This window comes from Lissotriton helveticus, chromosome 11 (assembly GCF_964261635.1).
Source record: "Lissotriton helveticus chromosome 11, aLisHel1.1, whole genome shotgun sequence".
Classification (NCBI taxonomy): Eukaryota; Metazoa; Chordata; class Amphibia; order Caudata; family Salamandridae; genus Lissotriton; species Lissotriton helveticus.
Window position 1 is genome coordinate 1166157173 of NC_136072.1, and position 72089 is coordinate 1166229261.

Sequence of the window (72089 nt, forward strand, 5' to 3'; positions counted from 1 at the left end):
CTATTCCAACACCTTCCTTACTGTTACGTGGCCTGGAGTTGGAATAGAAAATCATATTAATCCTCAATCCAGCGCCCTCCAACGCAAGTCGTTGTAACGACTTGCATTGTAAAAACCACGATGTAAAGTCCTGCGATCAAAATGTTCGCGTTGTACTGTCATACATCCTTCTGGAACACTAGAACGTGTCTAGCAGTATACTACAGGCTGTAAGGGTGTTTAACTATGGGACAGTTTGTGGGTGGGAGCCAGGTTTTCTTTCGACATTTGGAGGGCAGGCTATGTTACATAGGGCTTACCCATTTATCATTCTGTATATTACCCACACATTGTCAGGCTTCAACAGTTGTTCATTACCCCCAGGTCCCTTATGTCCTCGTCCCATTAATTACAAAGTGGAGAAGACCATCTTCTGACAGAAACAAAAAGAGGAATGCTGGGACCCTAATACTGCTCCTCCCACCGGGAGTACATAAGCAGTACTTACCCAGCATCCCTCCTGTTCTTTTTTCTGTCTGTCGACATTATGGATGGTGTACTGGTGCTGCTCCTGCTGGGCTGGAGTGGCGGTGCTTCTCTTCTCCCCTCGCCCGCCTGCCTGGCTGTGTGGACGTGGGGTTTCCGTGGGCTTTCTCCTGACCTGCTGGGCATGCTGGAAGTCTATCCCTGTTGGAGTCGGTGTCCTGCTTGACTACCCGCCCCTTTGCGGCTGGGGCTTGGTCTCCCGGGTTTCTTCCAGGTCGCGTGCTCCTCTTCCCGAGCCTGGCCGGGTAGAGGTGCATTGCTTGCTGTGTTCGTGCCGGTTTCCTGGTATCCTGGCCGTTGGGGGGGAGCCTTGTTCCTGGGGTTGCCCCCCCCCTTCCGGGTGAGTCCCGCTTGCCGGGTTTTTGTTTCCTTCTTGCCTGAATATGTGGTAACGAGCGCTGGGGAAGCGCGTTTGTCTCCTGTCTTTCTCAGGGTGATACTGAAGTTGAGCTGCCACCTGTTCCTGCTATTCCTGGTGGTGGTGGAGGCCTTGTTATGCTGTTGGCCCCCACTCTGGATATTTTTGCTCCTTTTTCTTCTGGATGCATTGTGGTGTGGGGTACAGAGCGCTGGAGTAGTGCGTTTGTTTCCTGCCTTTCTCTCCCACAGGGTGGCTGCCTGTTCCTCTGTTCCCGGTGGCAGAAAAAAGGTGGGGGCCTTGTTGTGCTGTTGGCCCCAACTCTGGCCATTTTTTGCCAGCATGCCAGGTGCGCGAATCTGCGCATTCTGCCGGCGGGGCTGCTATTCTCCTCACGGCTGGCCTGCTGAGGTCTCCGTGCCCCGCGCTGCTCCCGGCGTCTGCTGCCTGGTCGAGTGCGCCTTGGTTGGGTGCGGTGCTTCCAGTGTGTGCACATTCTGCAAATGGAGCTCCTCACGGGGAGTGTCCTGTCGGGGCTCGGAGCACCGGGTGCGCGATTCTGGGCATTCTGCTGGTGTGCGCGGTGGCGGGTGCTTGTGTGTGCCTGCAGTTGCTCCGATCTGGTGCTCTCTGGGACACTCTGGTCTCCATCCCCGCCCCCCGCCTGCGGAGCGTGGATCTCCAGCTGGTGCTGGACAGTCGGGCACTGTGGTTCCGGGTTCGGTGCTCGTCATCGGCGCAGGTTCCTGTGTCCTCTCCCTTGGTCTGCGTAGTTGGGGTTTCTGTTGCTAGCCTGCGGCCGTGCCACCTGCACGCTCCTGCTCTCCTCTGTGCTCTGAAGTTATGCCTACCGCGGGGCTTCTCCCTTTGGGTCGCTACTTCGGGTGGTGCCACTGCTCCTGGCCATGCGTGCTTATATGTTTTCTTTTCGTGCACTGTTGGAGGGGTTATCCTCTCCATTGAGTTTGTTTGCTGCTTCACTGTGCTGTTGGCATTCGCTCTTTCTGTTTGGTGGCCTGCCTCGGATTGGCGTGGGTTCCTTTCGCCACTGCGGTGGCTGGTCCCTTTTTCACTGGCTCTGTCTGTGCTTGCTCCTGGGGCTCCCTGTGTTTTTGGGGTCTCCCTGCCTGCTTGCTTACACCTTGCCCTCTGCTGCTCTTGTGTTGGGGTCACCTCTCGCTTCCTTGGCGGCAGCCTGTTGTGGTGTGCTTCTGTTCCCCCCCTACTTCAGGCTCCTCCGCGGCTCCCTGCCCCCGGCTGGTGGCGGGTTGGTGTTCCTGCTCCCTGGGTGGCTGCATGGGGGGGCCTGTTGGTTTCCCTGGGTTCCTGTTGGCCTGCCACGGTTTTTGCTTGCTTTTCTCTGCTGCCCCTCTGCGTCCCTGCTTCTTGGGGTGTCGCCGATGCAGTTGTCGCGGCCTGGCCTTGGTTGGGCTGAGTCCGCCCTTTTTCAGGTGGCCTTGCCTCCGCTGCGGTCTGGCATGGTTGGTCGGGGTTTTGGGGCGCAGGGGCTCCTGGTTCCTGGCTTTGTTCCTCCCGTCACAGAGCTGTGCATGGTTCCTCTTACAGCTTCCTGGTGTCATGCCTGGTGCTCTCTGGGGCACTCTGTCCCCTCTGCCTGAGTCTGGGTGGCTTGCGCTGCCTTGGGTGCGGCTGTTCTGTTCTCCTTTGCTCCGGTGTTTGTCCCGAGGCCTTCTGTGTGCTTGGGTTGCTTCTGGGGTCTGGCTGCTTCAGTTCTTGTTTGCTCCTGCCCTGGTTCTCCCTGTGCTTGCCTTTGGCTTGCTTCAGGTGTTTCCTGGCCGCCCCTCCTGGTTCTGACGACGTTCCTGCCTGGTTTGTTCCTGGTTGGGGCCTCCTGGGGGTGCCTGGTGGAGGCTTCTCTGGCTGGTGGGGTTGGACGTCTGCTCTTCTTTTCCTTGGTGCCCCCCTGGGTTGTGCTTCTGGTGGCGGTTCGCCTTTTGATCCCTGGGGTTCGTGCCGCTGCTGTTTGGGCCTGACTGTCTTTTGCTGCTGCCGTGTCCTTGGCGTGGTGCCGGTTTCCCCTCTTCTGTTCTGCTGTTCTCCTAGTTGGTGGCCTGTGGCCGTGCTTCCCTGTCTGCACCTGCTTTCGTCTGCTCTCAGTAGTTGTGCATGGTCGGGCCAGGTTGGTGCCTGCACGCCTGTCTGGGACTGCCGGGTGCTGTTGGGTTCTTGGTCCATCTGCACTCTGGTGTGTTTTCTCCCTGGGAGGTTTTGGTCTCGTCTGGTTCCTGTGGTGGGTGCCTGGCTGGGTGTCTGCTGGGGATTTTCCACTGCTACATGTTGGTCTCCGTTTTGGGCTCTGCATCCTTGCCTGGGCTCTCTTTTTGTGTCCTGGCGGGGTGCTCTGCAGTTGTGGCCGTGTCCTGGTGGGTCCTTCGGGGCCTTCTCTTGCTGGCGGTTCTCTTCCCGGGCTTGTTTTGCCTGTGTTGGGGCCTGTGTGGGGTCCTGTGGCTCTGGGTCTGCTGGCTTCATGCTGGTTCAGGATGGCCTCGGGCTGTGCCTCCTGGGCTTTCTGGCTGTGCTGTCGCTTTTCGACCTGCTCTAGAGGGAGTGTTTTGCTGGGCGTTTCCTGGTTCTTTCCTGGTTCTGATGTCCTGGCTCGCTTCTTCCTCCCTTGCTTCCCCGGACTTTGTTCCCTGTGTGGTCTGTTTGGGTGCCCACCCCCCCCCTCTCTGGTTGAGGTGTGGTTCTGTGGTGCTCTTGCCACTGTGAGGTCCTCCCTCTTGGCTGCGGGTTGTCTAGGATTTTCCTGCTGCTTGGCCCTCTGCCTTCTCTGCTTCCTCCGGCTTCAACTTTGACGGTTTCCTCTGTTTCATTTCCGGCCTTCTGTGTGGTCCGGCGGTGTGCTGGGGAATCCCTGTTCCTCCGTGCCCTTTGCTTTGGCCTGGGCGCTGCGTGGGCTCCTTCTGGGGTTTGGTTGGGCCTGCGGGTTCTCCTGTGTGGTCGGTTGCTTGGCTCTGGTCCTGGCTTCCTGGTTCCTTTGGTGTCTGTTGCCCTGGTTTGTGCTGTTTTCTTGGCTCCTCTACGGCTTTTCTTTGGTCGGGCCTTGTGGGCTTTTGGTCTGGATGCTGTGCGCCCTGGGGCCATTTCTTTTTTCTGCTGCTCCTGCCCTTGCTGCTTGCTTGGCTTGGGTGTAGGATGCCTGATCGGTCCTATGCCGTGTTAGCGACTGTTTTTTTCTGCCCTCTGTGCCTGGTTTGGGGGCTCCTGGGAGTTTCCGTTTGCCTCCGGACTCCCGTCCTGCCTATTTTTCGCTCCCTTTAAGGGTTGGGGGTTTTCTGGGGGTTGTGGCCAGTGGCTCTGTCCCCGCCCTTGTTGGGCTTGTTCGTTGTTGGTTTCCGGTCTTGTTTGCCTTTCCTTTGTTGGTCGGCTTTCGGCTGGTTCTATCTGGGTGCGTCTCTGGCCTGTGGTCTTTAGGTTGGCCTCCTCTACCCCTGCTGTTCTGGGTTTGGTGGCCTTCCTGGTTTGTTTGGTGGCCTCCTTCCCTGTAGGGGTTTTGTCCTCCTGGGGTTTTTGGGTCTCTTTCCCCTTACCTGTCTCTTCTGTTTGGTTGTGGTCTCACTCCTATTCGGCTCCTGGTCTCTTGCTGCTTCCTAGGCCTCCTCGGTGGGGTTTTGGTGGGTTTTCTCCTCTGGATTCTCTGGGGCCAGGTCATTCGGTTTGGTGGGGTGAGCTGGTTTCTGGACTGTGCTTTCCTTCTTCCTTGATTGGTCTTAGTGCTTGTGCCTGCACTCTGTTGGCTGTTTTTTTGTTTGGCCTTCTTCTGGGCTGTCTCGGTTTGATCTGTGTCTGTGTGGCTGCCGGGTATTGTGTGCCTTCCCGGTGGTTCTGGGCTTGGCGGCCTTGTCTAGTGGGTTGCTACGCCGTGTCCTTGGGTTCCGCTTGCCCTGTCTCTGGTTTCTCTGGTTGGCGGCCTCCTCGTTGGGGTCCTGGCCTTCTGTTGGTCTCCGGTCCTTGTTTGGTCTCTGCTGTCCTGTTCTGGGTTGCGGGCCGGTTGTTTCCTGTGGTCCCCCTTTCCCTCTTCCTCGGTGCTCCCTTGGGTTGCTGCTTTTGTTGTGGTTTCCTGGGTGTGCTTGTGGGTGTGGATGACGGTTTTCTGCTTTGGTATTCTCCACTTTGTAATGAATGGGACGAGGACATAAGGGACCTGGGGGTAATGCTCTATTACTTACCGGTAATCTTCTTTTCCGGGTCCCGTTGTCCTCGTCCCATTCATATTCCCCTCCCTCCCTTCCGGACAGCCAGCCTTCCTGTCTGGGCTTTATTGTACAGGAGGGATGCTGGGTAAGTACTGCTTATGTACTCCCGGTGGGAGGGGCAGTATTAGGGTCCCAGCATTCCTCTTATTTTTTCTGTCGGTCATCTCCACTTTCTAATGAATGGGACGAGGACAACGGGACCCGGAGTAATGACGATTACCGGTAAGTAACAGAGCATTTCCCTGCTCCTCAGTAAGCTCCGTCTTAGGAAGGAGTCCATAAAATGGGCGGCCAATGAACAGCATTTACACAATTTGTTGAGTGTGTTAATGTTAACCCCTGATCAGTGGGCAGTAAAGTTATTTCATTGTCCTGGCTGTGACACAGCTTCACAGCATCTTCCACGGCCTGTATTAACATCCCCAGGACTGCAGAGATGACACTAAGAGGTAAATCTGTTTTTTCTTTCATAGTGAGTAGAGGCAGTGATGGAAGCATGCATTTCATATTCGATTATGTAATAACATGGAAAATATATCTGCAAGAAAACATACTCCTTAGGAGCTTAAGTGGCTGTTTTACAGACAAGAATAAAATGAAGAAAAATATTGGAAGAAACTCTACTGTACTGTGAGCCTACATCAAGAATACTGTCTGCTGCCTGATAGATTACAACAAACACAATGTAAACTGCATTGCAGGTTTATTATGCATGCCTGTGATGGAACAATAATGCATTCTGGTGGAAATAAAAATATTAATGCACGAGAATGAATATCATTGTCTGCTTCCAAAAGACATCTACAGTGGAGGACAGATCTAAATATCAAACATTTATCAAAATAATTAAACATGACGTCTCCAACTCCTGAAGCACCCGAACCGCTGCAATCGTGACTAGAAAGCATCCTTGGATAATTTACTCAATATAAAGAGTTGATGTTGCTTAGAAATCGGTGGATTTCCCTATACTTAATTTTTGCAAGTATATATTTCAGAGTTTGTTGTTATGACAACAGTTATCTGATGGGTTGCTTCAAGTTGAATACAGCAGCGGTGGATATGATTTGGAAGGTTGCAGCTAGGCAAGTGGTTAGTTAGATCAGGGTAGTTACTGGACCAACAGCTTGGTAAGTGGTTAGTTAGATCAGGGTAGTTACTGGGCTAACCTCTTGCAATCTGTTGTATCTTTAAGGCAGATGAAGTGATGTTCTGGGGAGATGTGTTTAGCAGTGGGTGAGAGTGGGGGCAATCAGTAAGGAGAGTGGGGAAGAAGGTTTGGCTGCACCCAAAAAACATCTAGCCACTGGGCCCGTGTTACATAGAGTGCCTCAGGCATGTAATGGGAGTGTGTGTCTCTTTTCTGTACCCCTAGGGCATTTTTGTATTATAGAAGAGGGTGCAGACACGTGTGCCCCTTCCGGTAATAAGATAGCGCTGGTGCCCATATTTAAAACGGTGTTCCCTCATTTGCATAGGGGCGTGGCCACCGGCAAATGGGGGAATCACTGTGCCATATTAGGGACATAGGCGCAATAGTATACTGGGGTCACTTATCTGGGGTGGCGGCCTGATTCTGTCACTCCGTCGGAACGGAGACGAAATGCTGGATTCCCGGAGTGTAGACGACCGCTAATTACACCGCGGTTACAGTTTCCGGTTTCGGAAGGTACACCGTTCAAGGGGATGCCTTTGCAGTGAATTGTGCTGATCTAATTTGAGCGAAAACGGTGTTTGCTTCTGCGGCGCGAACTGGAGCTTAGAAGCATAAAATGGCGGCTGCTCGCCGAACATAACAAAAAGGACTAGAAAGGCTGACGCGGCCCAACAATTTTAACACAATCACCGCTCTGAAGTGAACCGGGCGGTTCCCTTCAACGGACAAGGTATTTTGAACATTTATGTCGAGTTTAGTGAGGCTTTGTGTATCAGCGCCGGCTTGCCTGACTTACCAATGGCGGCTGTTATGAGACATGAAAGATCGTCTCCTCCCAAGCATGCTTAAGACGCACCAAACTAAACAAGCGTTAAAATCAGGACAGCGAGCACCACGTATTTGAATTATAACATGTTTAATTGCAGCGAATGTTGAGTATTGCTTATTATTATTCCATCTCAATATGTGCATTCGCAAAATGGCGGCGGCTCACAGGCACTGAATCGAGCCCACCATTCATAGGAGGGCCTCTGTGTACTTGCTCACCGGTGAGCAAGTACACAGAGAAGAGCTGCGTGAGACGTGAACACCGGAGGGCTTACTGGCGAGTGACATAGAGTTCCGAGGGGGTGAGTAGGATGCTGGGAACTCCCTGGGTCTCACCAACCTTGAACCCCCGCCATCTGAGTGAGAGGGGACCAAGTAAATGGCCGCAGGGAGGGAGGAACAATGCTCATTTCTGTCCGCCTGCCCCAAAATGGCGGTTGGAAACCCCCACACGGGAGATATCACAGGACACCCCCCCCCCCCCCGAAGTGCCTGGGGGTAAGGGAGAGCTTTACAGAGGCACCTTGAATGGTCTTAGAAGGATTTGAAGAAGGCCCAGGTACAGGGAGACACAGTAAATCACACAGCCCTTGCCTGACCCTAAGATGGCCACCATGAGCCACTGCTAAGTTCTACCTCGAGGAGACCGACCATTTCAGACTTCAAGAAGGACCTAGGCACACACCAGAGTCACCTCTCTACAAGCGCGACTGATCCCCACAACACAAAGAGGGATCCCCTGGAGATCTGAGCGGCCCAGGACTCCCTAGCGGAGGGCAGTGATCGCATCTATGCCACCTAAAATAGCTGTAACCAAGGTGTCAAACTACTTCACACCGGTAGAGATAAAAACAGGTGGGCGACCAGGAGAGTGTTGAATCTGGAATGGCGCTGACCAAGGAAGACCTGTTAGCGTGCCTGACGTATTTCAAGACTGAACTTAACACCAAGGCCACAACCCCCCTGCCTGACCTCAAGTTGGTCACCTCAGCTGGTCTCTCCATGAAGCTCTACCACTCCTGGACAATAGAACTGGTCATTAACCTGATCTTAACCACATCCCTCACCTGACCTGAATCCTGGTCTCTTTCCAGGACATGTTTGCTTTGATATTTCCCTCGACCGTGGAGACCCTGCTATTTGACCAATGCCCGGTGCAGCTACCTGTTAGCTGAAGATGAGACGGGCTGTGAATCCCCCTTGGCCGTCACGTACCCAGCCGTATATTGGTCAGACGTTCCTTCGCCTCTCTGTCGTACCCCCCTCCTACCCCTTCACCCTACCCTCTTCCCCCTCTACGCTCCCTTCTTCTTGCCTTCTATCCCTTTAATGTGTTTCTGTTGAGACCTAGCTATTTGACCGATGCCCGGTGGAGCTACCTGATAGCTGAAGAGGAGATGGGCGGCGGATTCCCCCTCGGCGTCACCTACCCATCCGGACCTTGGGCATACTTTCCCTTCGTCTCTCCGTCGTATCTATTCCCTACCCCTTTATCCCTTACCCTCTCTCCCTTTCCCTCCCCATTTTCCTTTTCTTCTATGCTTCTTAAATGTTTTTACTGATATCTTTGGTAACTTGTAACTGATGTAACGAGCTCTGATACTATCGGGTCTAGCCAGAGCTATATAAAACTCTTTAAATAAAAATAAATAAAGGCAAAGAAACCTTCATTATGTGCACTATGCGCCACAAAGAGATGGCAAACAGTATGTGTATCCCCCCAGGGAAGCACCTCGGAGGGGCAGAAGGTGGTCCTCAGATATTCCTTGCAGGCTGGTGCAGTCACTCACTGCACCCACACTCATTGCATCCACCTGCAGTGTGATCTCCTTCCCTCCTTGAAGTGCAGACGGATTGCCGCCTCCACAGAAAAAGACAGTCCAGCTGGTTCAAACAGCTAGTCTGCCTTTCACCAATGCGCTGCTTTCAGGCCAGCACAAGTTCAGAATGGCACTGACGGCAGTGCAATGTTTGTAATAGGGATCACTGTTCCTGTTTGCGGCCAGCAAACACGTTTAAAGGTGCTCCATATCGCTAACAGGGCCAGTGCACCCATTACCTTATACTGGCCCAGGTGTTATTTATTGAAGTATTTGGGGGCCCAGTTCACTAATTGCTTAGTAGATTGAATGGTTATGTTCTCAATTGCTTCCAGAAGATTAGATAATTCAGGCTGAGGGAAGACCAAACCCTGGTCCACGACCCTGTTTCATCATTTGAATTGAGGTGGGAACATTGTCTTAGTACTCACTGAATGCCAGCTCTGGCTCTGAATATGTACAATGCCTACTTACTTCTGTACTCTGGGTTCCTTGTTCCCAAGTATTCTGTGTAGAGTGTGTAGGATTTTAAGTTGTTGTAGGAGTCATAATAACACTTTAAATTAAAAGTCCACATGCTCCCATTTCTTCAAGTTGAGGGACAACCTTGAGGCCTGAGTTTTTATGGGCTGGCTTCACAGCACAGCTGTAGCCAGTCACTTATTTGAGAATCACCTAGAGAGGGGCTTTGGCATTGCCCACATGTTAGGAGCCAGGAGTACAGGACTTGATTGGGCAGATGTAAATGTAAATGTGTTGGACTTAGCTGCCCGTAAGCGTCCCGGCGCTGGAGACCGCCGGGAAACCCGTCCTGGCTTTCCCTGTGAGATGGTCCCTTCTGGGTATCTCCAAGGTGAAACCAGGCATCCCCGGCGTCTGTGGGGGGCCGTTGTAGAGATGAGGCAAGCTTAATGCCCAGAGTTGCCGAGTGTGATCCCTGGTTAGAGTAGGCACCGAGGCGAGAATTGTCGAGTCCGCTGACCCTGGTCCACGACCCTGCCGCGTCGGGAATTGAACCCTGGTCCCGGGTTGTTCTCTGCTTCCGGGTCTTCCGCCTCTAACCAGTGCGCCACACCACTCCATGTTATGTGCTTGCTCCAACAATACAGTTCCAGAGGTCCAGGGATATCCGAAAATGCAAACCGTGCTTCCATCTTTCTTCTGCGGCAGAGTGTCACCAGCTCGCTGGTTCAGTCATCATTGTTTTTGTGCCAGCATCATCAGTGCTTTCAGATTCGCATGCTGCAGATCAATCCACAGAGCATCTTTACCATCTTCTCCTCCCACTATGTGCTTCGTGCGTTGCAGCGGCTGCTTCTAAGAGCTGCATATCTCAGTTTATTTCTTCACCTAGATGTTATCTTCTGTCCTTCATCAACCATGAATGCACTTGTGGGGCTTTACCTCCTATTTTCTGAGCACCGACCCGCTCTTTCTAAAAGCGATTTATCACAGCATTTCCTATCCATTCATGTCTCTGTGACCCACTTCCCTGTCCACCATCCCCTCATACTACTATGTTTTATGGACAATTAACTTTTTAGTGTTTTTGTGTTGGTCTCTTACCCATCCGGTGTCTCATCCAATGGCCTGTACACCTCAGTTCACCATCGTTTTAGACAAAATGTTATTGGAAATAAAAACATACACATACATGCGAAAGCTGCCCATTCAAAGGGCTGTCAGTGAGCCCTCCTATGGCAGGAAATGCGATCAGAAAAGAAGCAAGAAAGCTGAAAGAATGACCCCAGTGGCCTGGGTCTCCATTGGCAAGTAAACTTGATCCCACCACAGACCATGCTCGGAGCTAAACGACTTGTGAGTTAGAGATTATTTGCATCCGTGGTTCCCAGGCGATTGAGTGTGCCCCTGATTGGCACAGCTGCCCTCATGCAGCATGTACAGTCCGTCCCACACACACCCAACTAGACATGGGTGGGGGCATCTGTGGGCAAAGCAACATCCTTAAGCATGCCCATACCAGGGCCTATCCCTTTCTTCTAAACTTTATTCACATTTTATTTTACATTATTCAGATTTTTGCTTTTCTTAAGCATTAATTCCAATATTGTATCTCTATCTGATTCATATAGTGATGCTGCAGTCACATAAGAAAAACTAAAATGATGAGGGCACCTTTAAATGATGGTAAGTAAGTAACTTTATTGTGCATGATTAATTAAAACCGTTGCATTCAGAATATTACAGGTTGATATCTAAAAAAGTTACATTTAGATAACCAATTAAAGTAGGTGTAAGATTAAACAAAACCTTGCATTGGTATCAAAAGACATAAAATGGTTTCGATTGTAGTAGCACTGATGACACAGGACTGCAGGCCTTTCTGAGGTCATTATATGTACTGTGTAATGTTAAAACCAGTGGAGCGCACCAATGCAGAGTCTGTTATAGTCATAGTAGGTCACTGCTGTTGGCTTTAAATGATGGCGAGAACCCCCTAATCAGGAGTCATTTCACTACTAGTGACACTGAGGAAACTCTGCACAGGTGTGCAGTCACTATCCATCTCCAGTTGTGTAACTCACTACATCCTCTCTATGGTTACTAATCACATTCTCACCATCTCTCACCAGAGCCTTCCCATAGCCACCAACAGCAATCTGATTCCAGTCATCTGTCTCAATATTGCTAACATCACCCTAAAATCACTTGTCTCACCCTTACTATCTACACATCATTTCCAGGGCCACTGAAATGGTGCAAGGGTGTGGCGATGTTTGCATAGTTGTAGATTTGCAGCACTTGCTACATAATCCATCATCTGCTGCATAATCTTCAGAATTTGACAAAAAAGATGTTTCTAACTCAAACGCATCAAAAGTTACAAAAAATACACCAACACATGTTGCTGCACAGTGGAAGGTCCTTTGCAAAGCTAGACCGGTCATTTTTCTTTTCATATTGATATAGTTGGTTATTAAACTGGTGCTAATGAGGTGCAACCAATGCCCAGACAGTGCTACCAAGTTTTTTAACCCCTTAAGTGCTGCCGTCGGCCAACGGTCGTCACGGGCACTACCTCCCCAGTGCTGCGCACGACCATTGGACGTCCAGTTCAGCACCGGATAATGGACAGCGCAGCACTGGGGAGGTTTGTTTACTAGCTTTTTGATGAAACAATCAAATAATACTATTACAAAATGTGCAGCTTGATACTGCATAATTAGTTTTTTCGGGACGCATAATTTACTCAACCCTGCATAATTTGGCCCTCTTGCCACAATATTCCAGTGGCCTTTGATCATATCCTCTCATCTCTGACTAATTTCACCATTTCTACCCACCAGCCTCACATCTCTCATCATGTCCCCTCCCCATCATAGTCAGAAGTTGTTCACCGAAGACTCACCATTGCTCTTTCTGTGCCCAGCAAGCACGGGCACGGAGATATTATAGTATTGCAGTATAAGTGTTTGAGAGTGATGGTTGTGCCCTGTACCAACTTGCACATTAATGTGCATTGCTGCTGCAAACCTGTGAACTCTCATTGACCCAGTGAAGATGCGAAGGTGTTCTGATCAGCATGTCATTGAAACAGATGTTACAGTGCTGTTGTAGATGTAGTTGATGTAAATTGCACCCGTTTGACTCAGAAGAAATCATAATAACTTCATTGAGAATAAATGACAATTATGCTTCGTGCATCACATCTGGTATTTCTAAGCATGATAAATTACAGGAGTTGTTATTCATCAATTTAATGGTACTCAATTTACCAACATTTGAGAGGATAGAACTTGGCACCTGTGGCTTATTGCTTTATACCCAGATCTGTTGACTGGGTGTGAGTGTTTGATTGATTCAGATGCTCCGTCCATCACCACCCCCTTTTGTACCGCTTTTGGCCGCCATAAGTGTGGCAGGGTATGCTCAGACGTGAGTCCCTTCCTCACTTTGCCACTGGATTCAAGCAAGCCGGGCTGAAGACGGCTGGAATGCCAGAAACCGGTCCTCAGAAGCTTGTTTCCGGTCCAGGGAAGGCATGGCTTGGCAGTTCGGGCTAGACTGTTCCCATGAGGCCCAGGGTCAGACTGATTTGCATATAGCAATGTCTGAACTGGGGTGGCAGAGTGGGCTAAAGAATGGTGATGGATTAAACCCAGATCTGTTGACTGGGTGTGAGTGTTTGATTGATTCAGATGCTCCATCCATCACCACCCCCTTTTGTACCGCTTATTGCTTTATACAGCATAGAGATCATTGAGCTATCTTTCCAACGCTAGCTGCAGTTATGTTACTTTATGGAGATTTGTAGCGCACACTATCACCCAAGACGGTATCCTGGCACTGAGCAGGTGTGAATTTAGCCAAATCTAGGGCCTATTGGGACTAATCAAAAACACAGGTCTTCAGCTTCTAATGAATTTAAGAAGTGAGGAGGAGGCCCTTATGTGCAGTGGTAGGTCACTCCACGCTTTAGGAGCGACTTAGGAGAAGATCGAACCGACAGATCTGGTTTTCCATCTGTGTGCGATGTGTGCACCTAGAGGTTTGAGTGAGCAGAGGTGTGCGGAATGTTTGTGAAAGCAGATACAGGTGTTGAGGTGTGCTGGGCCAGTGTCATGTAGTGCCTTGAAAGTGTGAGCGAGGAGGTTGAATTGTACTTGTTTGTGTATCGGGAGCCAGTGCAGCTCCTTCAGGTGTGGTGTGATGTGAGTGTGGCGTGGGAGGTTGGGAGTGATTATGGCTGCTGTGTTCTGAATGCTCTGCAGCATGCAGGTGAGTTTCTTGTTGATCCCGTCATCTAGGGATTTCGTGTACTGTAGTTTGCTTGTGTCAAAAGCATGTGTGATGGTTTTCTGGGTGTTGATTGGGAGCCATTTGAAAATGATCCTCATCATCTGCATGTTATAGATGCCTGAGGGGATGACAGTGTTGACTTGGGTTGGAGTTTGTTGTTGATGATGATCCCAAGGTTCTTGGCATGAGTGGTGGTTGTGGGTGTCGGTCCTAACACTGTTATTTACCAGGTGCAGCCCTGCCGTGAAGTGCTCTTCCTGAAGATCATGATTTAGGTCCTGTCGGTGTTCAGTTTCAGACAGTTGATGTTCATCTACTGGGCGATTTCACTCATGCACGCACTGAACTTGATCCAGATACTTGTCTATAAGGAAGAGAATGAGTTTTGTGTCATCAGCGTATGAGAGGACGTCAATGTTGTGAGGGCAGATTATGCTGGTTGGAGGGATCATGTATGCATTAAGAAAGGTCAGGCTCAGTGTGAACCTTGATGAACTCTGCAGATGAGGTCATGGGCATCTGAGGGTTATGGTGCAAGGCTGACTTACGGTGTAGATCCAGTCTGTAAGGCGAAGATCCAACCGAGTGTGCGGCCTTGGATTCTGATATCGTGTAGGCATTGAATGAGAATGGGGTGGGAGACAGGGTGAGACACTGTAGAGAGGTACAGGAGGAGGCTGGCCTCTGTGTCTCCTCTGTCCACAGTCATGTGGATGCTATCCATGACAGTGATGATGGCAGTTTCCATGCTGTGGCTGGGTCAGAAACAAGACTAAGTTGTGTCGAGGAGTTGGTGGTATTTGAGATAATTGGGGAGGAGTCTTTATAAATTTCTCTAAAACCTTGGAGGGACTTGAAGCAGGAAGACTGGTTTGTAGTTCATGAACTACTACTCACAGTATTAGTCCACTATTCTGAAAACGATTACATTGATTTGCAGCTCTTTTCCACAGTGAAGTTGCAATGGTATTGTGTGTCTCCTGCGTTTCAATGAGGCAGAAAGGTACTGATTCTGCACTCTCCGTCAATTCTGGCTGCTGAGCCTTATCCCAGTTGCAGCTCCCATAGTGTGTGTCTGATTCGATTCGAACCCTGACTACAGATGCAGCTTTGCTTATAAGGCAGGAGTTAGGCAGGCACAACCATTGAAATCCCAAGGGGCCAGGGACATGCCTGTAGCTCTCCTTCAGCCCTTTGGAATGCAAAATTGTCCCAAAGAAGCTAGTGCAACATTTATAAGGATAAATGTCTGCAGTAGTCAACGGGGAGTGACTGTGGTCATTATGCTTCAGAAGACCTGCATTGCTCAGTTCTGCCTACTGTCTGCCACTTCAATTTTTTGTGTATAGACCTGGGATTTTATGAGACTTTTTAAAATATTTACATAACCTCCGATGTGTATCTCTGTCTGAGGGAGAATAGCATTCTCTTCATTTCTGTTCAGAATACCAAAAAGTAGTAAAGTTAGACTTTTGGTCCACCACTTTGAACGTCTACCATAAAGTGGAGGGCTATTCAGCCGTCCCGACATTGTGTACAAAATACTCTGTAATTGCACCCCGGATCTCCTCTCTGAATGATGAGTCCCGCAAAGCATTCGGGGGACACACCAAATGTATGTTAGCAGGAAATCAAAACATTAAAGGAATCTACACACTGATTCATCAAAGACCCGTTTTGCGAGTCTTTAATAGCGATTCAAAAGGAATCGCTATTAAGGACTTGCAAAACGGGATTCATGTAGGAATTGCAATAAATATTGCGATTCCTACATCTTCCTTATTTGCGAACAGCAAATTGCTAATCGCAAATAAGGAATAACTCCCCATTCATTCCTATGGGCCTGTAGGCCCATAGGAATGAATGGGGAGCTATTCCTTATTTGCGATTAGCAATTTGCTAATCGCAAATAAGGATGCGATTTCAAGGGTGCCAGGGGTGTCCAAAGGACACCCTGTAGCACCACTGAAATGAAAATTTTCACAGGTGTTGCGCACACACATGTCCAAAGGACATGTGTGTGTGTAACATGCAAAAGAAAAAAATGCACTAAAGTGCTTTAATCTATTTTTTCGCTATTTACCACGAAGTCAGACTTTGTGGTAAATAGCGGCCAAATATTGCGAATTCGCAATTTTAAATTGGTTAATGAATTGCATTTAAGGAATCAAATAGAGATTCCTTAAATGCAATTCCTCGCTAAAATGCAAATTCTGTAATAGCGATGTTTGCATTTGGGATGATGAATCCCAAATGCAAAAATTGCGCTCGCAAAGGGCCAGATTCTGAGAATCTGGCCCTTTGCGAGCTGATTTGCCCTTCATGAATCAGCGCAACAATTCATCCAAAATCTAATCAAAATGATTCTTTGCTGAAGATTCCGTACAAATAAAAGGTATGAGGGTAATATATCTTTAATTGGGGGAATAAAACTGTGTGCAATTATTGTAGTTTTATGTTTATTACTTTCCCACCTATAATTTGCAGCTTTTTCCAAGAAAATATTTTTTGTTCCTTTTTTTCAGAACTAGACACACCGTGAGGGTGACTTGAATAGATATTGGAGACCTATCTCAGACAGGGAGTTCTTAACATACTTTAACCATGGGATCATATGGGTATAATCCAATTTTAGGTAATCCCTTAGGATCGCCTGATTGAGTAGTACAGATGCTCTTTTCCATATGGAAAGCCATAACAACAGGGTACCCAATCTAGCTACAGCCTCAAGATAGGGTATATCAAGTTCTGCGTGTGATAAATAGGTTGCGCATTAACGTGGGAGCGAAAGCAATTTTTGCAGAATGCATCCATCACAAGTTGGGGAGGAGCCGAGTCTGCCGCTCCCCAGATAGCTGCCCCATATGTGGCACTTGTCAGTGTTTTACATGAATAAATCTATATCATTTCTGCTAAAGGCTTTTAACCCCCTTTTGTAGAACAATGTTCAAGGGCCCTAATCCCCTTTTCCAGAAGGGCCTTTCTGCTTAGCACCATCCTTCTCCAGGATAGCTTGTTATCAAATAATACTCCCAGATAGGCAAATTAATCAACCACCTCTAATTTCCACTCCCCTAAGTAGAAGTTAAAAGATTTCTTAGTACTTAATCCTGCGACTAAAACAAAAGATTTTAAAACATTTACGCGCTGATCTAAAGTAGCCATGCGACTCAAATATCCTTGTATGAGTTTTTGCAACGCCATTGGGGTTCTGGCCAAAAGAGCTGCATTATCTGCATCAAGGAGTATGGGCAGAGGGGATGACTCCACATAGAGGATGTCCTTCATGGTGCACCCAGGATTGCCTCTAACCTATTTGTATACTAAGAGAACAGGAGTGGAGTGGGTACGCAAACCTGTCTTACAATTCTTTCGATATTATACGCCCTTGTACGTTCTCCATTCTTTATGTACCGGACAGATGCAGTCGCCCCTGTTTACAGCTGTCTAATAAAAACAATGATAGGTGAATCCACACCCATTGTTCCAATATTCCCCAAGCTTGCTGTGAGATAAGCAATCAAAGGCCGATGTTAAATCCATAAAGGCAATATAAAGCTTGCCTTCCTTGGCTTGTATGCATTTGGAAATAATCATAATCAGGTTTAGGCACAGATCAACAGTGCGCTTTCCTTTCCTAAATCCGTACTGGGTTTCTGCTAAAATATTTTTTTCTTGGGCCCAATCCTCTATTCTACAGAAGCACTTTACCTATCAATTTTGCCTTGGTATCAATTAGTGAGATAGGTCTATAATTTTTGGGATCTGCCCTATCGCCCTTTTGGTAGATCGGGACAATACCCGGCTGCTTCCAAGAGCCAGGGTATCTATCTTGGCTGCAACAATAAAAACATTGGTGAGAAGGTGTGCCCAAAGTGCTTTAGTTTCTAAAAATATATCCGCTGGGACCCCATCTGGTCCGGGGGACTTTAATGAGGCGGTTTGTGCTAGTGCTAAATCTAATTATTTTTCCTGAAATATTAAATCAGTTCCTCGATGGACGTCTGTACATGGGCCATTATATATATTTTCATCGGGATTGTTACATATATTTTGAAAGTGGACTACCCACCCTTCTTCATCTTTATGTGTTTTTAAGATTAGGAATCGCTCATCCTTTAGATATGGTGACTTCATCACTCTCCAAAAATGGAGGGAGTCCTTTTTAACGAGTGCCAATCTTAGATTTTCCTGCGCATTTGAGTTTAGTTCTCTTACTCTCGCCCCTCTTGCTTTTTTATAATTCACTCGGAAAGTGCGTATGCAACCCTCATCCTGTGTGGCTTCTTGTAAGTGTTGTGTAATATGGTGGCAGCTTTAGAACAATAATGGTCAAACCATGCACCTTGGGTCTTAACATCCTTTTTAGGGTAGCGTGTTAATTGATTTTGAATCCCTCTCATAATTCCTTCAAAAGTCAATATAATCTGACCAGGTGAAATCAAGGCAGGTGATAAATTCTGGGTGTTTTTCAACGAGTTAAGAGTCAATGCCTCACTTCCTTAAGGGTCTATACCAGACTGCCTAAAGCCTGTGGAGGATTCAGAAAAGGGGGTGGTGATGAACAGAGTGTCTGAATTAAGCAGACCACTCTTACCCACACATTTCTAGAGGAGCTACGTCAGAGTCGGACTGTTGGACATTGGATGGAAATTGTGTAGGTCAGTTTGATCTGCAGTTGTCTTTTTTTAAAATAGTGGTGACCTCCACAGGCTTTAATGATTCAGAAAAGGGGGTGGTGATGAACAGAGTGCCTGAATTAAGCAGACCACTCTTACCCAGTCCAAAGATCAGGGCTTGATCCATCACCGTTATTTAGCTCACTGCCTCATCCCAGCTCAGAACCTGGCTATATGCAAATTAGTCTGTCCCTGGCCCAGTGCATCATGGGAACAGGGCAGACCAAACTACCAAGCCAATTCTTCACCAGAAAGGATAAAAGCTACCGGGGACCGGTTTCTGGCATTTCAGCCTCGTCGGCCCGGCTTGCTTGAATCCTGATGGAGCAGTGAGCAAGGGACTCATGTCTGAGTATACCCTGCCACACCTATAGTGGCCAAAAACGATTCAGAAAACGGTGATGGATCAAGCCCTGATCTTTGGACTGGGTAAGAGTGGTCTGCTTAATTCAGGCACTCTGTTCATCACCACCCCCTTTTCTGAATCATTTTGTCCTCCATAAGCGTGGAAGGGTATACTCAGATGTGAGTCCCTTGCTCATTGCACCATCAGGATTCAAGCAAGCCGGGCCGACGACGCCTGAAATGGCAGAAATCGGTCCCCGGAAGCTTTTTTCCTTCCCAGTATAAGAATTGGCTTGGTAGTTTGGTTTGCCCTGTTCCCATCATGCACTGGGACAGGAACAGACTAATTTGCATATAGCCACGTTCTGAGCTGGGATGGTGCAGTGAGCTAAAAAACGGTGATGGATCAAGCCCTGATCTTTGGACTGGGTAAGAGTGGTCTGCTTAATTCAGGCACTCTGTTCAGCACCACCCCCATTTTCTCAATCATTTAAGCCTGTGGAGGTCACCACTATTTTAAAAAAAGACAACTGCAGATCAAACTGACCTACACAATTTCCATCCAATGTCCAACAGTCCGACTCTGACGTAGCTCCTCTAGAAATGTGTCCCCGTCCAGCTATGTAACCACATTGAACAATTCCGACTTTTAGACCAATTCTAATCCCTCTTCCGCCAGGGTCACAGCACAGAATACACTCTTACATTGTGGACAGTGCTCTAAGAATGCTCGATCTGAACAAATCCTGCCTTTTGATCCTCCTCGACCTATCATCAGCTTTCGATATAGTTGAACATGACAGACTAATCGACCTATTGGAACACAGGGTGGGGCTTTTGGGGCCTGTCTTAAATTGGTTTGCCTTATTTCTCCACAATACAACCCAAAGATTCAAGGTGAACCAGTCAATGTCTAATCCCTCTCCGGTCACTCTGGGGGTACTACAGGGGTACACACTTTCACATGTATGCCAATGACATCAAACTGTAGCTAAAAGTCACCTCTCCTGAGGACATCAGGTCTCTCAATTCAGCTCTACAGAAAACCCAAAATTTGATGATGCGTCATCACCCTAAATTAAAGGCTCTTAAAACAGAATTCCTCCTAATAGCCTCACAGAAACAGTCACCAGCCATCGAAGAATGGATGAATCAACTAACAGCTCTTAATTGCATACCACACATCATTGACTCCATAAGCTCACTGGGAATAATGCGAGAAAAGAGTTTGAACATTCAGAAGCACATTAGTGCTCTCAACAAAGGAGCGAACTTCCAAATGGGCATCTTTCCTCCACCCACTGACTTCAAGCCTGCAGTGCAAGCCCGAGTGATTTCCAAGTTGGATAATGGAAGCACAACCCTCTGCGGCCTTCCTAGATTTAAGATGGCTCCACTAAGTGCCTTTCGTAACTCTACTGCAAGGCTCATCCCAGGCTCTAAAAGAAGCAACCATATCACGCCTGATCTAAAATACCTAAATTGGCTGCCATATAAAGCAAGGATACAACTAAAGATTGCCTGCATGACCCATAAAGCCTTACATTTCAACAAACAATATACCTTGCACAAAAAACAGGGGCTCTAGATCCTCCAAAGTGCCAGCAGCTTACTGCTGAAACCACAGAAATTCCATTAAAAAAAAACTTACAATCGAGCTTTCTTGGGTATCACCCCAAGAATCTGGAAGTTTCTGCCTCCTGAAATCAGACTAAACCCCTTGTCAACATCTTTCAAAAAGCAAGTTAAAGTGCTACCGATGAACACATTTCTGCCCTAGACCCCCGCAAGCCTGGCACTCTAAGGCATGCTCTTGTCAACCTTGTTTAATATTTGACTGTTTGAATTTTATTTTGATCTGTTGTTTATTGTTACTACTTCCAGCACCTTTTGTGATCACTACATTGTAAAGCACTCTGATACACCCTTTGGTCATGTTAGTGCTGTATAAAACTTTTTTAAATAAATTAAACATTTGCAAAAGCTTCCCTTCCCCATGTAGTAGGCAAATACGATTATAGTTCTTTGGTTCAACTTTCTGACCTTTTTTTATCAATTGGATGGATTAACGAGCCATTCTAGGATGGAGGAATGTGGCCTACCTGTATGACATGCAAAAACAGTCTATTTAAAACTACTGCCCAGAAACCCAGGTCAGCTTTTAATATATCAATAGGAATTCCATTGGGCCCTGCCGCTTTAGATGAGCATCACTTTTTTATTAACCCTGTTATTTCCTTGATTGTGACTGTGAAATCTGGTTTGCAAGATGCGGGCATTGAGTATAGCACCATAGTTTCCTTATTATATTTATCATTAATGAACAATTTCCATTGATCAAACGGTATAAAATGATCTGTTGCAGGGTGATAAGACTCAAGACCATGGCCAATCAAAGACTAAAAATACGTTGAAATATTCAATTTAATTGCATGATATAGGTTCTCCCATGCAGCTTCTTGTTGGGCATACCAAAACTTATTCCTATAGCCTTTTATTTAGCTCTTTTATATGTAAATCCGAAGTGAGGAAGGCTGTTCCATTAGGATATGATGTAATTGTCTCTGATACTACCTCTTTGAAGCCTTACCAGCCTCATTATGCTGATTCTTGCAATTTAGTGACGTACATCATAATCTTGAGGAAATAAAGGGCATAACTTGAATTCAGAAATTATCCCAGTCTGTTAGCCAACTAAGAGTGTAAGTCCCGTTGATGTTTTACCATTTTGTTAATATTTTTATTGTGAAATACTAGGTTCCCAGTGCATTTAATCTGTCATTTAAAGCCACATTCCATTTGTTTGATCTAATTAGTAGATACCAAGGAATTATCTATGAATGAACAATCTGAGGGCCAGGTTCTATAAGGAAATTGTAAAATTACTTTTTGTGGGTATTGGTCACTTTATTGCCTGGACATAATTCAATAGCTGAAAAAAACGTAAACATGTAATAATGCATAATCAATAATACTTTGCCAGATGTAATGTAAACATAGGCCGAGCAGGTTGGTTAGTGATGAATCGGCCTTTTAATGCCGGAAAACCCAAGGCAAATAGGAATTTACACATATACTAATTCTTAGGCCATTAATGGATCCATCAATTGTCAATAATTGGGTATTAAATGCCAAAACATGTATCTGGTGTGTCTTCAAGCAACCTTTTTCTCATAATTGAATAGTAAGTTGTTATTGTAATCACTAGTGATCAGCGTCTTGGCAGTCAGAAAAAGGTCTAGAATGTCTTCGATTTCATGCAAAAGATAGATGTTTTTGATTTATCCTTTATCAAAGTTTGCAGAAAATATACATTCAATATCAGTAGATGACTCTGGCTTTTTTGGCCCAGTAAGACAAGTAACTCGAAGTCTGATCTTAGTTTTAAGAATAAGGGGACATATTATCAAGACAGGCGATAAAATTATCGCAGTTTTAGCAGCAGAAAACTGCCGCTAATGTGGCGATAATGGGCTTGATAATATGCTCTATGGAATTCCAATTGAAGCTCATGTTTGATGTCCTTCACAGTCGGTGGATTGTGAATCGGACGTCATTTCAAGTTGATTAGGTATTCAATGCAAGGCCTGAGTCTCGGATTGCTCCGCTAATTGGTAAATCTGTCCACATCTCACCATATCCTGTAGTCTTTGAATACATGCACATTCAATTTCCTGTTCTGTAGAAAATGACTCAAACTAATGCAATTTATCCTTCTCTGATTTGAATCCAGGGGTTGAGCTACAGTCTTTCTTAGTTTTTGTAAGATATGAGGATTTTTAGGCTTGTTTGGAATTGAAATAATTATTCCCCAATCTGCTAGCTCTGCTTTCTTGGATATAATCTTTTGCAGTATTGAATTTGTTGACTAAGAATTTCTTGTAATCTCAGTTTTCTCATTGGATCCCAAAGAAATCTCACACTGATTAAATGTGTTGAATAAATGCTTTACAATTCTGGAAGTTGAGATAATAAGTGTAATCTAATTTGTTGGTCTCGAATGTCATGAGGGAATTGTGACACATAATCAGGAGTGAAATCAATCGAATATAGACCATAAGCCCCATCAGGACAGGTGTTTAACTGACTCATGATTTCATCTGTCATATAGTCCTGGCTGATTATTCTTGGTCTTGAGGCCTTTGGAGAGGGGGCTATATTTGGTGAGGTGATAGATACATCTGCATTAGAATAATGTGAAAGATTTTGATGCGTACCATCACAGGGCTGTATAGAAGGTGATGAAAGAATAGATTATTTTTGTTTCTTTGTGAGTTCTTGTATCAGAATAGAAAACCATCAACAATTGTTTTGCTAAGTTTGGTAAATAAGAGTTTGTGGGGTCAACGAGGCAAATAGACTCTGACGGTTTAAGTGCACGTGGTGCATCTTCTCAATTGCCTCTAGATTTGCCATTGATACATTTATCCAGGCATGTAGACTCTCAGGTTGTTATGTTGACTGAGTCTATACAGTCAGTGGTTCCCCCTATTGGAGGTCCATCTTTAGAGAATTGAGTCATAGTATCCTTTCTCAAAGCTGGTGGTGAGTCTGTTGAAGCCTCATTGGAGGCCTAGGCAGTGGTCCAGGGTCTTCTTCAAGATTGTCATTAGTACTCTTGGATTGTGGACCGAAGGAATTTGACACCTTTTTGTGATAATTATTACTATTTAGTAGTGTCTTGGAGTGGTTATCTGGTCTGGAGACATTCCGCATGGCCTTTGGTTGTTTAATCTTCTTAACATTTTGAGAAATCACTTACTGACTTACAGCTTCTTCTGTGGTTTGTGAGGCGCGGATAAATTGTCAGTTGTTACGACTGCTGGAAGAGTCGCACCGCCCACTTATCAAAAGGAGCTAACATTTGAGCTAAATTAGAGGACATAACATGAGAGGATTCTTCAGTCAATGGCTTACCTGGCTCTCCTGATTGATTAACACCACAGGATAAAACCCCAATATTGCAATTAATTGGGATGTTGATTATCGATGAAGATGCTGCGTCTTGATCTGAATTAGAAGCTATGATATGAGAGGGTACCATAGTGTTTGAATTCCCCAAAACTCTTGGTTGGTTAATATCAGAGGATGACACATGGTGTTGGTTGGGTGCCAATTTAACCTACAGGCCGTCGTCAGTAGATACTTATATTTAGGACCTTGTTACCAAAGGGAAAGCTTTTTTTTCTTTCTTATATTTTTGGTGCTGTTTGAATAGTCTTCACAACATTTTCAAAAAAGAAGTAGCCCAGTGATTCTTGTTATGCATGGAAAGTTTCTGGGTGATCTGTCAAGCAGGGGTTGAGAAAAAAAGGGGGGGTAAAAAAAATGTGTTTCCAATGTTAATTTTCATAGAACCTTCAGACCGGCCTGCAGCCCGAACCGATGGACGGAATTATAGTGAACTTGGCAGGAGGGTAGATTTTTGTCTCCAGATTACGCTTTTTGTTATTTGGTGGAAATCCAGTCAGTAGTTGTTGAGAAATTTAAGGACGTCCATATTTGTTTATCTGACCTCGCAGCTAGTTTGCAAACAATAACAAGCTTGTGCAGGGAAATAAAGAGCTCTGATTGGCTGCAAGCACTAGGAAGTGTTGGCAGCCATCTTGGGGCTTGGCTTTAGCTGAGTCCCACAAAAAAGCAGGGAAACAAAGAAAAGGAGGCAGGGTAGGAATACTCTGACCCCCAAGCTTTGGTTCTGGAGTTCCTCTTAAAGCCTTTTTTTAAATTCATGACGATTTTTGTAAAATGTTTGTGAATATCACTGTGAATTTAAAGAAACAAGCGCAGTCTCCCACACTTGTTTGAATTGTAGCCCCTGGGTGAGCCAGGTATCGGGGCATGCAGGGATTATTTAAAAAATGAAGGGGGGCACTGGGATCCCCTCCAAGGGCTTAAAAATGCCCCAGAGACCACCATCTCCCTGTGGATAATTATATGAAGAAGAATGGGGGCTGGGCAGACCCACTGGGCACCGTGGACCACCACCTCCCCATTGCTACATATTAAATCCTTGGGGGGGGGGCTTGCGGACCACCTGAGTCCTGCAGACAACCATCTCTACGGGGCTTAAATAACATGCTAAGGGGGGGTGACGTGGACCCCCGCGAGCCCTTGTTTGCTATGACTTAGCATGAGCTTTGACAGCTCCCACTGAGTCAGAGAAAATAGTCTGCTTCAAGCAAGTGGGAGCTGGCAAAATTCTCTCTATTGCAGGAAGTGGAGATTTCATATGTTTCCCTGTCCACTGTTAAGCGGGCGGGGAAACAAATGAAACGATTGCTCTCACAGACACCTAGCTGCATTTTTAGCAGCTCCCTGTCTGTGACAGCAATACCGGGTCTCGCAGGAGGCCCACAGGGACCACCGGGGCCTTGAGGCTCCCACCATAGTCTAGGGAGAAAAAAGCACAGGGAAAATAAATGTGAAAACGAGCAGAAAGAGGCAGAATAAAGGTCAGAAAAGATTAAAAATAGGGAGACTTAAGATCAGGATCAAGCAGAAAGAGGCAGGCTAACGGTGAGGAACAAGCAGAAAGCGACAGAATAAAGGTCAGAAATGAGCAGAAAGAGGGAGAATAAAGGTCAACACTGAGCAGAAAGAGGCGAGCTAAGGGTCAGAAACAAGCAGAAAGAGGCAGAATAAAGGTCAGCAAGGAGCAGGAAGAGGCAAGCTAAGGGTCAGAAACAAGCAGAAAGAGGCAGAATAAAGGTCAGCAATGAGCAGAAAGAGGCAAGATAAAGGTGAGAAATGCTGCAGAAAGAGGCAAAATAAAGGTCAGCAAAGGTGAGAAATGAGCAGAAAGAGGCAGAATAAAAGTAAGACGGGGGAAAGAAGAGGCAGAATTAAGGTTAGCAACCAGCAGAAAGAGGCAAACTAAAAATCAGCAATGAGCAGAAAGACACAAATTAGAAATAAAAAATGAGCAAAAGGAGGCAAAGTAGCGATCAGAAATGAGCAGAAAGAGGCAAAATAAAGATCAGAAATGAGCAGGAAAAGGCAAAACAGAGGCAAGCAATGAGCGGAAAGTAGAAAAATGAAGATTAGAAACAAGCAGAAAGAGGTATTCAGACACACATGAACTCACCCACAAAGACACTCCTGCACCATTCACAGACCCACTCTGACACTCATGCAACCACTGACAGGCAAACCCAGGCACTCCCATATCTACTTACAGACCTAGGTAGAGACTCATGCACCCAGTCAAGCACCCACTTAGTGACTCATGCACCCACTCATAGGCCCACTCAGACACTCATACACTGACGCACAGACCCACTCACTCATGCACCCACTCATAGGCCCACTCAGACACTCATGCAACCACTGACAGGCACACCCAGACACTCCCATATCTACTTACAGACCTAGTTAGAGACTCATGCACCCAGTCAAGCACCCACTTAGTGACTCATGCACCCACTCATAGGCCCACTCAGACACTCATACACTGACGCACAGACCCACTCACTCATGCACCCACTCATAGGCCCACTCAGACACTCATGCAACCACTGACAGGCACACCCAGACACTCCCATATCTACTTACAGACCTAGTTAGAGACTCATGCACCCAGTCAAGCACCCACTTAGTGACTCATGCACCCACTCATAGGCCCACTCAGACACTCACACACTGACGCACAGACCCACTCACTCATACACCCACTCATAGACCCACTCAGCCATTCATGCATCCCATCAACGACTACTCATACACTCATGCACCCACTCACAGACCCATGTAGACACTCATTCACCTACTCACAGAACCACACGGGCACTCCTACACATACTTACGCAGCTATGTACACACCCATACAGTCACTCACACACCCACTCACAGATCCATACAGCCACTCACAAACCCACAAACCGACTAACACACACACTCAGAGACCCATACAGCCACTCACACACCCACAAACCGACTAACACACACACTCAGAGACCCATACAGCCACTCACACACCCACTAACCTACCTACACAGCCACTCACACACCCACTCTCAAAGGTTACAGATTACAGTTAGGAAATACAATTAAAATAACATTGAAATTCAATTAAAAAAACAAACGTTACAGGGACGTAATGACTAAGAAATAGATTTCACTGAAAAAAACAAAGGTAACAGTGTCTTTATAGTTCGGTTCAGATTTTACTCACACAAACCATAGAAATTCAGTAGTTATCGTTACCTGCGCTCACTATAACGTTTGCCCCTGCAATGCACTGCTTATGACATCCCATAATACATAATTGATGACATCTCAAATTACATCACTGATGACATCATCCACAGAGCTACTCACACACCCACTCACATCACCATATAACCTCTCATTTACCCACTCACACACCTGCTCAAACATTCACATACCCATTTACAGACCCATACAACTATTCACACATCCACTCACTCATCCATAGAGCCATTCACCCACCCACTCACTCTCCCATACAGATATTCACATGCCACTCACTCTTACCGCCACTGACACACCCACTAACTCACTCTTACAGCTTCTCACACGCTCACTCACTCATACAGTGACTCACACAGGCATTCACCCACTCATACAGCCACTCACATAGTCACTCACTCATACAGCCACTGACACAGCCACTCACTCACTCATACAGCCACTCACATACACATACAGCTTCCAACAAAGCCACATGCTCACCAATACAGCCACTCACATACCCACTCACTCACTCCTACAGCTACTCACACACCTACTCACTCACTAATACAGTCACTGACAGACCCACTAACTCACTCTTACAGCTTCTCACACGCTCACTCACTCATACAGTGACTCACACAGGCATTCACCCACTCATACAGCCACTCACATAGTCACTCACTCATACAGCCACTGACACAGCCACTCACTCACTCACTCATACAGCTACTCACACACCCACTCACTCACTAATACAGTCACTGACACAGCCACTGACTCTCCCATACACCTACTCACACATCCACTCACCAACACATAGAGACATTCACATACCCACTCACTCACCAATACAACCACTAACTCATGCACTCACTCACCCATACACTCACTCACACACCTACTCACACTCACATAGTCACTCAAACATCCCCTTATACATGGATATGTGCAGTCACACAGCTACTCACATAATATATTAGAACAGCATCACCCATCAGTAGTACAAAATGTATGCTAGTTTAACTATTGTAGTGCATTAGAATATAGCTAGATAATGATATCATTGATGTCATCAGTGATATCATTTGAGATGTCATCAGTGATGTCATTGACCACGTCATGAGTGATCTAATATGTGAAGTCATAAGCAGTGAATTGCGGGGTCTTAATTTATGGTTCACTCTGGTAACTATCGCTACTGAATTTCTATGGTTTTGTGCATGTAAGATCTGAGCCTAACCATAACGTTCCTGTAACCTTTTTTATTTCAGTGAATATATACAAATATAAATAGGAGTAGTGCAACTGTCCAGCTCATCGCAGTGCCTATCTCTCATACGTGGAAGCAGTGCAGCTTCCAACTCATAGCAGGGACCAGCTGTTACTCTTAAAAGCATGACGCTGTCCAACAGTGCCTAGCTGTCTCTCTTAGAATTACTTCAGCTTTACAGCTCACCCCAGTGCATAGTTGTCACACTTGGAAGCAGTGCAGATGCCAACTCATCGCAGTGCCCAGCTCTCCCACTTAGAAGCAGTGCAGCTATCCAACTCATCTCACTGCATAGCTGTCACTCTTGGAAGCAGTGCAGCTGTCCAACTCATCTCACTGCATAGCTGTCACTCTTGGAAGCAGTGCAGCTGTCCAACTCATTACAGTGCCTAGCTTGTCCCACTTAGAAGCAGTGCAGCTGTCCAACTCATCGCAGTGCATAGCTATCACTGTTGGAAGCAGTGCAGCTGTCAAACTCATCTCACTGCATAGCTGTCACTCTTGGAAGCAGTGCAGCTGTCCAAATCATCTCACTGCATAGCTGTCACTCTTGAAAGCAGTGCAGCTGTCCAACTCATCTCACTGCATAGCTGTCACTCTTGGAAGCAGTGCAGCTGTCCAACTCATTACACTGCATAGCGGTCACTCTTGGAAGCAGTGCAGCTGTTCAACTCATTGCACTGCCTAGCTTGTCCCACTTAGAAGCAGTGCAGCTGTCCAACTCATCTCACTGCATAGCTGTCACTCTTGGAAGCAGTGAAGCTGTTCAACTCATTGCAGTGCCTAGCTTGTCCCACTTAGAAGCAGTGCAGCTGTCTAAATCATCGCAGAGCCTAGCTGTCCCACGTGGAAGCAGTGAAGATGCTCAACTCATTGCTGTGCCTAGCTGTCACACTTGGAAGCAGCTGTCCAACTCACTGCAGTGCATAGCTGTCACTCTTGGAGGCAGTGCAGCTGTCCAACTCATCTCACTGCATAGCTGTCACTCTTGGAAGCAGTGCAGATGCCAACTCATTGCAGTGCCCAGCTCTCCCACTTAGAAGCAGTGCAGCTGTCCAACTCATCTCACTGCATAGCTGTCACTCTTGGAAGCAGTGCAGCTGTTGAACTCATTGCAGTGCCTCGCTTGTCCCACTTAGAAGCAGTGCAGCTGTCCAAATCATCGCAGTGCCTAGCTGCCACACTTGGAAGCAGCTGTCCAACTCATTGCAGTGCCTAGCTGTCCCACATAAAAGCAGTGCAGCTGTTCAACTCATCACAGTGCCTAGCTGCCCCACTTAGAAGCTGTTCAGTCCAACTCATTCCAGTTCCAAGATGTCCCACTTGAAATCAACGCAGCTGTCCAAATCATCGCAGTGCCTAGTTGTCACACTTGGAAGCAAGGAAACTGTTTATCTTACTGCAGTGTATACCAGTCTTGCTTGGGAGCCTTGCAGTGGTCTCAGTTGCAAGCAGTGCTCGTCGGTGCAACTTTGGAGCAGAATAGATCTGCTGGCGCTCATCACCGCCTGTTCTAGCTCCTGGCGATTCTCATGTGTAGGTTGGCGCTAAGGGTGGAGGTCTTCAGTGTACTCCGCTGTGAGTCTGAACCCCTTAGGAATCCCAATTTGTCTTCCCTGACTCGTCAGCTGGCTCCTCCTTTCACCCAGAGATACTCAATGAAACCTTTTATTCCTTCTTTAAGTGCAATTTTTCAATGCAAACAATTAATTCTACCTTCAATTGACCCTGAGCCTGGAACTGAGTCTGCTGCACATGACAAGTGTCTGATCCGCACTTTCATTAATAATATTTAAATCCGATAATACGATCCCGGACAGTGAAACTCTGCAGCTAATGAAAGTAATTAATTGTGCAGCCCTCGGAGCTGGAATGGTGATAAATGGCTTTAGCATTGATTACTGTTCAGAAAAATAAAATAAAATGCATCGAATGCTATATCACGTATGAAAAGATTGCTACATTATTCCATTAATCAGGCGTAACTGCTCTACATACAATGAATGTTTAGCATATTCCACCCCTCAGATGATTACTTTATAAAGCCTGTTATTAATCTACATGACAGCAGGATAAATACATGCACCCACCGAGCCTCATTACTCTCTGCTCCCTTCTGTGTTATTGTGATGTCTGGAGCCACATTTTGTACAACAGGAAAAGAATGACACATTTTTTTAAATCAAATAATAGAGACTGTTTTGTTCCCCACTATATGTGAACAAGAACATCTCTGTCTCCAAAATAACCATTACTATATTTGACTGTGTGTTGTGGTAGGAGGAAGGAGACGAAGAAGAGGAAAAGGATGGAGAGAAAGAGGAAGAGAAAGAGGAAGAGGAAGAAGAAGACAAAGAACAGGAAGAGGATGAAAAAGAAAGAAGAAGAAAGAAGAAGAAAAAGAAGAGAAAGAAGAGGGAAGAAGCAGAAAGAGAAGTACACAAAAAGAAGAAGAAAGAAGAAGAAAAAAGAAAGAAGTAGTTTACTAAGAAGAAGAAAAAGAAGACATAAGAAGAAGATAGAAGAAGAGGAAGAAGAAAGAAGAAGAAAAGTAAAAAAAGAAGAGAAGTGAAGAAGAAATAGTTGAGGAAAAAGAAGAGGAAGAAGAAGACGAAAGAAGAGGATGAAGAGGAAGAAGAAAAAAGAAGAAGAGGAAGAAAAAGAAAGAAGAGAAAAAATAAAAATAAAAGAACGAGAAGCAGTGAAGAAGAAGTAATTGAAGAAGGAAAAGAAGAGGAAGAAGACGAAGAAGATGATGAAGACAAAGAAGAAGAAAAAGAGAAAGAAGAAGTATCTGAAGAAGAATATCAAGACGAAAATAAGAAGAAATAAGAAGAAGAAAGAAGAAAGAAAAATAAGAGAAAGAAGAAAAAGAAAAAGAGAAGAGAATCAAATGAATTGAATAAGTAATAGTTACAGAAGAAAAAAAAGAGGAAGAGGAAAAAGAAGAGAAAGAAGAAAGATGAAGAAAGAAGAAGAAAAAGAGAATAGAAAAAAATAGGTGAAGAACAATTTCAAGAAAAAAAGAAGAAGAAATAAGAAAGAAGAAGTAAAAAGAGGAAGAAGAAGAAAGAAAAAGACGAGAAAGAAAAAAGGTTGAATTAGTGGGGCTTCATGCTGGTTTCACTCTGACTTCTGATGGGACTTCACAGTGCCCAGCATGGCCAGGAGTGCTCTGCTGAAACCTGTGGTACAAAAGGGGGTGGTAATGGACGGAGCATCTGAACCAATCAAACACTCACACCCAGTCAAAAGATCTGGGTTTAATCCATCGCCGTTCTTTAGCCCACTCTGCCAGCCCAGTTCAGACATTCATGCCTTCCCTGGACCGGCAAGCAAGCTTCTGAGGACCGGTTTCTGGCATTACAGCCGTCTTCAGCCCGGCTTGCTTGAATCCAGTGGCAAAGTGAGCAAGGGACTCACGTCTGAGTATACCCTGCCACACTTATGGCGGCCAAAAGTGGTACAAAAGGGGGTGGTAATGGACGGAGCATCTGAACCAATCAAACACTCACACCCAGTCAAAAGATCTGGGTTTAATCCATCACCGTTCTTTAGCCCACTCTGCCACCCCAGTTCAGACATGGCTATATGCAAATCAGTCTGACCCTGTGCCTCATGGGAACAGTCCAGCCCGAACTGCCAAGCCATGTCTTCCCTGGACCGGAAACAAGCTTCCGAGGACCGGTTTCTGGCATTCCAGCCGTCTTCAGCCCGGCTTGCTTGAATCCAGTGGCAAAGTGAGCAAGGGACTCACGTCTGAGCATACCCTGCCACACTTATGGCGGCCAAAAGTGGTACAAAAGGGGGTGGTAATGGACGGAGCATCTGAACCAATCAAACACTCACACCCAGTCAAAAGATCTGGGTTTAATCCATCACCGTTCTTTAGCCCACTCTGCCACCCCAGTTCAGGCAGACTGCTGAAACCTGAGCATCACTCTAGGATGCTAATGATTTGATCAATCAATCAGTAGATTTGTAAAGCTCAACTTGTCACCCATGAGGGTATCCAGGCGCTGGCAGGGTACAGTTGATTAGCTGAATAGCCAGGACTTACGGGACTTTTGGTTCAGACCTTCTTCATCCCAACCAAATCCACTATCAACATAATTAACTTGCTTTCAAAGTCTCATTCCTGTTCTGACTGTAGACAAGCTGAATACCTATAATCAATGATGAATTTATCCCAGAGATAGTTGGAATTGGTGGACGGTACTGCTCTTGTGCATACCTAGAGTGAAGCTTACTTGTAGGATGTTCTCAGCTGCACGTCTGGGAGGAGTCAGTGCCAGGCCCCCACATCTACAGATGCAAGGAGGGTCAGTTCTTGTCTGGATGGGCATCCCTTCACCCATCACGCCTTACTCAGATGCCTGTCAGGAAGGGCATCCGGAAGCCGAGCCTGAGGTCCATGGTCCAACGGGTGGGACTGCGAGGTGCTACAAGCTTGAGAATTCCTCCATTCTCAGGTTGTGTGAAGAAGGTAGTGCCCATCCTGCACGGCTGAGTATATTTCCTAGTGTTTCGTGGCATCCTTTTTAGGCAATAGAGTTACTATATCATGTAGATATTTGTAGAGCTCTTGTCAGTGAAGTTTTAGGTGCTGTAGAAGAGCATACTTATAAAATAGAGTTAAAACAGACATTGAATAAGGAAGTTTAAGAAGAAAAGTCTTTAATAAATGTTAAAAAGGGAACAGTGAAGGGGTAGAGTGGAGATGTCTCGGAGGTTGTTCCATTCCCTGGCTGCTGCCACAGAACAGACTGTCACCGAATGTTACTCTTTAGGTTATAGGACGGTCCAATAGAAAGTGGCCAATATTTGGGGCATGAAGACGGACGTTGATGACTTTGAAGTGAGGGAGAGCCGTGTGACTAACCTGGTGAACAATTGTCAGTGCCTTAAACATGGGCAACCAAGGGTGGGGCATGTTCTCATTGTGAGATGCAGGTGAAGAGCCGAGGAGCCGCGGGCCATATTATCAAGAAGGGTTGATACATTATCGCCGCTTTTATCGCCAGGAAACTGCAGCTAAAGCGGCGATAATGGGCTTGATAATATGCCCTTGGAAATTCCTATAGAAGCCCTGGTTAACACCAGAACCTGGGCTGCTATGGGAATTCACAAGGACATATTATCAAGCCCATTATCGCCGCTTCATCTGCAGTTTCCTGCCGATAAAAGCGGCGATAATGTATCGCCCTTGCTTGATAATATGGCCTCGTGTTCTGCAGAAATGCTATGAATTGAAAATCCATGCACTTCTTTGTGGCGTCCAAAAACAGCCATTATTCTTGTAAGGTTGAATGTCGAAACAACTCTAAAAAAGTGTCCCGATCACATTTTAGGGCTTGTTATACTCCAGTGCATTTTGGTGTGTGTCTGTGGGGGCTTACGGCTTCTTGCCCAGCACAAGGCTGCATTTTAGCAGGCTGAGGCTGACAAGGGGCTAATGAGACAATGCTAGGGGAGGGGGACATGAAATTGGACAAAAGCATCCTGTAAAACGGAGGACACATAGGACCCGGCAGGAGTTACCCCATGCAAGACAGGTGAAAGTGTTCTGGTTTTTGTCTGACCTCACACAGCGAGCTTGAGGTCCTGCCTCATGTGAGGAATGCCTATTGGTAACAGGGATGGAATGGAGAGGGCAAGGCCCTCAAATCCCAGAAGAGCTCAGTAGCTCAAGGGATTCAACATAAAGCTTTTCACAGTAACATGGACAAGACTCAGCTCCTGCAGGATCACTGACATAATATCGAATTCACAAATATAGAATTACCAAAATATCGAAGAAAAAATATAGAATGCAAAAATATAGAATTCCTATCTGCAAACAGTTAAGTACAAAAATATCGAATCAAAAATATAGTTTTAAAAAATATAGTTAGTCAAAATATAGAATTTTTTTAAATGTCTTAAAAGTAATTTAAAATTAATGAAATAATAAATATAACATTTACTATACCACTCCAATGTGTGCAACAGTAGGGAAAGCGTTGGATAGCGTAGGGGTAAAAATTACTATTCCAACTCCGAAGAGTGCAACAGTAGGGAAAGCGTTGGATAGTGTAGGGGTAAAAATTACTATTCCCACTCCAGTGAGTGCAACAGTAGGGAAAGCGTTGGATAGCGTAGGGGTAAACATTACTATTCCCACTCCAGTGAGTGCAACAGTAGAGAAAGCATTGGATAGCGTAGGGGTAAAAATTACTATTACCACTCCTGGAAGTGCAACAGTAGGGAAAGCGTTGGATAGCGTAGGGGTAAAAACTACTATTCCCACTCCGAAGAGTGCAACAGTAGGGAAAGCGTTGGATAGCGTAGGGGTAAAAATTACTATTTCCACTCTGTAGAGTGCAACAGTACGGAAAGCGTTGGATAGCGTAGGGGTAAAAATTACTATTCCCACTTCAGTGAGTGCAACAGTAGAGAAAGCGTTGGATAGCGTAAGGGTAAAAATTACTATTCCCACTCCAGAGAGTGCAACAGTAGAGAAAGCGTTGGATAGCGGGAGGGTAAAAATTACTATTCCCACTCCAGAGAGTGCAACATTAGGGAAAGCGTTGGATAGCGTAGGGGTAAAAATTACTATTCCCACTCCAGTGAGTGCAACAGTAGGGAAAGCGTTGGATAGCGTAGGGGTAAAAATTACTATTCCCACTCCAGTGAGTGCAACAGTAGAGAAAGCATTGGATAGCGTAGGGGTAAAAATTACTATTCCCACTCCTGGAAGTGCAACAGTAGGGAAAGCGTTGGATAGCGTAGGGGTAAAAATTACTATTCCCACTCCGAAGAGTGCAACAGTAGGGAAAGCGTTGGTTAGTGTAGGGGTAAAAATTACTATTCCCACTCCAGTGAGTGCAACAGTAGGGAAAGCGTTGGATAACGTAGGGGTAAAAATTACAATTCCCACTCCGAAGAGTGCAACAGTAGGGAAAGCGTTGGATAGCGTAGGGGTATAAATTACTATTCCCACTCCAGTGTTCAACAGTAGAGAAAGCGTTGGATAGCGTAGGGGTAAAAATTACTATTCCCACTCCAGAGAGTGCAACAGTAGAGAAAGCGTTGGATAGCGGGAGGGTAAAAATTACTATTCGACATTAAATTACTTACTTTCAATTCGATATTTTTCACCACTGTATTCTGTCCATTCGATATTTTGTCCATTCTATATTTTGACTTCGATATTTTGGTAATTCTATATTTTGAATTCCATATTTTGTCGTGTTACCCTTCTGCATGCATCAGCGATGGAAAAGTCGATTCACCCAGTGAGATGAAATAGACACATCAGAACCCGTCTGAGGAGCTTCAGAGGAATGTACCCTTCCTTCCCTCTGGCAGGGTCACCTCAGATCACAGCAGTCTGCAGCTGGAGAGATATTCAGCTCTTTTGTGATAAAGGCAGATGCACTCTGTGCGTGCAAGAGCAAGCATTAATCAATTTCCTTGGCTGACTGAGCGTGCTGAATAGATCTTTATCCCGCATTATTGAAATTGATGGGTGACTTTACAAATCGCGGTGTCGTGCATCAGATTGAAGGATTCATGCATAGCGTCTATAACCAGAGCTGAGTCCTTGACTTTTAAATATCACTGATCTTTGTGTCAGCGGCACGCGGTCCTTTTCAGGATGATCCGCACGGGCTGCCTTGAGGGCGCGTGCAGCGGTTATTCCGCGATGCAGCAGTTTAGAGTCTTCATTTATTTGCTTATTATCAACTCCAGGCAACCATCGGCCCATGCCCAACGCTGGTTGTCGCTCTGCAGACAGTGACATGTGCACTTAATGAATATGGAAGATGTTTATGCAAATATCATTACTCCCAGCAGCCTCAGCAAGCCCCTGTGTGCCCCGGGAGAGACTCTGAAAGCGAGGTTCAATATGAGGGTATTTGGCGTCAGCTACCAATGGTGTCCCAGGAGGCAGACCAGAATAATTGCCTAATTTGTAAGTTATGGTGGCTATTATGCAGCATATGTCTGTGGCTGAAAAGGGAGGCTACAGGCAGTGTACTGATCTATGTGGAAATGAGGTGGCGTTGGCTCTGACCCACTTTCATCAGTCTGCCAGTTGCTGCACAGACCTGCTGGGCATTCTGCTGCTACCCTCTAAAGGCCTGTTTGCCTTTGTAGAAACATACGACCATTGCCAAAAATGAAAGTGAAGGGCACCCCCTTAAACTCTTCGACGCTCATGAGGAGCTGAGCTCATCATAACGGCCGCTGAAGGCCAACATGGGGCTAATTCCCCCCTGTGCGGGGCATTCCATTGAGTTGGCGGAGTCTCGTCATGAGCACAGCTCCGCTGTGCAGCACAACACACAAGATGATGGACGGAATGTTGCACAATGGCAAAACATTCACCCCCAGTCATAGATCTGGGTTTAATCCATCGTTATTTTGATCACCAAGCTACCCCAGTTCAGACATGGCCATATGCAAATCAGTCTTGACCCTGTGCCTCATGGGAACAGTCCAGCCCGAACTGCCAAGCCATGTCTTTCCTGGACCAGAATCAAGCATCCTAGGACCGGTTTCTGGTTATCAGCCGTCTTCAGCCAGGATAGCTTTACTCCAGTGACTTAGTGAGCTCCGTTGTGCAGCATGACGAGCTGGGCTAGTCATGAGTACTACTGCGCCACGCGCAGCCCCCCTCCCCCTGCGCCGTGGGGGAATTAGCAGAAATTAGCCACCCTTTTCTAGAGCATATTGAAGCAGCCTGAAGCCGGTCACTGCCGCCTCCTCTGCCTGAGGGCTGTCCCCTCATCCTGGACAGGGGTCATCAGTCAAGTGACCCTTTAAAGGAGGAGCTGGACTAGTGTGCCCTCACTCCAGTTACTCTGTGTTACCAATCACTCCTCTGCAGGTTTAGGACCCGCAACTTTACAGTCTCATACGTAAGGCACAAATTCAGATATCATATGGGTGGCAGGCATGGTGTTATTCGGGGCACGAGTCAGGGTACACGCTAATAGACGGCGTCCACCCACTATTTTAACAGGGTGGACGCCATCCACCCTGCCACGAATTTGGGCGCCACTGAATAATGTGCTGAACTCGTCCCGATGTAATTTCCAAACACCGGCACACTTTCAGCAGCTCCTGCACATTGTTTGGTTTCCATCTGCAACAAGCAACAACCTACAGGCTGGGACGGGGCTTTCTTATTTAAGACTCCTGCTGGGCCCATAACAAAGGCCGAATATGAGGGCTCATCAGGCCTCCTTTTGTTCGCGTCTCTTGGCTGGGAGCAGTCAGGAGCCTCACACCTGATACAAATGAAGGGGGAAACAAAGTCTCTCAACTTGCAAGTACTTCACACATACTTAAGAGAGGCAGCTTTACACTTTGTTCAGTCCCTATTTAGAAGATTTGCATGCACTGTAAGAATATCAGATGTGTTGGTCTCTCCCAGTATTTACACAAAGTAAATGTAATTTATATAGCGTTTACTACCCCTGAGGAGGCATTGAAATAATGTAAGTACCCCTATTTTTTCTTGTATAGCGCTGCTCATCCCAAAGCAGAGTGTCAGAGCGCTTTACATCACACGTACATATTAAAGACGTGGCTTGTGATGCCACTTCCTATGATGGCAATTCCTGTGATGCCACATGTAATGTCATGCACCGTGATGTCATGTGCCATGATGTCTTGCGTCGTGATGTCACGCACCGTGATTTCACTTGCATACTGCCTGACTAGGTTAATCCCCCACTACTTTTTTTTTAGGACTTGTGCCCTTGTATTTACAACTTCTGAACCCAGTGACATGGCCTGAGTTTTGACTGCTAAATAAGGAACTTGGTAACATTCTTAAGTCTGACCCCGTCTGGGTCTTTGGGCATCAAATCTGGGAGCTTCCCATCCTCATGCTTGGGAAGGAGGGAGTAAATGTATCCTGTGCAGCAATGAACTGAATAGATTTGTACTGATCATTTAGTTCCACAAGTGTATTGAACTTCTGAAAACTCATATTCAGGTCAAGTGGTCAGCGTTTGGAAAGCTCCTCTTCCGGTAGTTCTGCTGCTTCGAGGCTGTGCTTGCCCTGACCCTGGCATCTTACCCAGTTTCTAATGTCCAGGGAGGCTGCCTCATCATCTTTCCGCTCATGGCAGGGTCAGAGTGGCGGGGCCCAGTGTGCAGACGCGACCTTTTGTGTATATTCGCGGATGCGTTGTTTGTGTCACGCCTGAGGAGAGTGACTCACACACAGCAGATTCCGACAGAGCTGCTATCAGATAGCAGCTCTGTCTGAATCTGCTGTGCGTGACCAGACGTCTCCGTTTTCCCAGGACGGTCCCCATTTTTGGAGAAGTGTCCCCGTGTCCAGACACTTTTCTCCAAGTGACTCAAATGTCCCCGTTTTCAAACAGTGTCCCCGTTACACACAGAAATGTCCCTGTTTTTCATTGTTCCGGTTGAGCATGCGCGCGCATGTTCTCTTTGCACTGGCGTTTGCTAGCCTGTGATGTTTTATTGATTTTTGGCAAATATATGCTATAGTCCTTAAAAGTGTAAATGTAATAAGAAGTACTAATGCTGCTGTGTAAAGGAGAGGGGTGCCAATAAAAGACCTCGGATTTGTTGTCTGTAATGCTTCATCTCGGTCTGTGGAGGGAGCTGTCCTTTTAGTCCCTTTTCTATGTCTAGGACAGCTGTCAAATAATCCTACTTTCATGTGGATGGTTACTGCAAACCGTAGTCCTATTTCTATGTCTATGACTTGTCCCCGTTTTTTGTTTTGACAATCTGGTCACCTTATGCTATCCGCTTGTACAACATTTCCCTTCTCGCCCCTCCACATAAGTGTAATTGAGGCTCACTGCCTCTAAATGTGAATTTCCCCCAGACACCCAACAGAAGAAAGACCACATGCCTCTCCGCCTCCACAAGTTCGTTTCCATCAATCAGCTGCTGGAAGGAAGCACGAGGTGAAGTTTCAGGGGTTAAAGGCACTCCCTATTTCTGCTCAGGCTGAGATGAACACATGGAGGAGTTTCATTTCTTGTAGAATTTCTGAAGTAACCCCTGGTATTGAACATTTTTCCCAGTGGGGGTGCTGCCATCTATGTTACTTCGAGTCATAGGGATTGTGAAGATGCCAACCCTCACACAAAGAACAGGAGTAGCAAGGTATTCAGCAGAGCTTGTAAGGGTGTAGTAAGTATCTGGTGCTACTTTTAGCAGAACACTGTAACAAATATATTACTAAAGCATGGTGTGGTAGCACAGTATCATTCAATTTCAATTTCAAAATACTTTATTCGGTTTTTCATATTTAAAAACCATAAAAGCAAGGTTACAGCATAAAACATTTTATAAAAACTAAATATCTTGAACTTAACCCCAGAAAATATATATACAATTCATTTCATTTTCAGAGGATAAAAGTGGACAGTAAAATACATCTAGATGAGACTAACAAACCTCTCTCCTATTTCTAGATTTTAGGGCTGATTTGAGGAATACAACCACGTCTAAAGTGCTTTCAGGCTTTACCATTTGTAAATAGCTCAAAGTCAGGCGGACCTGTTTAAAAATTTTTTTTTTTAGTATGGGCTTCAAAAAAAACCTACGGGGAATTTCATAGAAAGGACAAATGAATAAAAAGTGCACCAGATCCTGCGGAGACAGATTGTCGCATCCGCAGGAGGGTAGCACTTGACCTCTATGTGACACCCTAGGTACGGCTAGTAATAGGTGATAATAGTTCAGCCGGAACCTTGTTAATAAAAACTGCTCATGACTTGTTATAGGCCAGGATAAGTATGGTTCCATTAAAAACGTGGTTTTGAGCATGGCAAATTTGCGTATACTGGGTTTTACCAAATCTGCCTCTTCTCTTTCAACTTTTTTCCTTAAAATTAAAGATTTTTTAACAAGCTCTACATCAGCCTTAACAATCGTGCTTGGATTAAAAAAAAGGTCCGGGCGCCCCAGCTCAAAAAAACATTTTTTTAAGTTCTTAAACCATGGTACATTAAGCACATGATCTTGAGAAAGCACTTCCCTTAGCAGCAAATGGTTGAGAACCAGGTCTTTATTCAACCAGCAGTTAAGCCAAAACAGTAGAGGCCGTAGTGCTATAGTGTCCCCAATAAAGGGTATTCCGTTTTCCTCGTGAACTATGAGGTTAGCTGTTCCTTTTGGTACTCCCTGTAGCTGTTTCAGGAAGGTGTTCTCAGCCACCTCAATACTTTTGGCTGGTACATAGCCCCATAGTTCGCTCCCGTAACTGCCCAGTGCCACACTCTTTGCCTGGTACATCTTCAGTAGTGCGGCTACTGGGGGTTTGCCCATTTTGGACGCAAAATTGTATATGGCTGAATTTGCCCATATTATCTCACCTCTTTTCCTCTGTATCAGTGGGCCCCAATTTAGCTGGTCATCGAACAGGACTCCCAGGTAAAAAAAAGGCGTGGTCAGGGGTACCTTCTCGGCATTTACCTCAAAAGGGTACTGTTTCTTTGGGCGTACTTCTATCTGCATGATGTATGATTTAGTGTTATTTATGGCAAGGTCTCGGTCAGCCATAAAACCATAATAAGCATTTAATAGGAGCTGCAGACCCTTGGCGGTTCTTGTCAAGAGAACGGCGTCGTCTGCATATAGCAAGATGGACGGGCCCCTGCGCCCGACAAAAGGAAAGTCAGCACCAGTTTTTAGTAAAAACGTATCCAGCTCATTAATATATAAATTAAAAAGAAAAGGGGCCAGGATACAGCCCTGCCTCACGCCTCTCTCAACAGGGAAGTCACTCGAAACCCTGAGGTCTTGTGAGAATCTGACATTTGCCCTAGTGTTCCTATGGAGGTCCCTTAAGAACATAACCAGAGCAGGCTCCACCCCCATGGCGCCCATGAGATCCCATAATTTCCCCCGGTTTACGAATTCAAACGCAGATGAGAGATCCATGATCGCCATGTAGATGGTCCCCTGTCGCGCCATGGTGTACTTCCCCAGTACCATATATAGGTTTGAACATTGTGCTAATGTAGAGTGGCCGGGACGAAACCCATATTGAATGACTAATGTGATCCTGTTTTCCTCAGCCCATGATGACAATCTATTCAGGACCACACCTTCCACCACCTTAACTACCCAGTCAATCAGGGAGATCGTTCTGTAACAGGTAGTGCTGTTACGATCTCCCTTCTTGAAGACTGGGATGATCGTGGAGGAACCCCATGACCTGGGGCAGCCCAGGGATGCTGCTGCATTGAGTACCGCTGTAAGGACCGGCGCCCATAATGCCATATTTGATTTATAGAGATCCGGGGGCATGGCATCGGGACCCGGTGCTTTGTTGCTCGTCAGCCCTGCGATACCTCTTTCAATTTCTCCTAGGGTAAAGTGTGGTAATAATATACCCTGCCCGACCTGGTGCCGGTCTCTCTGTTGAGTATTAGCCCTAAATATAGAGCTGAAATGCTGTACCCAATCATTCTCTGGGATGTTAGTTCCTAGCTCAGGTTCCCTGCCTGTATCAAACAGTGGTCTATTGACTATTCCCCAGAATTTCTCGCTATTAGTTAAAGTACTGGGATTCAGGAGATCCTTTCAGATAAAGGGCCATATGTATCAACATTCCGTTTTGCGATTCCTAAATAGCGATTTTTAAGGAATCGCTATTTAGAAATCGCAAAATGGTATGTATGTAGAAATCAGCTTCTTCTTAGCGATTTCTTACAATTCCTTATATGCGATTAGCAAATTGCTAATCGCAATTAAGGAATAATTTCCCATTCATTTCTATGGGCCAGGAGGCCCATAGGAATGAAGGGGAAATTTGCGAATCGCAATTTGCTAATCGCAAATTGTGAATATTTTGAAGGGTGCAGGGGTGTCCAAAGGACACCCTGTTGCACCCCTGAAATCGGCATGGGTGCACATGTGGCGCACATACATGCCCTCAGGGCATGTATGTGCGTCACATGGCACTTAGAAAATTGTAAAAATATGCATTTTGAAAGGAATTCGCAGCTTACCACCAACTAGAAGTTGGTGGTAATTTGCGATTCCTTAAGGCCAATTTGCTAATTTTTTTGGCTTCTTACATTCCATTTAAGGAATCGCAAAATTTGCGATTTCTTAAATGCAATCGCAAGATAAGGAATCGCTATTTTGCGATTCCTTATTTTTCAAGCAGATTTGCTTGATGCATACCATTAGTCCAAATTGCATTAGCAAACGTCGGCGTTTGCGAATTCAATTTGGCTTGATACATATGGCCCCAAGTCTTTTAATTCGCCCTTACGCTTTACTAGCACTTTCCTATAAGTGGAGCGCAATGAACGAATCAGTATTCGATCTCTTGGTGTGCTTTTCAGGGCTGCCTTTAGTTCCCTTGCAGCACGAGAACAAGTATGATCGAACCATCTTGGATCCCTAGGCTTAACGGCAGTTGATGTAGTGGTCAGTAGCATCCCCACTTTAATGGTGATCGTCTCAAAAGCCCTAAGGATATCCATAGGGGCTGAGATGGGACAAACGCAAGAAACAATTTCTGGGGCACATTCTTTTGGGATATTAGCATAGAGGGAATCCGAATTCACTTTTGACCACTTGAGGCGGCGTCTTCCATCCGTGGGTTTCAGCACCCCGGTAACTGGCAACTTGTCCCGCAAGGGCAGTAAGTTCCCAGATAGCTGGATACAAACGGGGTTATGGTCACTATAAATACAATCTAAAATTTCAAAACCCAATATACGTGGCCGAAGAGCCTCCGTATTTAGAATGTGGTCTATAAAAGTCCCCCCTGTGTGCCCCTTAAAAGTGGGCACAACCTGTTTGCTGCCAATATCCACCACAGACATAGAGCTAACCAGGTCGTATTCATTTAGTAAATGATTGAGGATGTCACCTCCGTTGGAGTGTTCAAAATGTATACCATCCATTCTGCCACAGCCCAGTTCACCCATAGTGGTTGTTTTTGGATTACCACATGGGAGGACGTTAAAGTCCCCTGCGAGCAACATGCAGTGAAAAGCGTCTCTGCAATGTTGTTTAACAAAACCACTCAGTTGAGTAATTTGGTGTGGTAGCACAGTATCATTCACAGATAGCACAATTCCAAACTGAAATGGCCATTACATTTTCTCAGACATAGTTTTTTAAATGATAAATACGTACAAATGATAATAAGTGGATATCGGGTTTCAGGAAATAAGTATATCTTGATTTATTTTGATCCACTTAAGATCTTTATTCTTCAGAATTACAAAAATGTTTTTCATTTGTACTGCTGATATAGGCTGAAACATTTGTACAATTCATTTACATGTATTTAAATGTTATTATGCATTAGAAACAGTGACATTTACTGTACCCGCGGAAGGCTGACATATTGTTCACTTTACAAAATGATCTTGCTTTGCAGTTAGTGAAGTAAACAGAGGGGCGGCTAAATCATGTGGGCGGACGAGCGTCGCCCCACTGCTTTATCGCAATGCGAGAAGCAGAAACATAAAAAGGTAATATAAATATCATTTTATGTTTCTGCTTCTCGCACTGCGTGAAAGCAGAAGGGTTTGGTTGGGGCGGGCGGGTAGGAGGGCCTGCTCGCGGGCAGGGGGGAGTGGCTAGCCTAATGCAGTGGACCCTGACTGTTTGATCGGCCCTCTGTGGCCAACCAAACCAGTCACGCACACTCTCCATTTTCACCATGTAGGCTGATTGCAGCCTACATTTAGAAAATGGCCTCCCTTGGATGCCTGTGTGGTCGGCGTCCCATTGCAGCGTTGTGATTGGCTTAGGGGAGGGGAGGGACTGACGCCGTGGGACCGGGCCGGCAAAGGCCACGCAACCCTCTCCCCGCAAGTCATGCTGGCCGCGACTGGGTAAACACCAAACTCCTTGTTAAAAGTTATTGCCTGGCATTTAACCTTTGTCTTTGAATGGTCGGAAAATGTTACCAGATGGAAAACAAAATGCAAAGGCATCTGTATTACTCTTTCCCCTTCTGATCTCCAGCATGGCTATTTTGGGGTGTTGCAGTACTCCTAGCACCCCTACTTTCAGCATCTATGGTAGTAACTCGCCGCAAGTACTCTTTGTGCGCGTCCTATCTGATGGAGGTTTGTGGACCTGGTCTTCAAGCCCACATCAGATGCTTCCACTTGGAATGGTTTCTGCCAAATCTTGGAGATTGTAGACCTAAAGTAACCAATCTGAGACTTTGTGTTTGCATAACTTGACCATGGATATGCACTGTGCTTAGCGCACAAGTCCTAAAAATATTAGTAGGGAGACTCAGTTCACCCTCATCCACTTGTCCCCGAACTGTGCTCAATGCTTCCCTTTTAACACAAGAGGGATAAAAAAAGTAATTTACTTAAAGTCAATCTCAGACAGGGTCATCCGCTAAGCCTAGTATCCTGCCAGACCTGTGGTTTCCTCCAACTGGAGTGAATCACAATTTGCGACCCACCTCATACATTTTCATGAAGTAGGAGACATTGAGACCCACTCAGTATCTCTTTTTACAACCAACATAACAACTTTTTGTTAACAAAAATAGCGCTTAAAAATGCAACTGTTGAAATGAGGTCTCTAGTTGGCAATGGTATGCACCCTGCCCAATAGGAACCCTTCCTTCTAGTCAGGTTAAGGGAGCTACACACCCAAGATAACCCATGCTCATCCCCTTGGTAGCTTGGCACGAGCAGTCAGGCCTAACTCAGAGGCAATGTGTAAAGCGTTGTACATAAAACACACAGAACACAGTGAAAACATTACAAATAGACACAACACAAGTTTAGAAAAATAACCAATGTTTATCTAAACCAAACAAGACCAAAAAAACTAAAATAAAAAAAGTAAAGAAATTACTTAGTTCAAGCAGGAATGCTTTCATTGTACTTCGGAATATTTAAACACTCCCTACGGCATGAATAGCAATGACTCTTGAAGATAGTGCACATCTAGATAAGAAATTACGGTATATGTGAAATCAATGCAAGGAGAGCAACAGAAACGCTGGGACCCCTCGGGTCAGAGTGAAAGAACACATATCTGTCTTTAAGAGGATATGGTAATCCGAGCTAGCAGCACTAGCACGTAGGGTGCATCCTTGGGCTGCTGAAGAAGTAATGTCCCAAAAAGTCCATGTTGAAAACTGACATCACAGGGAGCCCTGCTACTGTGCGACACAGAGGGCCATGTGATGCTGGGGAACAACAATGTTGGAGGATGCAGTTCCTCAGCAGTACTTCAGGTTAGTAGACCACCTGGTGAGGCCCCAATGCCGCTCGAATTCCCACCAGTGTTCGCAGTGGGAGGCAACAATCCACAGCACACCTCCCTGCCAGGTGCGGGCTAGCATTAGACGAGGAGGCAGGCCCAATGGAGGTAGGGTGGTGCAAATCTAGTACCACACCTAATTCCTAGGCGATGTCCGGGCAACCTCCTGTAACATGAAGTGCACAAATGACAATGAGCTGAAGTACAAAGTCTTTGATGTCCTGGAGACCACTCAGAAAAACATAGGCAAGCCCACACACAACCTTGGAGAACCTTGGCCAAAAAGCAGAGTGGCAGTTCTCCTCGTACTGTTTATCCAGCTCTCCGTTTTGGCAGAATCTCCTCTTGATCCAGAGGTTTTTTAAAAATGTGGGGTCAGAGCTCCGGTCCTTATACCCCTTTCTGCCTATGAAGTAGGCACACTTCAAAGGAAAGTCTTTGTAATCCACAAGTTCCTGCCTTGCCCTGATCTAGCTCCAGAGGGGTGAGTAGACAGCATTGTAGGAGGAGAGGCACAGCCCTATTCATGTATCAGCGTCAACTCCTCCCGCCACTCTAGCTCAGGAACGCCTATCAGCATGTTGAAGGACAAGCAGGATATGCCAGTCACACCTCAGCTCCCTTTGTGTGACTGTCTAGAGTGAATGCACAAACAGCCCAACTGTCAGTCTAAACCAGACGTTGATTCCACAGGCAGGCAGAGGCGCAGGATGGTGAAGAAAGAAAATGCCCACTTTCTAAAAGTGCTACGCAAACAAATGATGGACGGAATGCTGAATAAATCTTACATTCCCATCCAGTCAAGAGATCTGGGTTAAATCCATCCTTCTTTTGCTCGCCATGCCACCCCAGTTTAGACCCAGGCATATGCAAATCAGCCTTGACCCTGTGCCTCATGGGAACAGTCCAGACCGAACTGCCAAGCCAGGTCCTCCCTGGACCGGAAACAAGCATCCTAGGACCAGTTTCTGAGTATTACCCTTCATCAGCCAGGCTAGCTTGAATCCAGTGGCACAGTGAGCAAGGGACCCACGTCTGGGCATACCTATCCCACTTAGGGTGAAAAGTGCTGCGCAAACAAATGATGGACGGAGTGTTGAATAAATCATACATTCACCCCTAATCAAGATATCTGGGATTAAATCCATCGTTATTTTGCTCACCATGCCACCCCAGTTTAGACCCAGCCATATGCAAATCAGTCTTGACCCTGTGCATCCTGGGAACAGTCCAGACCGAACTGCAGAGCAAGCTCCTACCTGGACTGGTAACAAGCATCCTGGGACTGGTTTTTGGGTATTACCCATCATCAGCCAGGCTACCTTGAATCCAGTGGCACAGTGAGCAAGGGACCCACGTCTGGGCACACCCATCCCACTTAGGGTGAAAAGTGCTATGCAAACAAATGATGGATGGAATGATGAATACATCATGCATTCACCCCAAGTCAAGAAATCTGGGTTAAATCCATCGTTCTTTTGCTCACCATGCCACCCCAGTTTAGACCCAGCCAGATGCAAATTAGGCTTGATCCTGTGCCTCATGGGAACAGTCCAGGACAAACCAAATGCGACTTACCGGGTCCCTGGTTTCGCCAATGAGTTTTCCTATCCGTTCGCGTGTGCCACGAGATGTTGGATTGTTGGTAACCGGTCGTGGTATCCCACACAAGTTTGCGATTGCAAACACGTCATTCGACCCGGAAGAGGAAAGAAGCATCGCGAACATGATGGCTGTGCCCATTAGGGACCGCATGGGCAAGTTAGAGGTACATTTCCCCACGAGTACGCAAAAACACTTCGCAAACGGGCGGAAAAAGCAATCTCTGCATCTTCACGAAAGTTTTGCATGCTCGCGGAGATTTTGCGCACTTTCACGATAGTTTGCAAAAGTCAATTTTTCAAATTCTGCCAAACCCTACCGGAAACTATACCTTTTAATTTGCATGCAGCGCTTTGATGCCAGTTAATAGTTCAATGTGCAATGTTAGAAAACTTGTTACTTATGAACTTATAGTAAAAAAGTATCCTTATGACCAACTCAATAACCCATTGATCTTTGTGCTTTTCAGCTGAAACATTAACCCTCTATGCTACTATATCATGAATCAAAACTGTGACTAGACAAATCATGGATCTTGCCATCAAGTGCAATAGCCACCAGAGTTGCCATGCCCTTTAAATATAGTTCGAAGCATGCTCGGCACACATCAATGTCTGCGAGCTGCCTTTACATCTCCTCATCCTGTCCTGCAGAGTACGCCCCCTTAACCGAGTGTCCCTGTGCCCCTGCACCGGTCGCACTGCCCTAAAGCCAGCACGGCTGACAATTAAAATTAAAACAAAAGGCCATACTGACATTGACTATGAGTGATTTTATGCACAGTCTTTTGCAGAATCTTAAAACATGAACAAATGGTAGGTATTTTTTGCTGGGAAATGTTGTAACCCTTGTGGTGATCTACAACGCAACAGCCAAGGCCTACAGTAAACAAAAACAATTTTTTTCTGCTTCAGAAACCTCAGTCTAGAATGTCAGTTTCTACTTTCTGATTTAAGAATCCAACTCTGCCCGGTCCTCTCTGATTCAAAGGAACTCCGAAAACCTAAGGTGCCTATTCATGAGCCCTTTGTGCTGCCATTGCGTCTTTTTTTGTTACGCTTCGGCAGCATAAAAAATGCGCCACGCAGCGCCGTATTTACAAAGCGATACAGCTAGACAGATGCGTCACTTTGTAAACCCCTGTGCATCATTAAACCTGCGTCAGGTATAATGTATGCAGGGTGGGTTTTCCTCTGTAAAAACAGGGCCATAGAAGTGGGGCAGAGAAATCTATGAGATTTAACTATGCCACTTCTAGGATGCCACTGTGTCAAAATGTTACGCCTGCCTCATGGCAGGCGTAAGATGGATGCAGGCACATTTTACATGGGACTTTCCCATGTGTAATGACCCATTGCTGGAGTAGCATCACTTTTGCAACACACTCCAGCAATACGTCATTACTGCGCCTTCTGATAGTCAGAAATACTGACGTATATGTAAATTCTTGCGACATGGAGCGCCGTACAGTAAATACGGCGCATCGATGGTGTCGGAATGAGGGTGCACTTAAAAGTGTCTCATCGCTGTTGTCACGCAGCAATGCAAACTTCTTCCTAAATGAAGGTCCTAATTCTTTCAACTCTACCTGAAATAGACTAACTCATCTGCCCTGAGTTTGAGCTTATTACCTGACCTTCTCTATCCTTGACACACTTTTGCGCCACTCACTCTTATTGTATTCTTGAGACCCTCCTACACATTTTCTCATGTATCTTGAACATAGTACTAAGTAAAGCGAACTGATATCCTCTGACGCGACTGCGCTCTATCAAACTGTTAAATACAAAAATAAATAAAATTCTTCTTTTTTTAAAGCCCAAGGTTCAAAACCTCTGGTAAATGAGCAGCTAAGGATTTGGCTTGTTGCCGGGGCGATGAATTCGCCAGATGTTTTAAGGTGAGGGCCTGGACAGCTGGAAGATTTACTGGTGATTATAAGTGTGAGTAATAAGTACTTGATGTAGTAAATCTTTCTTGGCTTGAATAGTGTTGGATGAAGAGTCCACTTGTAGATAATCCCTTTTTATTTCAGAAAAATATGTTAATAGGGAGTCTGCTCAGTTGTTAAATATCGTTGCCCACTTAAAGGAGGGATTAGCCAAGATTTTGAAGAGCTCTCTGTGGTATCTCCCTCTTTTCTTCCCCCCCCCCGGCGGCTCCGTGTGTGATGGAGCTGCTCGCGGTGACATCACTTAGAATGTCACCGCGACCAGCGTTCCAAGGCGAGCGCCGGGGACATTAACTGAAGAGGCTGTGGCTGAGGTCGCAGTTGTTTGGTACTTCTTAATAAATACTTCTGTTCACCTACGTGACGGCTCCGACTGTTATTCTAGCCGTTACCACACTGGCGACGAGGGTGACCTGCTGCGACCTCAACACGCTGGAAGAGAAAAAAAAAAAAAAGAAGAACAGCTGACTCGAGGAAACCCAGCCGGCTGACTGGGAAGAGTATCGGGTTGCTGTGTAGCTGACTGCAACGCGGAGAGCTGACGGAACAAGAAGCAGCCCAGGGTCGTAAAGTGTTTGTCAAACACTCGAAGAACGTGCAGAGGGAGAGAAGGTGCCCCGAACGCGTGAGGGAAACTACAGGTCGGTGTGGACTTATCATTTGACAGTCACCCGAGAAGTAGGTACGCCTGCCTGTAACCCTGCGCGCTACCCCTTGTGTGGCGAGTAACGTCACCAGCAGCTGTTTGAGAGTGGCAGACGTCTTGTTATGCCGGAGCCTGGCTAGCGGACATTTACAGCGCCACCTGGGGCGAGAGTGAAGGCGAGAGCTAGGCGCGCGGTCCCCTCATCAAGTGTAGAACAGCATGGCAATCGGTGACAGGCAGTCACGTTAATGGATCTGATTACTGCCTATTACTGCGCTGAGGAAGGCCAGTCAGTGATCTTGTACATGTTCTTGAAGCGGAGGCAGCAGGCGCGAGAACTTCACGTGAGGGGGCACGCACTGCGCCACCTGTAGGGATCCAGCACACATGGTGGCTGCTTAGTTGTGTTGGATCGTCATCGGCGTGTAAAGGAGCTTTATCCACATAGACTGCCAATTGACAATTTGGGAAGCGTTTCTCACCTTCGTAACCCTGCTGTCAAATGAAAGTTTTGTTTTTTGGAAAACCAACATAGCCCAGCGCACGTGTGTGTGGCGGGTTTTTTGTCACCACAGAGAGCGTGTTTAATCTGTACACGGCAGAGGAGACGTGCACGTGAAAGTGGTGTACTGCCAGGTGTTAGTTGGAGAATTGTCTAGCATTTATAACAAACTGTTGGTGATTTCAACGCTGTGGAGTAGACGCGAATTAAGAAGTGTTTTACCATCATTTGGAACTCACTGGTAAAACTTTGCTGACAGTAAATGAAAACCGCTTGTTTGAGCACATCGAGCAAAGGATTGACCTTTCAAAGGGCAAGCCATGTGCTGAGTACATTCAGCCCCAGGGTGTATGGACTGTGCAGGCAGGGAAAATATTCATTTTTTTTGGTGTTTCATTCCTCTACTTCCCCACTGCAGGCCTCTCCACCTATTCATGTATCCTTAGACTCCCCTGTATCACAGTATCCATTCTGCGGCAAGGTAAAAAGTCTGTATCCTTTGCTACAGGGAGTGAGGGATGTGCAGGGGCCTCTCAACTAATTCTTGCTAGAAGTTTGATTAGATTTTATCTCCATCAGTAGAAGTGCCCCCACTAGTAGCTTTTCCAGACACACTTACCTTGGCTCAGGCTGTAGTGTCTTTTCCTTCGTTTAAAAGTTCTACAGTGGGTTTGCGCATTCTTCCAGGGTGTTAGAACTTATCCAGATCAAAGAGGATTAAGTATGCAAAGTGTGACCCCTCCACCATTTTTCTTAACCAACCCAGGTGATCCTACCATCCTGTGGAAAAAATGGAAAAAAGTGTTCTTGAATTACGCTACTGTGTGTGGGCCTAACCTAGGGTTAGAAAGGAAAGTTAGGGGAGAGGGGTTGGCCTAACGAGCTAAGGCGCTCGACCTCGGACCTGGGGATCTGGGTTCGAGTCTCGGTAACGACGCCAAAAACCCCCTGTGATTCTGGGCAAATCACTTAATCTCCCCGTGCCTAAAATGAAAGTGTGTCCTCATGTAACGTAACTGGTGCTATGTAAAGCGCTCTGATAACTGATTCGGTTCGGTTCTAGTTCGCGTTATATAAAACTGCAAAAAAAAAAAAAAAAAAAAAAGTTGCATTGCTGGCCTATTACCTAGGAGCGGAAGGAGAGGAAGTCCTAGACCACCTCCCAGACTTAGGGGCACAGGAAGCAAGAGGTCTGAATGAGTTTGAAGTAAGTCTAAAGAAATTAGATTTGCATTACCTCCCTAAGACTAGCACTATCATGGAGAGGTACCACTTTGGGAAGAGGGCACAGAAGGAAGGGGAGTCGATAGAAGACTTTGTGTCTGAGTTGAGAAAATTGGCCGCCACTTGCAAATTTGGTGGAGCGAGTGAGGAGAGAATTAGGGACCAGTTTGTCCTGACTTGCAGGATGGAGCGAGTGCGTGAAGAGCTATGGCTTAAAGATGACCCGCCGTTGAGAGAGGTTCTCATCATAGCCAAGCAGGTAGAGCACATGTTGCAGTGCGTCAAGGAGATTAAGCAAGATGCAGGGGAGAGGAAGAATGATGACAAGACCAATGTCAGTGTGGTGGTGTCCGAATGTGAGACTGTGTCCGTAGTGAAAGGTCAGAAGGTAGTGGGCAGAGAACGGAAGGAAGGCAGGCCGGGAGGAACATTCAAAGGTACCTGCTACAGGTGTGGCAAGCAAGGGCACCTAGCCAACGACAAGGAGTGTCCCGCCCTCAGATTCACATGTAACAAATGTGGTAAGAAAGGCCATTTCAAGCAATACTGCAAGAGTGGGCAGGGGGCCAGTAGACAGAATAGCGACAGAACGAATGTGGTGTGCGACGAGATTGTAGTACAAGTACAAGAGTTGAAGGCACAAAGTCCCAGAAACCCCACGTGTGCGGAAATTGTAGTACAGGTTGATGAAGGTCAAGTCAGTAGCCCAAAAGACGTCATAAAAGTAGGGGAGGTTGACCTAGAAGCATTGTTTGACTCCTGTTCTAGAATAACAATTATCAATGCTAAGGAGTTCTCACGTGTGTCTAAGGGAAAGATAATCTTGAAGAGGTTAGACTTAAGGCCAGGAGGGTATGCGGGGCGTCCTATCTCCATGAAAGGATATTTTCTGAGTAAAATTGAGTACAGGAACAGGACTACTGTGTCTAAAGTATATGTATCCACTGTAGGAGACAACATCTTAGGGTGGCAAGCTCAGAAGGAGTTGGGTGTGTATCTCAATCCCAACAGCGATCCCCAGATTTTAATACAGGAGATACAAGTGTGTAAGACTGACATCACAACAGAGTTCGAAGAGGTGTTTAGGGAAGGGCTTGGATGCTTGAAGAACTACTGTCACAAAATAAGATTGAAGGTGAACGCCAAGCCCGTTGTGGCTAAAGTTAGAAAGCTCCCCATAGCCATTCAGGAGGAGGTCAAATCCGAATTGGAGAAACTGTGCAAGGCTGGAGTCATCGAACCTGTGGAAGCGACTGAATGGTTGGCACCCATCGTGGCAGCGAAGAAGAAGGATGGGTCAGTCCGGCTCTGCATTGATTTGAGGGCACTAAATAAGGAGGTCGTGGTTGACCGATACCCCTTACCGAACATCACCCAAATGATGAGCATGCTAGAGGGTGCAAAGGTGTTTTCCACCCTCGATCTCACCTCGGCCTATTTCCAGATAAAACTGCGCGAGGAGTCTCAGGAACTCACGGCCTTTGTGACACCTATGGGCGCTTACAAGTTCAAAAGGATGCCTTTTGGGTTAGTCTCGGCGGCCGCCGTGTTCCAAAGAATCATGGGCAACATCCTAAAAGGCATCCCAGGCGTCATGTGTTACCAGGATGATGTGCTTGTTTTCGCAAAGAACCACGTAGAGCATGATGAGAGACTGAGATGTGTGTTGAGGAGGTTTTTGTCCCAAGGCCTTACCGTAAAGAAGAACAAATGTGTATTTAGCTGTGCAGAGTTGGATTTCCTGGGTCACAAGGTGACGACGGAAGGCATACGTCCCAAAGCCGAACTGCAAAACACCATCGTGAATCTGTCACCCCCCAAAAGTAAGGACGAGATCAAATCATTCATGGGGATGTTGGAGTTCTATGGAAAGTTCATAAGGAACCTAGCAGGCAGGACTTACGCCATCAGGCTACTGTTGAAAAAAGAAAATGAATTCAAATGGAGCCAGGAGTGCCAGAGGGAGTTCGAGGATGTAAGGAGAGCACTCGCTGAAGCCCCCAGTTTGAAGTCATACGTGCCCAACCGGGCAACGATCCTGACCACTGATGCAAGTGCCAAAGGGCTGGGAGCTGTCCTCACCCAAAAAGGCGAGGAGGGAGAAGAAACCATAGCTTTTGCCTCAAGGTCGCTCCAGAAGTCTGAGAACAACTACTCAGTTATCGAAAAAGAGGCATTAGCGGTGTCATGGGCAGTAGGAAAATTCAGAGACTTCCTGTGGGGTACACAGTTCACCCTCCGAACCGACCACAAGCCGTTGGTAGAAGTATTCAGCAAAAAAGGTCTGGATGCCATCTCCAGCAGGATAAGGCGTTGGGTGGTCAGCCTCCAGGAGTACACGTTCAACGTCGAGTACGTCCCAGGAACGCAAAACCTTGCAGCTGACTGTCTATCCAGACTCGTCAGTGAAGAAGAAGCGAGGGAAATGCAAGAAAAAACGGATGAAGAAGAAGAGGGATTCATGGTAGAGAATGTCTGCACCATCCAGAAGGCGTTGGGAGAAGAAACATGGAGAAGGGCGCTGGATCAGGACAAGATACTGGAAGAAATTTGCAGAAGAGTGAGAGATGGATGGAAGCACGGCGACAAACGAGATGAAGACCTACGGCCTTACCAGGCTATTAAGGACGAGTTGACCATAGTTGACGGATGCCTGTTCAGGGGAACGAGGCTTGTACCACCAGCAACTGTGAGAGACAACCTGGTCGAGATAGCCCACGAAGGGCATTTGGGTATCACCAAAACCAAGCAAAGACTCAGGGAGAGTTATTGGTGGCCGAACATGGACCTAGTCACCGAAAGGAGAATCAGGGAGTGCATTCCATGCTGCAATAGCGACAAGGTCCTGAAGCAACAGACGCCACCCATGGTGTGTAGGCCGCCCCCGTCAGGACCATGGGATGAGTTGGCATTAGACATCGTGGGCCCAATGTCAGGAGAACTGCGGACGCCTTACATATTGGTGCTCGTAGATTTGTATTCTCGGTGGCCAGAGATAAAATTCGTCAATGAAGTCACGACCAAGACAGTCATCGGATTTTTACAGGAAGTGTTCATCAGAGAGGGGCTCCCCAGCAACATCCTCACTGACAACGGAGTACAACTATGCTCGAAGGAGATGGAAGACTTCCTAGAAGAAAGAGGCATCAGACACAAGCGTTGCGCTTTATACCACCCCGAGACCAATGGCATGGTCGAGCGTTTCAACAAAACGCTCAAGGAGAGCATCCAGTTGGCAAAAGCCAGTGGCATAAGCTGGAAAGAAGAGGCTTGGAAGCGTTTAGAAGCATACAGGTTCACGCCGCATCAGACGACGGGCGTCACCCCGTTCGAACTGCTCCGCGCCAGAATACCCAACACTAAGCTGACACCAGGTTGGATGGAGTGGCACAAGGGATGGTCGGACCGAACCAAAGAAAAGGAAAGCCTGAAGAAGCAAGAACAAGCCATGAAAAAGAGGAAAGAAGGATACGACCAACACAAAGCCACACGGGAGGTCGAATTCAAAGTAGGAGATAACATCAAAGTCAGAGCTCCCACAGGGAGGGCAAGCTGGTCAGGGTTCAGCAGTCCCACTAAGATCACAAAACTATTCAAGAATGCGGTCAAGACTCAAGAAGGGAAAATATGGAACCTAGGGAGAGTAGTAAAATACCACCCTCCAGTGAAAGTCCCTGAAAGTGCAAGGGGGGGGAGGCTGACTCAAGACAGGACCGTAGTTCCACCACCATGGGCCGTCAGCTGTCCCTCACCCAGGCTACAGGCCCAACAGGAGAGTGACCAGACCCCCTAGGTTTTTTGATCAATACGTAATGATGTAACTGTTGCCACTCGGCCTTCCGTGAGTCCCCACTCTCACTTGGTCAGGGTTCCAGGGGGGTATCCTCACCATCAACGTATTCTTTGGGTCTCCCCTGTGTTTATGCTGAACATGTTGCATTTAATGTTTTCATTCTGCAGGGAAGGGGGATGTGTGGTATCTCCCTCTTTTCTTTCCCCCCCCGGCGGCTCTGTGTGTGATGGAGCTGCTCGCGGTGACATCACTTAGAATGTCACCGCGACCAGCGTTCCAAGGCGAGCGCCGGGGACATTAACTGAAGAGGCTGTGGCTGAGGTCGCAGTTGTTTGGTACTTCTTAATAAATACTTCTGTTCACCTACGTGACGGCTCCGACTGTTATTCTAGCCGTTACCACACTCTCACAAGTTATTTTGAGCCTGTACAGGTTTATTAGGACAGAATGTTTTCTTAGTTGTCCTTACTAAATGGTTGCATTTGCTCATGTGCCTGCAAATAGGTAAGTGTCCTTAATATTATATGATTTTCCCCATTTTCTTTCTAAAGTCATTAGTGTTTTTTCATTCTTTCAAAGTTTTAGAGAACCAAGAATTGGCCAGATATTTTGGGAATCATTTACACATTTTTGGCTATTAATGAAATACGGCACATTCCTGTCCTTTCTGCATGCACCAGTGCACAAATAAGTGCCTAGCGCCAAACCAGGCACCCTGGCAGCATGGTGGAAGAGTGTCTGTGTTGTTGGCATGATCATGTTTGTTCAGGAAGGGACACCTTTCTCCTCAAAAACAATTTATGGAGGCAGTCGTTTTCCTCTTTCTATGTCTGCTGCAGAATACAGCACACATAGAAAGAGAAAAAAACGGAGAGAAATAAAGTTATTTCTCCTAGCAAAACCTTCTCTGGGGAGGTGCACAGTTTTGACGCTTTCCCAGGTTTTTAAATCCTTGTAAATCAGGGATTGTGTCAAAACCCATGGGTGTTGCGTGCGAACACACACCGCTACACCAATGGAATGCCTCTTTAACACCATCGATGCGGTGCATTTTCCCGCTGTGCGCTGGAAAATTCAAAAACCCGCGGTTCATGACGAGCTCAGCTCGTCATGAGTGTACAAGAGGTGTACTTCATGACGAGCTGAGCTCATCATGAGCGTCGAAGGGGTTAACGCAGAGTACGGCAACCCAGTGGCTTGCGCTACGTTGCCTTACTCCATATTTATGAGGCCACGCACAGCCACTTTCAAGGCTTGTTTTCAAGCCCTCATAGATATGGGTCTGCACTCTACACCTTCGATGCGTCAATAAAAGTCACGCACCGGCAGTGCGATGGGCATGTAATTAAGCCCCATCCTTTTATCATTTTTGTCTGGAATGCATCTAGATGATCAGAGGTATCATTGACTGAAACCTATTGCCCACTATTCATATTTGTTGGAGGCATTTCAATGGTATATTTTTTTTTAAGGTTTCCTCGAAATCATCAGGACTAGCAGCTTTCCAATCACAGTGTTTCAGTTCGCTAGCCATTATGTTGCCCTCTGTGCACATTTGAGCTTTCCTCAGAAAGATAACAGAGAGGTCAGTCCTTTACTATTCCCAGTGCTTAATTTGTAAAAACAATAAGTGCCAGTGCCTCATAAGTACCTTGCTTCACCTATTGCCCCTGCCAAAACTGCCAGTGACCGTAACAACACAACTACTAACCATAACACTCTTACAAGAATTACAGTTCTGACTATTCCAGGCCCCGACAGCTATAAGAATGGCTTGGGAGGCAGATACTGATACATTTTATGTACATTGAACTATCAATCAATCAAATAAGCTTTATTCGAGTTTACATGTGAATCATAAAAGCTACTTCAAAACATTCATAAAATGGTTACAAACAGTATAAAATGTGGACACATTAAAAAAACAACTAGAAACTACAGTCCATAAAAACAAGTGCAAGTGCTATCATCAAAAGCACACTCAGTGCATGTCCAAGTTTCACTGCCTAAGATTAACAACGTCCCATAAGAATCGAGCCGTGAGAGTACAAATATAAATGTTAGGTAACATTTGCAAGTGCAAAAAAGCTGGTCGGCATTGCACAACGCCCAGTTGTCTTATTGAACTAATAAACAACTGTTGTTGTGCTCATATCTAAATTACAAACAACATCACCATGTGGCAGGCTGTCACAAGAGCCAGTGTTGACAATTAAGTGCGGTGCCAAGCAATGGAAACCACTGGCTCAAACTAAACACGGCTTCGGAAGCTGCTGTCTGAGACCAGAGATCACCCTAGTCTTTCTTCAGTCACAATTTGGCAACACTAAGTGAAAACAAATGACTGCCCTGAGATATGGTGGTCCCTGCCTCAATGCTCATGAAAAGTATTATTAACCTGGCATCCTTGGCAGGGTTTTGCCTAAGATTTTGCCCCCAGACTTCATATTTTGGCTGACTTTGTTTTTGTTGGCCTTACGATTCTGTGTACTTTACCACTGCTAACCAGTGCTCAAGTACATGTGCTCTTTCCCGAAAACATGGTAAAACTGCCGTATCCCCAATTGTCACATTTAATTTACTTATAAAATCCTAGTAAAGTGCACTACAGGTGCCCTGGGCCTATATATTAAATGCTACTAGTGGGCCTTCAGCAGTGCACTTATTGCGCCACCCTCTTCAGTAGCTCTTTAAACATCTCAGGTCTCCCACTACATTGCTGTTTTTAAAATGCCTTAGCGACCTGCCAAGGTGAACCTCTTGCCAGGCACAAACCTTCGTTTTTAATACATATTAGTCACTCCTAGGGTCAATTGCGGCTCCTCCGCTAAAGCGGAGGAGCGTCACCCTACTGACTCAAAAGGAAAAATACAATGATAATAATGTATTGTTATTATCATTATATTTTACCTATTGAGTCAGTGGCTTGTGGGGCAGGGCAGGACAGCGCAGGGAGAGGAGTGGTTTGCACTGCTTAAGTGCGAATAACTGCTGGGCCGGCTGTCTCGGGCTGGCCAAACAGTCCTCCACTCTCTGCATCTTCCCCACCAGGCTGCTTTACAGAGCCTGGTGAGGAACATGCAAAGCCTCCAGTTCCCCCTCTGAGGGCAGTGGTTCCTAACTCAAACCAATTACAACACAGCATTGCAGCATTCTGATTGGCTATGGGGTGTCCTGGAGCTGAGTTTTTCCAGTTGCTTCCTGCTGCCGGTGGAGACAGGAAGAAAAGGGCGGAGGAGAGGTGGCGGCTGGCTGGCCAGCCAAGGTAAGTGTTCTTTTTTTCTTCATTTCCTTCCCACCCGCTAGCCCCCTCCCCTTCTCCACCAATCCCACGCCCACCACTCCCAATCAGTAGCAGCCACTACTTCCCAGGGTAGGCCCTGGACAGCCCAGAGAGTAGGTGTAATGTATTCAAAAAAAGCAGGACATGTACTTTTATGTTTTACATATTCTGGTAGTGAAAAACACATACATTCCTTTTTCACTACCGCAGGCCCTAAATCTCCCATAGGATTACATTGGGATTATCTTAATCAATCAATGAATCAAAAACATTTGTAGAGCGCGCTACTCACCCTTAGGGGTCTCAAGGCGCTGGGGGAGGGGGGTGGGGGGAGTGCCGCTACTGCTCGAAGAGCCAGGTCTCGAGGTGTTTCCTGAAAGTGAAGTGGTCCTGGGTCAGTCGCAGGTGGGGGGGAGGGAGTTCAATGTCTTGGCCGCCAGGTAGGAGAATGATCTTCCTCCGGCGGTGGTTCTGCGGATCCGTGGGATGGTGACGAGGGCGAGGCTGGCGGAGCGGAGTTTGCTTGTTGGAGTGTAGAACGTGAGGCGGTTGTTGAGGTATTCGGGACCAATGTCATGGAGCGCTTTGTGTGGGTGGGTGAGGAGCCTGAACGTGATCCTTTTGTTGACGGGGAGCCAGTGCAGGTCTCTCAGGTGGGCTGATATGTGGCTGTGGCGGGGGATGTCGAGGATGAGTCATGCGGATGCGTTCTGTATGTGCTGGAGTCTTTTCTGAAGTTTGACTGTGGTTCTTGCATATAGGGCATTTCCGTAGTCTAGTCGGCTGGTGACGAGGGCCTGGGTGACCATCTTTCTAGTTCCGGTAGGGATCCACCGGAAGATCTTGCGGAGCATGCACAGGGTGTTGAAGCATGAGGATGAGATGGCGTTAACTTGCTTGGTCATCGCGAGAGAGTAGTTCAGGATGAATCCCAGGTTGCGTGCGTGGTCAGTGGGTGCCGGTGCAGTGCCCAGTGCTGTGGGCCACCAGGAGTCGTCCCAAGTGGATGAGGATGGTCCGAGGATGAGGACCTCCGTCTTGTCTGAGTTCAGTTTCAGACGGCTGAGTTTCATCCATTCAGCGACGTTTTTCATTCCTTCCTGGAGGTTGAGTTTGGCGGTGGCTGGGTCTTTGGTGAGGGAGAGTATCAGCTGGGTGTGGTCGGCGTATGAGATGATGTTGAGGTTGTGTTTGCGTGCGATGGTGGTGAGGGGGCTCATGTAGACATTGAAGAGGGTTGGGTTGAGCGATGAGCCTTGGGGTACGCCTCAGATGATCTCGGTGGCCGCGGAGTGGAAGGGAAGGAGGCCGACTCTCTGGGTTCTGTTGGAGAGGAACAAGGTGATCAGTCCAGGGCTTTATCTTGGATCCCGGCGTTGTGGAGGTGGGATATTAGGGTACGATGGCAGACTGTATCAAAGGCGGCTGAGAGGTCCAGGAGGATGAGGGCTGTTTTTTCCCCGTTGTCAAGTAGGGCCCTGATGTCGTCGGTGGCGGCGATGAGGGCGGTCTCGGTGCTGTGGTTGACTCAAAATCCGGACTGGGATGGGTCGAGGGATCCATTGGCCTCGAGGAATGCGGTCAGCTGTTTATTGACGATCTTCTCTATAACTTTTGCAGGGAAGGGAAGAAGAGAGATGGGGCGGAGGTTCTTGAGGTCTTTAGGGTCCGCTGTTGGTTTCTTCAGTAGGGCGTTGATCTCTGTGTGCTTCCAACTCTCTGGGGAGGTGGTGGACACGAGGGAGTTGTTTATGACGTTCCGTAGGTGGGGAGCGATGATGGTGTCGGCTTTGTTGAAGACGTGGTGAGGGCATGGGTTGGAGGGAGAGCCGGAGTGGATGGTGTTCATAGTGTGGACGATGTCTTCGGTGCTGATGGGAGCCCAAGCGCTGAGGGTGGTTGTAGGAGGCGTTGGTTTGGTGGCTGGGGGCGGAGTCTGGGCGCCAAAGCTGTCGTGGATATCGGCGATCTTGCAGTGAAAGAACGTGGTGAGGGAGTCGCAGAGGTCTTGCGATGGTGTGATATCGTTGCTGCTGGCGCTGGGATTGGGGAGCTCTTTTACGATGCTGAAGAGTTCCTTGCTGTTGTGGGTGTTGTTGTCCAGCCGTTCTTTGAACAATGTCTTTTTGGTGGTGCGGATCAGCTGGTGATGTTTGCGGGTGGCGTTCTTGAGTGCTGTCATGTTTTCTGTCGTCTGTTCGTGGCGCCAGGTTTTCTCGAGGTTTCAGCAGGATTTCTTCGATTCTTTGAGGTCGTCGGTGAACCATGTTGTTTTCCTGTTGCCGGGCTTGCCTGGAGGGTTCTTCAGTGGTGCAAGGGCATCGGCGCTGTTGACGATACACTGTTAGAGGTTGCGGGCTGCGTCGTTGGTGTCAGTAGTGGGTTCTGGCTCAGAGATGTGGTTAGCTGGTCTGTGGTGACTTTGCTCCAGCATCTACGGGGGATCTGTTGCGGGCAGTGGTGGGATGTGGTCTTCTGAAAGGTGAAGTGGATTCAGTTGTGGTTGGTCCAGTGTAGTCCGGTGGAGTGGCTGAAGGCAGCGTGGCTGCTGGCGGAGAAGATGGGGTCGAGCGTGTGGCCGGTGTAGTGGGTGGGGGTGTTCACCAGCTGCTTGAGTCAGAGGTTGGCGAGGTTGGCGAGCAGGGTGGTGATGTTGTTGTCATTGTTGTTCTCCAGGTGGAAGTTCAGGTCCCCTAGGAGGATGTAGTTTGATGAGGCGAGGGCATGTGAGATGATGAAATCAGCGATGACTTGACTGAATTGTGTGCATGGGCCCGGGGGTCTGTAGATGAGGGTTCCTCAGAGGGTCGTCTTGGGGTCGGTGTGGATCTTGAAGTGTAGGTGTTCGGCGGTGGTGAGGGCATCTTCCGAGTTGGTCGTGATGCCGATGGTGTTCCTGTGGATGATGGCGATTCCACCTCCGGTTTGGTTGACGCGGTCCTTTCGGGTGATCTTGTAGCCGTCCGGGATGGCTATGGCGATGTCGGGGGCTGTGGAGGCGTTCATCCAGGTTTCTGTGAGGAAGGCAACGTCTGGTGCTGTTGTGTCGAGGAGGACCCAGAGTTTGACGGCGTGCTTGTGGAAGGGGCGGGTGTTGAGCAGGATGCACTTGAGGTGGTTGTTGTAGTTGCCTGGTCCGGGTGGTGCGCTGCAGGTTCGGAGGCAGGTGAATTTGCAGGTTTGGCAGGAGAAGGGTCCGTGGGTGCGCTTCGGAGTGGCTTGGTAGCAGGCAGATGGTCGGCCAGTGTTGAGTGCGTAGAGGGTGGTGAGGTCGTACTTCCAGCGGGTTTCTTGGTTCCGGTGGGGGACAGGGGTTCCGGCGCTGGCCGCGGTCCAGGTGCGGACAGGCGCATGTCCGCTGGGCAGCCTCCATATGAGAGGCTGAGGGAAGGAGGAGCAGCTGGGAGGCGGGAGCGGGGTGGTGAATGGGGCACCAGGGGGCGGGGCCGCAGGGGAGGCAGCAGTGGGAAGCGTGAGGGAGGGAGCGGGAGGGGGGTGGTACACAAGAGAAAACAGGGGGTGGGGGGAAAGGGCACAATGGGCACGAGGGGTGGCAGAAAAAGAGCAGCAACAATGACAGAAGTGACAGAAATAAATCAAAAACGAAAATCGGGGAGAGCAGCGCAGGACGGACTCAGGCAGCGATCCCGGTCACGGCGGGTGGTGGCAGCGGGGACAGCGGCACAGGAGGACCGTGTGGCGGCTGAGGGGGGTGACCTACCTGGTGGCAGGGTCAAGGGTCGATCTTATTACATTATATAAGTGTAATTTCCAAATTGGGAGACAAAACTGGTTCAAGTTTGGTGCCTATGGAATTCTAATTTAAAATCCTAATTTATGGTTAAGTCAGACTTTAAGTTGCACTTCTAAAAATGCCACTTTAAGAAAATGGAATTTTCTTGCATTATCCATTTAGCACCTGTAGCCTCTCTCTGATCCCAGGACAGGGTGTAATTGGCAGTTGGGCTTTGTGTATTCATCTTAGACACCCACATACAATGGGAGCTTAGGTGTGACTTGATGGGCCATCCTGTCCGGATAGGAGGGAGAAGCTGGGCACAGCCTCACTTACACCTGAATAGGATGTGTCCTGTCCACACACAAAGAACTGCATAACCCGCTGTAGTGAGTCTGGAGCCAGGGCAGGAAGGACAGGGACTCCGTGCACTTGAAAGGCATGTCTTTGAAGTCTCCCCCACTTCAAAGGCAAAACTGGGTATAAGTACTGGAATTCAGACACCATCACTGGGTAGTCTTCCAGGAAGAAGGACTGATGTGCTGCTGAAAGGATTGTCACTCTGCTGGACTGCTACTCAGCTGAACTTGTGCTTTGATGCGCTGGCCTGCTGCCTACTACCCTCTTGCCTGGGTAGAAGGCCTGTCCCTCAACTCTTAACTCTAGAACCCAGAGAGACTCAAAGGGCTAGTTGGCTGGCACCCTGATCTGAAGACTCAGGCACATAACAGACTTTCCATAACATTGCATCTGCACTGTGACTCTGTGAGTGTCACCCACGTCCTGGGCCCTTGGAAGTGGGACTAAGGTGCTTGCCAGCACAGCTAACCATCTTTTCTGCTGAGTGGTGCATCTCTGAGCCAAACTGGAACATTTCCTCGGCTGAGCTGCGCATTCTTGAGCAGAATTGCCACATCACCGCTGCTACATGACTGGAACAGGCGCAGAAGGCCTGCATCTCCTTTTAAGTCCTCAGAATATGTGAATCGCCATAAGTCGCAGCACATTTCCAGCCCAGGTCCTTGAATCTCTCGTCGATGGAAGCCTCGACAATAACATCAGACTCTGCATCGCAGCCTCGCAGCTCTTCAAAACCAATGCATTGGCAGCTGCGTGCCGCATCCCTGACTCCAGGACTTCACAAAGCAAGCCCCATCTTCTAGATCCTTGATGACGACACAACAGGACCTCACACCACAGCCTCATTGCATCGCAGAACAGACACATGGCCTCAGATGTGTGGGGCTTCTTCCACCTGGATCCACGCAATGCTGTGCAACCAGGATGTAAGGTACTTTGTTCAGCTGGCTTAATTGGGTCCAAGTAGCCGGCCCACACTCCATTGTGATTGGCCTGAACTTGTGACTTTGTCCAGCTCCTGTGCATCACAATATCCCTTGTTGATGCTTTGTGCTTTTTGGCACTATTTCAATGTCAAACTTTAAAATTTTATATCTTTGGTTCTACTGATTGGATTTGTATCATTTTGGTCTTGTTCTACTTATTAACCCCTTCGACGCTCATGACGAGCTCAGCTCGTCATGGGGTTTCCATTGATTTCAATGGAAATTACATGGAAGATTATCAGGGACCTTAGCATCCAAGTGGTTTTAAATCAATATCTATGTCGGGAGTTGCAGGAGAGTTGATGAGGACCTTGACTCTGCAACTGTGAGGACCAGGCGATGCTGAGGAAGACCAGGAGCTGTGCATGAGCTGTTCCAAGTTGCATGTCGAATGCAGAGGGGTCGGTGTCCGGCGGGAGCACCATCAAGCCTTGGAAAATGCAACCCACGCAGAAGATGAAGAAGGTACAATGTTGGGACCAGAAATGTCACGGGGACTCACATCAACCAGGGACAGGGAAGTCAGGGCAGGCCCCACGCAATCAGTGGAGCCCAAAAGAAGCAAAGATGACCCTCAACAGGACTCACAGGCTGGAGGATCTAGAGTCACGAGAGGACCTCAAGTAGCTCATCAAAAGATGCGGGCCACGATGCACAACGATGCAGTGTGGGCAAAGTTCCTGGTCACTGGAGATGCTCAAAGTTGGTGCGACTTGGAGCCGAAATATCTGCTTGGAAGTAATACAACAAGCCTTTGCAAATGCGAGTTGATGCTGTGACCAGGGCTTCACTTATTTCAGACCCCATGAGCGATACTGGCCTCAAGCTTGGTGAGAGGGCAGGGCAGGTTTTGAGAGCTTTGGATAACTACCACCTGTGCTGCAGAACCTTTCAGAGTCCAGAGGAGCTTAGGATCAGCAGACTGGTTGACTTGGTTGTGGTGCCTGTGAATGCAGGGAAGAGACTCCTTCACTTCAAGTGAGAGTCCTTCAGGTGTCTTTGATGCCCACAGGCCTTGGAAGGTTCCTGTATGGTGCATAGACACAGATGATGCAGCAGACTGGAAGGGTGACGAAGTCGAGCCCAAACAAAGTCCAGCGAAGTCCAGAGTGCCCAGACGGTAGAAGAAGAAGAGGTGTCTGATCTGAATATTGTCCACAGACTCACCCAAAGGTAAGCCCTTAAGCAACCTTAGGAAAGGGTCAGGACCATTCAGGGGACCCTCCCAGTGGAGGGTCTGGACAGGGGGGAGGTTGCTCCCATGTTATTTGTCCAGTTTCGCACCAGAGCGGGAGCCAATGGTCTGAACTGGACTATGCATGGGGACACCAAATGTGCCCCTCATGCAGACTGAGTGGCCCTGGCAAGTGCACCCACCCGGCCCCAGTACACTAAATCCTGTGCCCTCTGACTTTTGTGCACAGAATTGCATAAAAGTACTGACTGAACAATGATTTATTAATGTGTTCTGAGCCTTTAATTCCACACCACTTCTCTGAGTTAGATTTGGACCTCTCGACCCTGCTACCCTGAGGATCAGGTGTTGAAGTGGGTTACTCGGTGCTCAGTTTTGGGCTCACAAGCAGGGTACAAACATAGGACACCAATGGTAAAAAATAGGCTTTGGTTGTCACAATCCAAGTCCAATACCCCCTGACTGCTCTGGGGTTCCTGAAGAGGTTTCCACAAATGTTGATTCCCCGCCATGCAGCCTGATGATGACCAGGTCTCACCAGCCTATCACATGCAGCCGAAACACTCATGAGGTAACTCATAACACAGGCACACACCAGGGTTATGCACAAAAACAGCAAAAGCATGATTTCAAACGCAAACAAACACAATACTAACATCATTTGCATCCAAAACTGTATAACTAAACTGAAAAAATAAAAGCTACTTCTTTCTCATTGTGCACCTGCTGCTCCGAGAATGTTGGGTTTATCCAAGGGAACTTCATGTAGATCAGCAAAAGAAAAGAAAATGAAGAAATATTGCAAAGACTGCAACGCTTGAACTCAAGTGGAATGTAGCTATGTGTTGAATAAAATCCATTTCACCCCAGCAGGCGGCTGGAAGTTATGTGTTTTATGCTCTGCCCTCTGGTAACTGTGAAGCAGCTTTCATTTTCCTGCCCCTGGGGCAGGTTTTACAGGTTCACACTTGACCCGGATGCTCGTGGTGATTTAAGGCTGTTTGAGACCTCGGTGTTTGTTTCTGTTGGAAACACTGCAGCAATACATTCCCTGCAGACTTTGTAATCCCACCTTTGACCTTGGCCTGCAGCAGTCATCACAGGTTTATCTCTGGTGCTGATGGAAACTCCCAGGCGGTCGACCTTGTTGACAGGCTCCACCGCACTCTTTTGTTTTGCGGAAGGAGAAAAAGGAAGCAACACTTCAGCAGCTCCACAAACTCCCAGCAACAGTGACTGTAAAAAGAAGAGAAGGGGGCGGAACCAGCGAGTTTGATTGACAGCTGCCAGGCAAGCACTGATTGGTTGACTGTCAGTCACGCTACCTGCAGGATTGACTACTGACTATTGACATGAAGAATATCGACATACAAGATATTGTCTTACAAGAATATCCACAAACAAAATATTGATAAGCAATTGCATATAGGGAAGTTTAGATTTACTACTCCTAACTCGACATCTACATACCTTGAAGGTATATGTGCCGCGTAGGTACATATATGTGGAGGTAGGTATAGAACATCTAGACTTACTTACCTATCAAAAACTTTTCTGATATTTTGCCCTTGATATTCAGTAGCCTCGATATTATGACTTTAATATTTAGTATACTCACCCATCGGCAGTGGACTCACCCACCGGCAGTGGACTCACCCACCGGCAGTGGACTCACCCACCGGCAGTGTACTCACCCATCGGCAGTGGACTCACCCACTGGCAGTGGACTCACCCACCGGCAGTGGACTCACCCACCGGCAGTGGACTCACCCACCAGCAGTGGACTCACCCACTGGCAGTGGACTCACCCACCGGCAGTGGACTCACCCATCAGCAGTGGTGTTGACAGGTTTCTTTTCCGTGAGCTGAAAGCTTCTCATGAGGTATAGCTTAGAGGTCAGTACAGCACACGCAGGTGAAGGAAGTCTTTAAGCTAATTTAATGTGCAGAAGGAAAAGGTGAAATGTGGTGGAACATGCGGTTCCATCGGTTCAGAGGTTGACGACTGCACATCTGGTGAAGCCTCACATTTTTTGTGCCTTTTCTTCTACATATTAAAGAAGCTCTCAAGTACATCTCCTTGTGTTGAGGCTTCTTTCCCTGGGGTTGAGTTAGAAGGATGGAGATGTGCAGAAGCCGATCATCTTCAATAAATCAATCAATCAGGGGTTTGTGAAGCGCATCTACTCACCCAGGAGGGTCTCATGGCTCTGGGGGGCAGCTCAGCGGGGGGGGGGGTGGCTATGTTCATCTGAAGAGCCAGGCCCTGAGGTCCTTCCTGAACTGGAGCAGTGTAGGGCTTTGCCAGAGGTGAAGTAGGTCATTCCAGGCCTTAGATGTGAGGTAGGAGAAGGACTTTCTACCCGTTGTGGTCTTGTCATCTTCATTCTGTGATGGTATCTATGTGCCTGTGGTACCAGTACTGGGATGAACAATTTCCTTGCACTTCTTGAAACTGGAAGGTAAGTATTGAGCTCCCGTCTTAAAGCGGCTTTGCTCATCCCAAGTGCCATCTCCGACCTTGGCAGCAGGCCTTCATCTTTTGAGGGTCACGCAACATTTGAGACATGGCAGATGCAACACTTTAGAGCCAGGCATTGCCGCTGTATGCCTCATACATACAAAATGACGTGTCACCATCTTGATCCTGCTTGCGGTGCTATCTGGAATCCAGACAATGTCGCTGTTCATCGCATGCACAGAGGAGAGAGGATTGTTCCATCCATAGCCCGGAACGCTAGTCTGTGGTGAAATCCTGTACCTGGTTGATGCGTCACTCACGCTGAGCAGGCCACTCCATCACTTTTGGTCCTGCTGTTTCTTGTATTCTGCCTGTGACCTACACAGCGACTCACTCTCAGGCGACACTTCACGACCTCCATCACTTTTGGTCCTGCTGTTTCTTGCATTCTGCCTGTGACTTCCACTGCGACTCACACTCTGATGACACTGGACGACCTTCACTCTTTACTCAGGATTTTGGCGCACTACGCACTTACATAATAATTCATAAAAACTTAAAACAACGGGTCTGATCTTCTTCACACATGCATACTGATATTGTTAACACCTAGTCAGTATTATTTTTCCTTCTCCTCTGTTATTGCGAACTGGGTGCAAGTAGTTCGGAGTTACATCTTCTGTAGCAACTTACTTGGATCACTACTCCTTGTTCTCTCTGTTACTCATAGTAGGTGTTGACACAAAGCAGGGCATGCGTGTTTGATTTGCTGTAAGTGATATGGTAGCATGTCCTTGGCACTGGACACTGGTTTTAAGGGTATTTGTAATTCAGCGCACAGGGGTATCAAGCCATCACAAAGCGCACTCTTGGATTTTAGGGCCTGCTACAACCACAAAACCATCATGAAGTTATTGGCTAATGGAAAGGGTAGGCCCACTAGCTCCATTCTTGGCAGTGCATGACTTCCTCCTCTAGACTTGGCCTTGTGGAAAAAGGTGCTTGCTTGTATTCTGTGGACAGGGAGGTAGTCACATACAAGAGGAGGTGCTCTTAACTCCACCACACTGTGGGACCTGATGGTAAAAACCTTTAGAAACGTTTGACCATGGAAGAGTAGACTGTGTGAGAGAGGACGAAGATGTGAGCGAATACACTACAGTGCAGATCATGTTAAAACTCTCATCCCTACAGAATTGTGGTCTTGCAGAGGCATAAATGGATCTAAAGGCCACAGTTGTCAGGAGACCCTAGAAATGATTATGTCACATCTCTGAGAACCTTATCACCCTCATGTAATTAAAGGGAGTTTATGGATGAAATGAGTAGAGACTACTTAGTGGAAAAAAGTAATAACAAGAATGTAAATGAGCAATCGTACTCTACTGAAGACCCGTGTTGGCGCAAGATGTAGGGATTGATAGAAGATTTGGCCAAAATATAATCTAACAGAGATACTGTGTCCTAGATATTGTTTACAAAAATATCACTCTACTGCAGTTAATAATAAAAAATCTACACCCAAATGAGCAATAATTTTGTAAATGATGATAAGGTATGTAAATTAACACTCCCAGGCATAAATTGCAACAGTAACACAATAGAGTGAACAAACAAACTACTAGGGTTTCAAAATTTATACATTTTTAATTCGAATAGAAATACAGTTAGTAACAATCAGTGCAATGATTAAAATTAATAAAAAATCCTAGACTGATATATAAGGATTCACAAAACAATCAATTTTAAAAATAAAAATTAAAAATCAAAGGAGGTTCGCTGGTATCCGGTCGACGCGTTTCAACATAAAATTATGTCTTCATCAGGACATTTACCATCCAATTTCTGTAAAAAAGATTACAACAGATTTTCAATGGTATTACTCTAGTAGTTGTAAATTTGTTACAAGTTTCTATCGGTTATACACATGTTTGGTATAAAATATGATATACCGCTCCTTATATATATGAAAAACACCTATGCATATGTTAGTTGATGGTCCATACATGTCAGCCACGAAATTCATTTTATGATAAATAAATTTTATGCATTACCTAATTTGCTGACCTTATTCTTAAGTATATTCCTGTTTCTTAAGACATCAGTTAAACAGCGGAAAATTCTCACTTCTTTTAAGTACAATGATTTTAGCTTACTGATTTAGCTAGATGTCTGTTCTTCATTTCATACATTGCATATAATGCACATAATCAACTTAATTGTCTTCTTTTGCACATGTCTTTTCTAGTTCAACATGAGCCCCAGTCAAATTAGATTTGAAAAGATAGGAAAATAGAAAGAAGGAAAAAGATAATAAAGAAGAATCACCACAGTTTGTCCATATATGCCTATCCTATCCATAAGTCCAAGGTGATATCCTGTCTGTGGTACAGTGCCTAAAAATATTAACTGCACTCAGAGTACCCTAACATGACTGGATAGATTCTATACATCTTGATATCTTACCTAAAATTAGATTCACGAGCTCGGTGCACAATTTTCTCTGTGTTTCTCGCTGTGTGCTTTATAAATAAAATCCAAAATGGGTATTTACTCAGTAGTTATCTAAAGGAAACAAATTAACATGCGGATAAGCTCTGCATCAACATGGAGGCTTCTTTTTAAACTGTTTACGAACCCATTCAAGGATTTTTTCCACTCAGAAAGTAACAACTAGCTACTAACCTCAAAGGTATATAATGGTTGTTTTCATTAAGGGCATTCAAATCCTAGGTGTCTAAACTTCACCGAATAAATTCAACCTATAGGTAAGAAACTATATGTCAAAGATGTATTACAGGATTGGTGTGGGCTTCTTTTTAATTAAAAAACGTCTTTTAACTGTCTTACCACAAAGAGGATTTATTCAAACCCTCTCCCTCTGAGGTCCTTTATATCAATCAGGTATCTCAACTTTAAAATATTATGTTCAATAGAATCCTGATAGTAGAGAAAAAAGAGGACTTGTTAGCGCAATTAAGATTATCCTACTGATATAAATACAGTGCCAAGTCGCCAATTCTGAATGTCACTCACCAAGCTTAAAAATGAGCCGATTATATCCGGTAGCTAGATTCAAAGGATAAAAACAGCGAGAGATTGTGATATTCTTCTGCTGCGCTCATCAGTTCCTGTGAGGAAACGAGGAGCAACCCGTTAGTACCTAAATTAACATACGTATTCTCAGGTACACTCGTGCGTGGGTGTAAAAAACAAGTCTTTTCAATTAATGTCATCATGCACCGGATCTAAATCACCCGAGGAGCAAATGTGCATGGGGCCAGGTGAAGTTTCATTGCATTATTTCCTATGCCGCTTACCTATTTATTTCCCTTTTCCCGGGCTTATTATTTTCGCGCTGTTCCCAAGAACGTGCGTTTGTCAACCTTGGTCCAGTCTGAAGGGTACTGCGGTTGAGAGCTGATACTCTTATATTCTATATATTTTTAACGGACGCTCGCCACTCCTAAAGGTATAAACGGAGAGTTTTAATACTTGCACATAGGGAAACTCGAGTTAAGGCAATTTTAAACTACCCCGTCCTAGCACACGCTTACCTGGAGTTTGCACGAAGAAAACGAATAGCGTCAGATCCTGCCGGTCGGTCAGGTATTCAAGGAAAAGCAGCCCCAATTGGTAGTTGGGACCTTCTTATATAAGGCAGAGTTTCATTGGTTCTGGACCTATTTACATTCTTAAAGGGGAAGGCCACAATTTTATCATAAAATTGCTAGTTTATTTGCTCGTATGCCCCTGCAGTTTAGGATATGTGGGCGAGACCTCTAGAAAAATTAAAACCCGGCTAACTGAACATAGGTCGGCGATAAACACTCGAAAACAGACTGCCCCTCTTGTCTCACATTTCCTTGAATTCAAACATGCTCCATCAGATATACGGTGGCGCATTTTGGAGAAGATTCAGACACCAAACACGAAAGGAGGAGAGAAAATAAGAAAAAAACGCGAGGTTTTTTGGATCTTTTCTCTTAAGACATTCAGCCATGGCCTTAACAATGAATTGCCTTGGCAGAATGCAATTTTATGATAAATGCTAATGAATTACTAGCATTATAAACTTCAGTAATGCCATTGAATCACTCTCAATATATCCTTCAGTAATTGTGGCCTTCCCCTTTAAGAATGTAAATAGGTCCAGAACCAATGAAACTCTGCCTTATATAAGAAGGTCCCAACTACCAATTGGGGCTGCTTTTCCTTGAATACCTGACCGACCGGCAGGATCTGACGCTATTCGTTTTCTTCGTGCAAACTCCAGGTAAGCGTGTGCTAGGACGGGGTAGTTTAAAATTGCCTTAACTCGAGTTTCCCTATGTGCAAGTATTAAAACTCTCCGTTTATACCTTTAGGAGTGGCGAGCGTCCGTTAAAAATATATAGAATATAAGAGTATCAGCTCTCAACCGCAGTACCCTTCAGACTGGACCAAGGTTGACAAACGCACGTTCTTGGGAACAGCGCGAAAATAATAAGCCCGGGAAAAGGGAAATAAATAGGTAAGCGGCATAGGAAATAATGCAATGAAACTTCACCTGGCCCCATGCACATTTGCTCCTCGGGTGATTTAGATCCGGTGCATGATGACATTAATTGAAAAGACTTGTTTTTTACACCCACGCACGAGTGTACCTGAGAATACGTATGTTAATTTAGGTACTAACGGGTTGCTCCTCGTTTCCTCACAGGAACTGATGAGCGCAGCAGAAGAATATCACAATCTCTCGCTGTTTTTATCCTTTGAATCTAGCTACCGGATATAATCGGCTCATTTTTAAGCTTGGTGAGTGACATTCAGAATTGGCGACTTGGCACTGTATTTATATCAGTAGGATAATCTTAATTGCGCTAACAAGTCCTCTTTTTTCTCTACTATCAGGATTCTATTGAACATAATATTTTAAAGTTGAGATATCTGATTGATATAA